A 54,856-nucleotide genomic window follows, 5' to 3' on the forward strand; every position below is an offset into this window, starting at 1 on the left:
GATTCTAACCATTGGTCTGCTTTCCAGTCTAGGCTTCTTTTGCTATGGAAGCAGCAGTAGCAGCAGCAGCCTTCAGGTGGTATCCTGACTCCTCACCCTGCCACCTGGGAGGAGAAATACCAAGTTCCAGAGCTTGGGCTGGGTTAGGGGCTCATTTGCTTTACAATGAAACAAATCAATTAATATATTAATCAGGCTCCAGACTTATTAACTGGCAAGGCCTGACCTATTTCTACTCCTTGCTTTATCCCAAAATAAGTAGCTGAGAGGAGGGTAGGTGCTTTCTCAGCTTGCAGTCATGGATTCTGAGTTGGGAAGAAAGCTGTCTGGTTAGAAATAGGTAGTGTATAGTGTCTCCTCTTGCACAGGTAGAATGAAATGGCTTCAAGATCTCTTTTTCTAAGTTGTGAAGCAAATTTCTGTCAAGGTTTTGTTTTTTCCAGGGCTGTCCTGACATCTCCCGGATAAAAGTGGAATTGCAAGGGATTTGCTGGGGCTACGGCGGCCGGGTTTCTGCGGCTGCGGGTTGGTGCGGGATGGTGGTGCAGCCCCGCCCTGCCTAGGGCACCCAGGCGCATCTCCTGCTGCTCTCGGCCCTCCTGACTCTTCAAGGCAGAGTTCTAACGTCAGCTCCCATCACTATGTCAGTAACAAGCTTCACTGTACACTGCCCGAGTCAGGCTGATGGAACATTCTGGCAACCTCAGTCCAAGCCTGACTCACACTTTCCAGGCACTCTGCTTTGCTTCTGGAGTTTCCTGTGGAAAAGGGCCTAGGGTGGGGCACCTCACACGGCCGCTGGGATGCTGGGGGGGGGGGGGGGTAGGGTTGGTTTTGGTTTTGTCAGTCCTGGGGCTTGAACTCAGGGCCTGGGCTTGAGCCACGGCGCCACTTCCGGTTTTCTGGTGGTTCATTGGAGATCAGTCTCACGGGCCTTCCTGCTCGGGCTGGCTTTGAACCGCGATCCTCCGATCTCGGCCTGAGTGGCCGGGTGCCTTTCTGGGCTCTCTTCCTGACGTCCTCGTAGCCACCACTCCCGCAGAAGCGCGGAAGGGAGCCCCGCTACCGAAGCCTCCCGCGTCCCGGCCAGAACCGCGCTGTCTCAGGCCCACGGTCTCCCCGCCGCGATTTCCCACTCCAAACCTGGAGCGCCGGCGCGTTTCAACCAGGAGGTGACGGGTCATGCGCGCGGCATGCTGGGAGTTGTAGTCCGACCTGCGCCATCCCTTTCTAGAGAGCGGCGAGACCTCGGAGAGCTTGGAACTACAAATCCCAGAAGGCCGACGGTCCTGGACGCACAACTGCCCGCTGGCACGTTGAGGTTTCCCAAGGCTGTGACGGGTCTTGCGAGCGGCATGCTGGGAGCTGTAGTCCAACCAGCTCCATCGCCCTTCTAGAGAACGGCCAGCACGAGTGCCGGGAACTGCAACTCCCAGAGGCCCCGGCGTCCGCACACCTGGCTGGGGGCGGAGGCGACTCCGCAGGTGGCACAGCGGGAGAGGGTACTCTGGGGTTGCCGGCCTCGGCGATCCCGCGGATCCAAGTGCGAACCCGGCTTCGCTTTCAGTCCGGCCCCGGGGGCGACGGGAGGCGCCGAGCTCCGGCCGGCCATGAAGAGCGACGCGTCGACCTCCGCCGCCGCCCTCAAGGGGGCCGGGGCGCCGGGGCGGAGCGGCGAGCCTCGGCGGGAAGCCGCGGCCCCGGCGCCGCCGCGGCTGCTGCTGGAGGAGGCGAGCGACCTGCTGGTGGTGCACCTGGACTTCGGCGCGGCGCTGGAGGCCTGCGAGCGGGCCCTGCGCGGCCTGCCCCCCGCGGGCGGCCCGGCCCCGGCCGCGTACGTGCCGGGACCCCGCCGCCGGGCGCGCTCGTGGGTCGGGGGGAGGGCCGCGGGGCGCGGGGGCGCCGGCCGGGGCCGCGGCTCTGCCCGCTGAAGGCTTTTCTTTCCGTCTGTCTGGAGGCATCTTGGATAGATGGTTCTAGAAGCGTGGTTCCCAGCCCATTCCTTCGCGGGTGCTCACACCCCCTTCCGCCCCATTGCCTGTCAAGCCGTATTCCCCCTGCGCGTTGAGATGCACTTGGGGCCATAGCCGACGTGCATCTAAGAGGCTTCCAGGATTGGTTGATGGGTTGATTTTTATGTTTGGTCAGCCCCAGGGCTTGAACTCGGGGCCTGGGCGCTGTCCCTCGGCTCAAGGCTGGCGCTCGACCACTTGAGCCACATATATGGCACCACTTCCGGTCTTCTGGTGGTTCCTGGGAGATGAGAGTCTCACTGACTTTCCCGCCGGGGCTGGCTTTGAACCACGACCCTCAGCGCTCAGCCTCCTGAGTAGCTGGGACGACAGGCGGGAGCTTCCAGGAATGTGAGGGTGGGAAAGGACAGCCTGTGGGGCACCTTTCAAGGCCACATACAGGGGGGAGGGTCGCGAAGTTAGCTGTCCCGTCATCCAGGTAGCTGGAGCACAGTCCCGGGTGGCGTGGGCATGGAGATCGGGGACCGCTTCTAAACCCGAGTTGGTCTTTCTGCTGGCAGCTCCATGGAGGTAAAATGCTCCCTGTGTGTTGTGGGAATCCAGGCTCTGGCAGAAATGGATCGGTGGCGAGAGGTGCTCTCCTGGGTCCTTCAGTATTACCTGGTTCCCGATCTACCCCCCAAAGTCTTGGAACTGTGGTAGGTCTTTATTGCTCAGTTGGGATCAGTGCAGGAGCGGAGTTGTCCTGTCTTCTCCCGAGTCAGCCTTCCTCTTTTCCTGTCCCATACCAGTTCCCTCCAAAAGCTAGTATCTCCCTGCCCCCTACCCCTCCCTATCCCACCTTTCCATGGTGAAGGGTTAGATAGGAGAAGCAAAGGGGTTATGGGAATGAGCCCACCGCGGAGCACTGACTCTTCCTTTTGGGGGATTGCATTTTATTTGGGGATGCAGCATTCTTTTATACAGCAAAATGCAAGAACCCGGAGTTGTGCTGGATGTGGTCTGTGCCTGGCTCCAGCACTCAGACAACCAAGGCCTTCCGGAATATAGAGCTGTGGCTGAGCTGCATTTGCGCCGCGTGCTGCTGCCCCTGGGCCGCATGTCGGAGGCTGAGGAATTCGTGATGGGCTCCAGAGCCTTCGGAGAGGAGCAGCAGGAAGAAGTACTCCAGGCTGTGCATGCAGCAAAGCTACAGCTCAAAGAGAAGCTCTCCGGCACCCTGGAGGCCCAGAAGCTGAACCAGGAAGGTGGGCATGTATGGCTCTGTGACAGCGTAGAGGGGACTCACCTGCTTTCCCTGCACCTTAGGTCCTTTGTAACTTTGTAAGAGCTTGAGAGTGAGCCCTTATATAGAATATAGATAACTACGTTAAAGAATAGAAACCTGATGAGCTGCTTCACAAAACCAAGCCAGACCCTCTGAAGTCAGGATGGGAGGGGAGTCTCCTGGAGACATGTTGCTGGGTCTCCTGAAAGTCACCTTCCTTTTTTTTTTTAAATCGGTTATGGGGCTTGAACTCTGGGCCTGGGCGCTGTCCCTGAGCTCTTGAGCTCAAGGCTAGCACTCTACCACTTGAGCCACAGCGCCTCAGTTTTCTGGTGATTCATTGGAGATAAGAGTCTCACGGCCTTTCCTGCCCAGGCTGGCTTCGAACCTCGATCTTCAGATCTCAGCCTCCTGAGTAGTTAGGATTACAGGTGTGAGCCACCAGCACCCAGCATATCCCTGCTTTTGTTTTTTTAAACCTTTAAGAAAAATCTGTTAGCTTATGCCAGTTGCTGGTGGCTCATGCCTGTAATCCTAGGTATTTGGTAAACTGAGATATGAGGATTGTGATTTGAAGCCAGCCTGGGCAGGAAACTCTGTGAGACTCTTACCTCCAGTAAACTACCAAAAAGCTAGAGGTGGAGCTGTAGCTTAAATGGTAGAATGCTAGTCTTGAGCACAAAACTCAAGGATAGTGCCCAGACCCTGAGTTAAGTCCTAGGACACACACACACACACACACACACACACACACTGCACACACACACACACACACACACACACACACACACACACACTGAGTTAAGTCCTAGGACACACACACACACACACTCTGTCAGCTTAATTAAAAGACTACCATCTGGTTCTCTGAAGTATCTTTCCCTGGGTGCTTAAGAGCATGAACTGGCTGAGGTAGCAGTGTTTTCTCTGCAAGCAGGTTGTTGGCGTCAAGGGTCACCAGGTCTGCCAGATCCACTGCCTTGGTCTCTTTAGTAGGGAGGATAGCACGAGGGGTTTCATGTCAAGTCCTGGTTGTTCTGTTAGGACTGGGACTCCTTGTTCTTCAGTGTGAGTGTTCACCTTGATAGCCACAAGCTAAGATATTTGAATTCTTCACCATATGTTTTTAGGCACCTGCATTCCCGTGCGTGGCTCGAAGTTACTCTCTGTGGGGGCTACGGGCCAGGATACAGAGACGGTTAAAAATAACGAGGCTTTTAAAAGGGTCACAAATATGCCAGGCCTACCCAGCCAAGTAGGTGTCTGCACGTGAAAACATGGTGATACAACATGCCCTCATAATGTTTCTGGAGGACTAGGATGTAGATCAGTGGTAGATCAATTTCCCAGCACACATAAGGTTCCAAGTTTGATCCCCAGCACTCCCCCCTCCCCAGCTTTAGAGGTTTTGAAATTTCCCTTTGAACTACCTCATGAGCTTTGTGAGAAAATTATCCTCATTACTTTTTACTATGTGTGTTGGTATTGGGGCTTGAACTCAGCCTGGGTGCTGTCTTTTAGCTCTTTCATTCAAGGCTGGCTCTCTACCACTTCACCATCACATTTTTTGGTGGTTAACTAGTGATAGAAGTCTTACGGACTTTTCTGCTCCAGCTGGCTTAAATCCACCATCCTGAGACCTTAACCTCCTGGTGTTCTAGAGAGAGCGTTATAGGTGTGAGCCACTGGCGCCCAGCTCTTTGTGATCAGTTCTTGTAATCTGTCTCAAAGCTGAGACCCAGGAAGTCTGACTCTGCTGACCACCCTGACATTACATTCTGTGCCCTGACCAGGGTCATTCTCCCATAAGTTCCTATCACTACTGACGTTGCTTCGTCAGCTTTGGGACTCTGCAGTGAGCCGCCTCCTTTCTCTGCCCTTGAAGAAGAGCCTCCTGGCTGCCCTGATTCTCTGTCTCTTGGTGGTGAGGTTTGACCCAGGTGAGTAGTGGGGCCTGAGGAGCAGGAGCCGCCCCACACACTCACCTGCATGCTGGGGGGCTATCTCCCGTGACACTGCTTCCTGAGCCCCCCCTGGAAAGAGAGCAGTACCCAGCCAGTGCTGATGCAGTCATTTCAGTACCTGCTCTGTCCAGGCATAAAGTCTACCTAGAACTCAGGGTCAAAACATGTTCATCCAAGGGAAGCGGGGATATTGTCCACAGAGAAATGTCCTCTTCACCTGACTTACTGAACTGTAACTCCTCTGTACACCACTTAAAAAAATTTTTCATCATAATGTCTGAAAAAAAGTCCAAGTGTTAATATTTAACAAAACATGGAATTGTAAATGAAATTCTCACACATTGTAGAACATGTGGGAAACAGGGGAGTGTGAAGAAGAAAGCAGACCCCTGTGAGCAGCATAGCTGTGGCCACCTGTACATCAGTCACCTGTAAGCCGCGTGGCTCCTGGGCCCTGAGTTCAAGTTCCATGACCAAAAAGGAAATTTAAAATTGAAAAAAAAAATATGTGGACCCTTTTCCAGTAAAATTAAGGCCTGCAATTCAAGTGGAGAAAGTATTTCCTAGAGAAAGTGAAATTCCTTATTGAAGAGGACGCAAATACCCAAAGTGTCCACGTGTGTTGTGAAAGCCCAGGGGTGGGCGGGGCACCCACTGCTGTCTCCTTTTCCCCACAGCTTCTCCTTCTTCCCTGCCCTTCCTCTACCAGCTGGCTCAGCTCTACCGCCGGATCAGGAAGCTCACCCTCGCGCATCTCCACCCACTCGCCCTCCGTGACTAAGTGGTCTTCCCCAGCTGGCCTGGCCTCCTCCAGTACAGAACAGCCGGTCAGGCTCCTGGTCTGGCTCCTGTAGCCACGCGGCCCCCTGGGAATGAGCCTGGCTCATGCTGGAGAGAGCAACTGAGCCAGGAGGCCTCTCCTGTGGCTCTGAGCCCTCCTCTCCGCACCTCACAGCTGGCCTTGGGGGCAACGTGGGAATAGAGGAGCTGGAGCCCCCCACAGCACCGCTGATACCAGTGGACATCAGGAAAGGAGGGAGGGGTTTGGGAGCTGGGAGTTTGTCCCAGGAACATTCCATTTCTTTGGCAAGGGCAAGTGTTGACTTTCAAGGTCAGGGTGTTGATGGAACTGGAAGTTCAGAAAAATGACCTTTGGCCTTTCACTTCTCCGAAAAACTTATTTCTGAAATTCCCCCAAGGGCAGCACCCTAATTAGTGTAGAAGTCAGAAGAACCTTGTCTCCTACGCCTCTCTGCATAGAAGTAAGCATTTACTGTCCCATCCCCCCTCAGCGAGCCTGAGCCTCCCGCTGCTGAAGGCAGTCACCACCCACCGCTCAGAACCACCCAGGTGACCATGGGGCAAAGCCAGCCAGGCCTTTTATGATTGCAAAAGTGATCTTGGTCTTTGGCTGTTTTCCAGCCTGCTCGCAGCCTGTTGTGTGGCACTGTCTGCCACTCGGTCCGACGATACGCCTGCCTGCCCTGCAAACTTTGTTTTCCAGGTACCCTTGTCTCCTTGGTCCACACTGGAGCAGGTGTCTCCTTCCTACATCCTGTGCCCTGCTTCTGTTCTATTACTTGTATAATGTACAGGCTTTCTGTTCTTTTTTTTTTTGTCGGTCGTGGGGCTTGAACTCTGGGCCTGGGCGCTGTCCCTCAGCTCTTCAGCTCAAGGCGAGTGCTCTACCACTTGAGCTACAGCGCCACTTCTGGTTTTTCTGGTGGTTTATTGGAGATAGGAGTCTCACAGTCTTTCCTGCCCGGGCTGGCTTTGAACCGCGATCCTCAGATCTCGGCCTCCTGAGTAGCTAGGATTACAGGCGTGAGCCACCAGCGCCCAGCAGGCTTTCTGCTCTTATGGCCATGAAAAGTAGGCCAGCTTCAGAAGCCGATGAGCTGAAAATGGAACTGGGTAATCAGGTGAGCGGGCAGGGCAGTGTGGGGCCTTGAGCTCAGGGGAGAGGAGCTGGAACATGCTAGTGTTTCTCCTAGAGATGGCCACAGGATCTTCTGTGTGTCCTTACAAGTGGATGCAGAGTTCACTGTTACCAAGGTGATGGAAGGCCTCCATTCAACAGGAATCTGTCAAGGCCAAACAAGCCACCCATGCTGGGGCTGGCATGGATGCCAGGAAAGTGGGGTTGATTTCAGGGATTGGAAGTTTACTTCTATTTAGAAAAAGGAAACTACAGCATTAAGACTTACAGCTTGGTCCGACTAAATAGGAAATTTGTGTTTTTGTTTGTTTAGTTTTTAGTGGTTTTTAGTTTTTTTTTTTTTTGGGGGGGGGGTCCAGTTGTGGGGCCTGAACTCTGGGCCTGGGCACTGTCCTTCAGCTCTTAAGCTCAAGGCTAGTGCTCTACCACTTGAGCCATAGCGCCACTTCCGGCTTTTTTCTTTTTGCTTATGTGGTGCTGAGGAATCGAACCCAGGGCCTCAGGCATGCAAGGCAAGCGCTCTACCACTGAGCCACCTTCCCAGCCCGAGACATTCTGTAATTGTAAACTATCACTGGATTCCAAAGACTAAGACCAAAAACAGCGAGGGAGGGGAACTGGGTCGTTTTTATATTGACTTCATGTTGAAATGATACTTTGGACACATGATAAAAATCTACCCCAACTCATTTCATCTACTGTGTGTGAGGCTGCTAGGGTGTTTGAGGTATCCCCTCGTCCCTCGGTGTCCCCCTGTCCCTCGGTGTCCCTCAGTGTCCCCCTCGTCCCTCGGTGTCCCCCTGTCCCTCAGTGTCCCCCTCGTCCCTCGGTGTCCCCCTGTCCCTCAGTGTCCCCCTCGTCCCTCGGTGTCCCTCGGTGTCCCCCTGTCCCTCAGTGTCCCTCGGTGTCCCCCTGTCCCTCGGTGTCCCCCTGTCCCTCAGTGTCCCTCGGTGTCCCCCCGTCCCTCGGTGTCCCTCGGTGTCCCCCCGTCCCTCGATGTCCCCCTGTCCCTCGGTGTCCCCCCGTCCCTCGGTGTCCCCCCGTCCCTCGGTGTCCCCCTGTCCCTCGGTGTCCCTCGGTGTCCCCCCGTCCCTCGGTGTCCCTCGGTGTTCCCCCGTCCCTCGGTGTCCCCCCGTCCCTCGGTGTCCCCCTGTCCCTCAGTGTCCCTCGGTGTCCCCCCGTCCCTCGGTGTCCCTCGGTGTCCCCCCGTCCCTCGATGTCCCCCTGTCCCTCGGTGTCCCCCCGTCCCTCGGTGTCCCTCGGTGTCCCCCTGTCCCTCCGTGTCCCCGGGCCCACCCACCCCGCCCCGCGTCGCTTCCGCCCCTCCTGCCGCGGTCACCTGGCCTGACAGCCCAGGCGCAAGAGAGAGACTGACTGCCTTCGGTTCGTCCGCCAGTCGGTCTGTCCATCTGGCGCGCGGTGCGCAGCGGGGAGCGGGGTGCCGGTGCTCGCGGCCAGGCCGGGCGATCGCGGCGCCTGCCGGAGCTCTGGTGCCTGGAGCGCGGCGGCCCCGGACCCGCGGCGGCGGCGACGACGACGACGACTCCTTCGCCACCTTCTTCAGTGAGACGGCGGCCGGAGGCGCGGGCCCCGGGCCGGCCTGGTGGGCCTGGCGGGACCCCCCCACCCCACGGGGCCCGGCGGGACCCCCCCACCCCACGGGGCCCGGCGGGACCCCCCCACCCCACGGGGCCTGGCGGGACACCCTCACCCCACGGGGCCCGGCGGGACACCCCCCACCCCACGGGGCCTGGCAGGACCCCCCACGGGGCCTGGCGGGGACCCCCCCCACCCCACGGGGCCTGGCGGGACCCCCCCACCCCACGGGGCCTGGACTCTGGGCCTGGGCGCTGACCCCAGCTCTTCAGCTCGAGGCCAGCGCTCTGCCCCTGAGCCACCTTCCCAAGCCAAGATCTCTTGAAAGCCTCTCCACTAAGACCTGGATCCTAGCTTTACTAAAAGGCAGCGTAACCAAAGAGGACACTCCTAGCAGAGAAGCAGGAAGGAGCCGGGCCTCTGCGCCTCTTCACGCTTATCTGCAATCATAGATATGTCAAAACCACCTCCAAGATACAGACACGGGCTCTCTTCCTCTCTATTTTTTTGGTGATTCTGTCTTCTTTCCTTTATATATGGTGTGTTTTTGGGGGGTGGAGGGTGAAAAAGTGCAGCCGTGGAACTCCCGGACATGGCTGAAAGTGAAGTTGTAGGTGGAGACAGTGGGAGGGACTGGGAGAGAATGGGGGAACAGAAGACTCTGACTCATGCCATTGTAATCTCTGTACATTACCTTTATAATAACAGTAAAGTTACTTAACTTTTTTAAAGTAAAGGAACTTAAAAAAATAAAATCTCACCCCAGAATATGCCTAGGAACTCAGCTGTAGGGTGTGTGCTTAGTATGTCTAATTCAGGACATGTTGACATATTGAGATGGAGATGAGGTAGGACACTAGAAGTCTTGGGATTTAGGCAGATCACCCTGAATCTCTCTCCATATATTCCTGGAACATTTGGACACAGATAAAATTGGGTTAAATTACTGGAATCCAATATAAGCTTGCAGCATGAAAGAAAAAAAAATAAAGAAAAGGAGTCACGGTACAGGGAAGGAGAGAAAATCAGCTTTGGCATTTGGTATGCTTTTGTCATCCTGAGGCTACTGGCTTTTCCATCCCCAAACTCTGGTCAGTCAGTGCTAGAGTTACTCCGGAGGTCTCTTAGCCTTTTGAAGATTTAGTCAGTGGCGTTTCAGAGTCACAAACTAGAACTATGGTCATCTCAGCGGGAGGAAAACTTCTACCCCAGAAACCAGGTGGTAAGGCCTACTAATGATGCCCTCTCTTGGTAGATGAAGTCCGAGCAGGAAGCTATCACCAGCTCTTCCATCCAGAGCAGCTGATCACAGGAAAGGAGGATGCAGCTAACAATTACGCCTGTGGCCACTACACAGTGGGCAAGGAGGGTATTGATTTGGTGCTGGACCGTATTCGGAAGCTTGTAAGTCTCAGCAAGGCTGGGGGTTGGTGGGCAAGGCTACAGTGCACAGAACTGGCCTAATCCCCCCCCCCTTTTTTTTTTGCCAGTCCTGGGGCTTGAACTCAGGGCCTGGACACTGTTCCTGAGCTGCTTTGGCACTCTACCTACCACTTCAGCCATCACACCACTTCAGGCTTGTGTGTGTGTGTGTGTGTGTGTGTGTGTGTGTGTGTGTGTGTGTGTGTGTGTGTGTGTGTGTGTGTGTGTGTGTGTGTGTGTGTGTGTGTGTGTGTGTGTGTGTGTGTGTGTGTGTGTGTATATGTGGCACTGAGGAATTGAACCCAGGGCTTCACGCATGCCAGGCAAGCACTCTGCCACTAAGCCACATTCCCAGCCCCAAAACCTCTTTTTTTTTTTTTAATCTTTGATTTTTGAAGTAAAACACAAGATTGGACTTGATGGTTTCTTTTTAATTATTATTATTTTTTTTTCTTTTTAATTATTAAGAAAAAAATTAACCTGAGTGGTTAGGATGAAAAATGTTCTGAATATTCACTTTCTCCATTTGAGGGGATGGGGTCATCAGTCTCAAAGGTGGGATGTGTGGAATTACTGGGTTGAATGATCATGGGGTGAATTCTGTGATTCCATGAGTTCTCTTAATTCTGATAGAATCAACAGTGAGTACTCACTACACATTAGATCCTTGCTCAGGTTGTGCTGTGTCATTTAACGATCACAGTAACCTAGGAAAAGCTTTTCATCGTTCCCAGGTTAACCAAGAGAAAGCTGAAGTTTGGAGGTGTTAATAACTCGCTTTGATGTTTATAACTGGAGAGTTGATGGGTGGCATGGTTGACTGGAATGTGGTCTTTACACCACATATGTGAAAGATACTGTTAGGCCTTGCCAGAAAGCCACGCAGATATCCAGGCACAAAGAAAAGTTTATTGCCAGCCAAGGGACTGGCAAGACTCCTTCTCACAAGAGAGAAGTGCCGGCCATTGTTTGAGGAGACCTATATAACCTACGAGGCCAGGAGGCGGAGACCCTGGTGTGGACGTGAGGACAGGGGGCTTCCTCATGGCGGGCGAGGGTGGATGGCTGCTGCCCAGACTCGAAGGTCCCTCTAAGGGATCTTGTGGCCTTGTATGGCTGTAACTCCCAAAGGAGGGCCAGCTCAAGGTGAAGTGGGGAGGAGGCCTCTACCCAACGGGCCTGGTGTTGCCTGGGAGAGGAGTGTGCTAAGCTATGGGAAAGGAGCTTACCGGACTAACAAACATCGTGATCACTTTGCGCCCCGTAAACATGCACACCTTGTGATTCCCTGACTCTGTTTACATTGTTGTAACTGTACTCTGAGCCGCCTTCCAAAGTTGGCTTGAGACACATAGATCATTCATTCCCGTAGACTCTGTCACAAGGACAGGGATAACGGGTCGGAGCACCAAGTGGGTACAGTCCCTGGCTCCATCACACTGTGCTCTGAATCGTCCCGGTTTAGCAACGTTTCTAAGCTGAAACCTTCCTGCCATCCCTCTTTCAATATAAAAAAAAAATTTCCCCTTGTGTTTTCCTCATTTCGTCGAGGCTTGGAAAGGGTAATAGTGTCCTCTTGGGGGATTCTTAGAAACTCAATTTTGTGATTTTTTTTTCTTTGTTCTTTCCAGACAGATGCTTGCTCTGGCTTGCAGGGCTTTCTGATCTTCCATAGTTTTGGGGGCGGCCCTGGCTCCGGCTTCACTTCTCTGCTGATGGAACGTCTCTCCCTTGACTATGGCAAGAAGTCTAAGCTGGAGTTTGCCATCTACCCGGCTCCTCAGGTCTCCACAGCGGTGGTGGAGCCCTACTCCATCCTGACCACCCACACCACCCTGGAGCACTCGGATGTGCTTTCATGGTGGACAATGAGGCCATCTACGACATCTGCTGCAGGAACCTGGACATCGAACAGCCCACCTACACCAACCTCAACCGGCTCATCAGCCAGATCGTCTCCTCCATCACGGCCTCGCTCCGGTTCGAAGGGGCCCTCAATGTGGACCTCACCGAGTCCCAAACAAATCTGGTGCCCTATCCCCGCATCCACTTCCTGCTGGTCACCTATGCGCCCATCATCTCGGCTGAGAAAGCCTACCACGAACAGCTTTCCGTGGCTGAAATCACCAACTCCTGCTTTGAGCCCAACAGCCAGATGGTGGAGCGCGACCCAGGCACGGAAAGTGCATGGCCTGCTGCGTGCTCACCGGCGACGTGGGCGTCGCCATCACTGTCATCAAGTGCATGGCCTGCTGCATGCTCACCGGGCAACGTGTTGCCCAAGGACGCGAACGTCACCATCGCTGCCATCAAGACCAAGAAGACCATCCAGTTTGTCGCCTGGTGTCCCACAGGCTTCAAGGTGAGCGGTGATGACCCAGGGAAGCAGAGGGTGCCGAGGACAGGGAGAATGAGATCTCAGGAGCCGCGGGCTTACCCCACACGTAATATTCTTTACTTGGCTTCAGTTGAGACACAAATGGTGTTGAAGTTTGGTTTGCTTAAACCGTTTTAGGACATACATGAGTTTGTCTGGCATGGTTGACTCACACCTGTCATCCTAACTGCTCAGGAGGCTGAAATCTGAGGATCTCAGTTCAAAGCCACCCCAGCTGGACAAAAAGCTGCTTATTGATAAGTAGCTAGCAAAAAGCTAGTATTGAATGTGTGACTCAAATAGTAGAGTACCAGCTGTGAGCCGAAAAAGAGAGTGAGGAGGCCAGAGTTCAAGCCCAGTATCTGCACCAAAAACCAGAAAACAAACGAATGAAAGAGGAGACGCATGAGTTTGGTGCTGTTTCAAACTGATCAGACATTTTTGTTTGTTTTTAAACTGAAATAGTGAGGCCACATTCTTTTAGGGTTCATGATTCAGATCAATTTGCTTCGTTAGTTTTAGAGGACTCTGCATTTCCCAGAAGCACCATTTCCCAGTGGCTAACATAAATGCCCTCCTTAGATAACCTTCTGAGAGATTAATTTATTGCTCTGGAATATCCCTGACTTTCCATATTGCAACATAAGTAAGAGAAACTTGGGATGAACATATGGGAAAGAATAAACTTCAAGCGAGGCTCACGCTTGTAACCCTAGCTATTCAGAGGTGGGATCTGGGGATCATGGTTCAAAGCCAGCCTGAGCAGAAAAGTCCATGAGGTTCTTAAGTGACCACCAAAAAGCTGGTAGTGGAGCTGTGGGTGCAGGTAGTAGCATACCAGCCTTGAGCAAAGCAGCTAAAGAACAAGAAAACCAAAACCCAAAAACACAACAACACCAGCAAAACTTCATAACAACTTTAATTCTATAAATTATTCTGTCTTTAAAAGATAAAAGCTTTTTTTTTTCCAGTCCTGAGATTTGAACTTAGGCCCTGAGTGCCGCTCCTGAGTTTTTTGCTCAGGGCTAGCATTCTCCCACTTGAGCCACAGCTCTACTTTTGGTATTTTGCTGGTTAATTGGAGATAAGCATGCCACAGACTTTCCTTCTTGGGTTGGCTTTGAATCAGTATCCTCAGCTCTCAGACTCCTGAGTAGCTAGCAATACAGGTGTGAGCCACCAGGACCCAGCCTCAGTAACCATAATGGATACCTTCCTATTATAGGAACTTTCATTTGTCTACTTGCTGTTTTGCAGTAGCATTTCTTCTTGTCACTAGATCTTATTTTTCTGTTTTAGATTCCCCTGCCCTTCAATTTGCCCATCCCCAGCGCCATTTGCTTTTATTTTCTCCTTAGCACCGCCCTTTCTTCCAGCCACCAGATTCCCATTCTCCCATTCACCTCACAATTCCATTCCATACCCAGCGCCAGGCCTTGCTGGCACAGGTGTTACTGAGTCCTCTGGCTGACGAGCATGTTCTTCCGTTGTGCCGACTCTTTCTCTGATCTATAGATTCCCATTCGACCTAGCCAGAGTCCAGAGGGCCGTGTGCACGCTAAGCACCACCACCGCCATCGCAGGAGCCCGGGCCCGCCCTGACCGTAAGTCTGACCTAAGGTACGCCAAGCGGGCTTTTGTGCATTGGTATGTGGGAGAGGGAATGGACGAAGGAGAGTTTCCTGAGGCTAGAGAAGAAGGACAAGAAGAAGTGGGGACTGATTCAAAAATGAAGGGAGGAATTTTAAATAAACTTGACCCTTGACTGTGTCTCTATATTTACCCCACTCCACCCCACCAGCTCCTGGCAATGATGCCCTTCTTAAAAATGAGAAACAGGCTGGCTGAGCCCGGCCCCCCTCCCTCCCCAGCCCCAGCTGAGCCCGGCCCCCCTCCCTCCCCAGCCCCAGCTGAGCCCGGCCCCCCTCCCCCCCAGCCCCAGCTGAGCCCGGCCCCCCTCCCTCCCCAGCCCCAGCTGAGCCCGGCCCCCCTCCCCCCCAGCCCCAGCTGAGCCCGGCCCCCCTCCCCCCCAGCCCCAGCTGAGCCCGGCCCCCCTCCCCCCCAGCCCCAGCTGAGCCCGGCCCCCCTCCCCCCCAGCCCCAGCTGAGCCCGACCCTACTCCCTCCCACTCCCCCCCAGCTGAGCCCGGCCCCCCTCCCCCCCAGCCCCAGCTGAGCCCGGCCCTACTCCCTCCCACTCCCCCCCAGCTGAGCCGGAGCGCGGGCTCGGTCCTGGATCGCGGGTCCGGGAGCAGCGCCTCCAGTCCCGGCAGCGCGGCCTGCCCGGCCGGCCTCGATGACCCGGGTCCAGGGGCGCTCGCCCCCTTCCACAGGGGAGGGGCTCGGCCAGACTTCCGGGAACAGCGGCGCTGCCCGGAGCGGCCTCAGACGCGGGTCACGGCCCCGCCCTCCGCGCAGCCAGCCCCGCCCTCCGTGCAGCCAGCCCCGCCCTCCGTGCGGCCCGGCCCCGCCCCCGCCCTCCGGCCCCGCCCTCCGCGCAGCCAGCCCCGCCCTCCGGCCCCGCCCCGCCCTCCGTGCGGCCCGGCCCCGCCCTCCGGCCCCGCCCTCCGTGCAGCCAGCCCCGCCCCCGCCCCGCCCCCCGTGCGGCCCGGCCCCGCTCCCCGCCCCGCCCCCCGTGCGGCCCGGCCCCGCCCCCTCTATCTGGCCCCGCCCTTGCCCTCCGTGCAGCCAGCCCCGCCCTCCGGCCCCGCCCTCCGTGCAGCCAGCCCCGCCCCCGCCCTTGCCCTCCGTGCGGCCCGGCCCCGCTCCCCGCCCCGCCCCCCGTGCGGCCCGGCCCCGCCCCCTCAATCTGGCCCCGCCCTTGCCCCGCCCCCGCCCTCCGTGCGGCCCGGCCCCGCCCCCCGCCCAGGCGCCAGCAGGGCCCGGTCTGAGTTTCGCTTTCCTTTCAGAGGAAACCGAAAGCGTGGTGTAGGGGGCGGGGCCGGGGCCGGGGCGGGCGGGGCCGGGGCGGGGCCTGAGCCGCGGTGGGCGTGTCAGAGGCGGGGCGGGGGCGGGGCCTGAGCCGCGGTGGGCGTGTCAGAGGCGGGGCGGGGGCGGGGCCGGGCGGGGCCTGGTCGCCGCGGAGCGCCCCCGGGACGCGCGCCCTCCGCAGACCGGCGCGGGCTCGGCGCGGGCTCAGGCGAGTGTGCGGCGGGCGGCGGGGCCGGGTCCCTACCCGGCGGGGCGGGCTCCAACCCGGGGCCGGGGCGCTGGAGCCGGCCGGCCCGCGTCCGAGCGGCCTTCCCCAGAGCCGAGCTCTCGGGTAGGGGAGCGCAGCGCGGTCCCGGGTGCGGGGCCGGGGTGCGGGGCCGGGATGCGGGGGGCCCGGAGCGGGGCGGGGGAGACCGAGGCGGGAGGAGGGAGACCGAGGCGGGAGGAGACCGAGGCGGGAGGAGGGAGACCGAGGCAGGAGGAGACCGAGGCGGGAGGAGGGAGACCGAGGCAGGAGGAGACCGAGGCGGGAGGAGGGAGACCGAGGCAGGAGGAGACTGAGGCGGGAGGAGGGAGACCGAGGCAGGGGGGAGACCGAGGCAGGGGGGAGACTGAGGCAGGAGGAGGGAGACCGAGGCAGGGGGGAGACTGAGGCAGGGGGGAGACTGAGGCAGGAGGAGGGAGACCGAGGCAGGGGGGAGACTGAGGCAGGAGGAGACTGAGGCAGGAGGAGACTGAGGCAGGAGGAGACTGAGGCAGAAGGAGGGAGACTGAGGCAGGAGGAGACTGAGGCAGAAGGAGGGAGACTGAGGCAGGAGGAGACCGAGGCGGGAGGAGGGAGACTGAGGCGGGAGGAGACTGAGGCAGGAGGAGACTGAGGCGGGAGGAGGGAGACTGAGGCAGGAGGAGACTGAGGCGGGAGGAGGGAGACCGAGGCGGGAGGAGGGAGACCGAGGCAGGAGGAGACTGAGGCGGGAGGAGACTGAGGCGGGAGGGGGGAGACTGGGGCAGGAGGGGAGACTGAGGCAGAAGGGTTTGTGGATGCTGGAGTGGGTCTCAGATAAGGTTCAGCCGAGAGAGAATCCAGACCCAGCGTGGTCCCGCTGCTCTGAGTTTGGAGGACGGAGCCGGCTTGGGTTGCTTGGCCGCCGTTGTGATTTGTCCTCTCGGCATTGAACCTTGACCTCCTCCAGGCTGGGGAGTTGGGGTACCCCCCTTTGGGACAGCCCGTGTTCCCCGAGGACCCCACTGGCTCGCCGGCCGTGGGCATCTGCCCCTTACTTTAAGGGTGCCGATTTCAGGAAGGGTGGGGTGACTTTGTTCAGTACTTTGGGGTTATGTTTGGAGCTGGCGTGAGGGTGGGCCTTCAGCCAACCTCTCCTCTGGTGTGTGTGTGTGTCCGTGTGTGTGTCCGTGTGTCTGTGTATGTGTCTATGTGTGTCCATGTGTCCGTGTGTGTCTATGTGTGTGTCTCTGTGTATGTGTGTGTGTCCGTGTGTGTGCGTCCATGTGTGTGTCTGTGTGTGCGTGTGTGTCTGTGTCTGTGTGTCCATGTCTATGTCTGTGTGTGTGTCTGTGTGTCCATGTCTGTGTCTGTGTGTGTGTCTGTGTGTCCATGTCTGTGTCTGTGTGTGCGTGTGTGTGTGCGTGTCCGTGTGTGTCTGTGTGTGTACATGTGTGTCTGTTTCTGTGTGTCCATGTCTGTGTGTGTGTATGTGCGTGTGTGTGTCTGTGTGTGCGTGTGTGTCTGTGTGTTCATGTCTGTGTCTATGTGTGTGTGTCTGTGTGTCCATGTCTGTGTCTGTGTGTGTGTCTGTGTCTCATCACTCGGCCACGCCCTCTGGCCTGCTCCCCTCCCCTCACAGACAGCTCAGTTTCGCTTCCCCTCTGCCTTTGGTCCCCTGCCTTCCTGGATGTCCTTTGCCACCTGCCTGGCCTTTCCTGTTTCTCCTGAGACCTGGTAGCCACATGTCCACACCGTACCCTTGCTTCTGCTGAGGGAATCTTCAGCTGAATTGTCCACTAGCTAAGTCCCCCAAGCTTGAGCCTTGTAAGAGGATCAGTGGTTGACAGCTGCCTTTAAAATCGATTTTTGAAAGTTTTGATTTGCACACAAAGTTGTTCTGTGGACTCTAAGATCTCAATAATTGTGTACAGTGTGGGTGTCAAGTGAAGGTAACTGGCCTTGTCCCGCCTCACATGGTTTCAGGGCCCTGGAAACATTCAAAATCCTCACTTCGCGGGGCTGGGAAGGTGGCTCAGTGGTAGAGCGCTTGCCTTGCATGCATGAGGCCCTGGGTTCGATTCCTCAGCACCACATAAGCAAAATGAAAAAAGCTGGAAGTGGCGCTGTGGCTCAAGTGGTAGAGCTCTAGCCTTAAGCTGAAGAGCTGAGGGGCAGCGCCCAGGCCCAAAGTTCAGGCCCCACGACCGGACCCAAAAATAAAAAAATAAAATAAAATAAAATAAAATAAAATAAAATCCTCACTTCGCTACTTTGAAATAGACCACTTATGGTGATATGGAACGTTAGAAGCTCTGTACCTACGAGTGCCTTTTGCTAACTAATAATCTCTCCTTACCCCCCCCCCCCCCCCCATCCAATCTCTGGGAACCTCTGTTCTAGTCTCCTGAGATATCGCTGTTTTTTCCCCTGCATCTACATATAAATAATACTTTCAGTATTTGACTTATTTCACATAGTATAATGTCACCTAGAGTCACCTACATTGCCACAAATGGTAATTCAGTATTGTAATCATTTAATGATTTATTTCATTGTATATCTGAGCTACATTGTCTTGATCTGTGTCTTTGCTGAGTGACGGTTTCAGAGCCACATGTAAGGCTTTTATGCTTCAGCTGAAAGTCTTCTTGCTACCTGTAGCATGCATTTGGATGTTGTGTGACTTTCAGCTCTTCAGCTCAAGGCAAGCTCTCTTGAGAGCTTGAGCCACAGCACCACTTCCAGTTTTCTGGTGGTTTATTGGAGATAGGAGTCTCGGGGACTTTCCTTCCTGGGCTGGCTTTGAACTGAGATCCTCAGATCTCAGCCTCCTGAGTAGCTGGGATGACAGGTGTGAGCCACGGGTGCCTGGCCCAAATTTGGAGATTTATGCTCCAACTCCTCACAGAATTAACCCCTCTTAGAGCTGACTCAGAACCGAATGCAAGAACTTGGCTTTGCTCTCTCTTGTCCTTACCTCTCTCTTATATGTTTTCACAGAGGTTCTTCTGCCCTGGCTCATGGAAACGCTTCCTGGCAGTAGAATTGTGGAGTCTTGAGCACCAGCCAGGCACCCTTGGCCTGGGGATTTTAGAGTGATTACTCATGGGCAAGGTGTTTGCGTTCCTGAGGGAAAATTACCAGTCCATCCTGGCTGCGTCTCAGCATTGCCCAGGAGAACTCGATGAGACAAGAGAAGACAGCAAGATGAAGAGGAAGAAGAGGGTGCAGCTAAGAGAGCATCTTAGTGCCTGGGACCACCCTCACGGTCAGGAGAGCCTCGCTTCCCTCGTTCTCAGTGTGCAGCAACACTTAGCAATTACTCACGGTACTCTGCAGCCTCAGAGCTGTGATTGTATTAGTAGGTCCTGGTCTCCTGTGCTTCAGTGTCTGCGTCTAAAATGGAGTTAACAGTTCCTAGCAGAGGGTGTTGGACGGACTGTGACATTGCTTTAAATGTTTGCGGGCAGATAGTAGCTGGCGGTCCTCCTTGGTTTCAGTCTTCCCTGTCACCTCTGTGCAAGTCCCTCTGGAGGCAAGGTGCCCTGCTGATTTGGGAGCAGGCATCTGGGGCATGTACTTCGCCCTGCTTTATTAGCATCCCCCCTTTCCAATGGCTCATCTTGTGAGCTGGGAGATTGGCTGCCAGTGTGTCAGGTTTGTGAATATTCCCTACAGTTGTTCTGGCTTTTGTCTCTGGTGATTAGAGATGTTGGACCCTTCCTCCGGGCTGTCATTTTTTTTCCCTCCCCATCTGTGGTGGGGACCTGGCTCGGGACTCCTCCCCTGGAGGGTGACACAGACTGGCTGACCCTTCTCCTGTCCCAGAGCCCTCTGGACACCCATTTTTGCTCAGTTGTGCAGAGCAGTTTGGATGCAGAGTGAGAAGACCAAGACCCACAGTCCCCCTCAGATAAGCTTTCAGTAATGGCTGCTTTTTAATGTTTTCTTCTAATAAGTGCTTTATACTACTAATTTTGCAGTGAATGATACTCTTGTTTTGTGACATGTCTTTTTTTCCCCTAATAGGCTGTTCAAACTTAACCTTATCATTTAGCATTCTAAAGTTTCATGCTTGATATCTTATCTCCTAATTAGTTAAAAGTTCCCTAGTGAATTCAGAGAGAATATCACATTTCATGGCCTTAGTAGATTCAAGAAAAACATCTGATTTTTATTGAATATTATGTATTTCCCTTAGCATTTTTCCTCTTTTCTTTTTAGGCCCAGTTGGTTTACACAACATTGGACAGACCTGCTGTCTTAACGCCCTGATTCAGGTATTCATTATGAATGTGGAGTTCACGAAGATATTGAAGAGGTAAGACTTACTCAGGTGATGCCACTGTGTCTTATTTTATTTTTTGTAGTGACTTGGACTTTCAGAAGCCTTCTATCATAAATTGCCAGAAGGGGGAAATATTTTCCTGTGTATTCTGTGCTACAAATTAGAATCTCTTAAGAGTGTGTGTGTGTGTGTGTGTGTGTGTGTGCGCGCGCGTGCACGTGCGTGCGTGTGTGTCTGTCTGTCTGTCTGTGTGTCTGTGTGTGTCCGGGGGCTCGAACCCAGAGCCTGGGTGCTGTCCTTGAGTTTTTTGCTCAAGGCTCATGATCTACTATTTGAGCCACAGCTCCACTTGCAGCTTTTTTGGTAGTTAATTGGAGATGAGAGTCTTACTGACTTTCCTGCCTGGGGCTAGCTTTGAATCATGATTCTCCGGCCTCAGCTTCTTGAGTAGCTAGGATGTAAGCCACCTGGCAAGAATCTTTAAGAACTATACCCATGCTTGGTCCCATCTTCAGTTATTTGTGCTTAGTTGGCTTGTGGTTGGGTCAGGGCATTTCTTCCTTCCTTTCTTTTCCTTCCCCTTCCCTCTCTCCTTCCATTCCTTCTGCTTCTGTCTGCTAAGGCAAACACCTCCTATGCCCAGTGACTGGTACTTTAGAAACACTTCGTGGGTGATTTGAACGTTCAGATAGAATTTTCAGCACTGGTTTGAATAAAAGGGAGTTGGAACTAGAGCAATACTGGAGAAAGTCACTGGGACCTGTATGTTTACGCACAGACACACTTCAGCATTCATTATTGTTTTTGCCCTAAGCTACCTCCTTTTCTCCACTTGCTGAAGAAGTTAGAGATGTCCACAATGAAGTGAACCACTGCCCAGGCACAATGGTATTTTTTTCGGTTGGCCTTTCTTTCCAGGACCTAACCCCGACTTTGCTTTGTCAGTCTGAAGTGCTTCGGCTGGACCTTTTGCTGCTTGCTGTACATATGGGTCCAGAATCTTGTGAAAAATATTTTTTAACCTTTTTTGAGAGAAGGCTTTCAAAAGTCCAAGTCACTGTGAATAAATGGATATTCAAAACACAAATTTATGTATACTTTAATGACCTGATTTATTTTCTGCTCATTTTAACCTTTTTATTAGTGTTTGTTAATTGTACAAACAGCTTTCATTATATTTCCGTACATATTATACGTTGATCAAATTTATCCCTTTTATTCTTTCTTTCTTATGCCCTGCCTCATTTTAAACAATTGTGATAGTCTTCCTTATTCTCTTTTCCTACATGCACACGAGCTACTTTTCATGCTCGCCCTCCCTCCACCTGCCCTGGCCCCCTCCTGCTCACTCGGTCTGTCCCTGTTTTACACCTGAGCACACTTTATCTTCACTGTAGTGTGAATTTGGGGGTGGGGGGTTGGAGGGTTCTGTGCCAGCCCTCATGTGGCTGCCCATTGAGCTCTGGTCTAATTCACTGGAAGGGAGTGGCCTGGAGCTGGAGATTTCTCCAAGTGATGCAATGCACATGGAAAATGGTGCAGGTGAAGAGGTTCCTGGGACTGTTCTCTCTTGACAGAATATCAGTGCCAAAGGAAGCAGAAGAGCAAAAGAGAAGTGTCCCGTTCCAGCTGCTTTTACTGCTGGAGAAGATGCAGGACAGCCGGCAGAAGGCGGTGCGGCCCACGGAGCTGGCCTGCTGCCTCCAGAAGCACAACGTGCCACGTAAGATGCCCTGCTCAGCCGTGGCTCCTGCCCTTGTCTACAGTGGGCCTTAGCCAGAGAGAACTGGGGGAGGGAGAGGGGAGGGAAGGGGAGAAGGAGAGGAGGGGGGAGGGGAGAGGGGAGGGGAGAGGGACGGGAGAGGAGGTTCAAGTGGTCAGTGTTCCCTGACTTCACCGAGAATGGTCAGTTCTCATTGCTCATTCTGTCATCCTCGACCTAGTGGTCATTTTCACCCTGTGTGATTGCTGACTTTTTTGAGATGTCATATTTCTTTTTCTTTTCATACCTATGTGCTCCTATGCTAAGATTTGCTCAGCCGGGCGCTGGTGGCTCCCGCCTGTCATCCTAGCTACTCAGGAGGCTGAGATCAGAGGATCACTGATCAAAGCCACCCCAGCCAGAAAAGTCTGTGAGACTCTTATCTCCCATAAACTACTCAGAAAAAGCTGGGAAGTGGCGCTGTAGCTCAAGTGGTAGAGTGCTAGCCTTGAGCACAAAGGCTGAAGGACAGCGCCCAGGCCCTAAGTTCAAGCCCCAGGACAGGCAGGAAAAAAAAAAAAAGATTTGCTCATTTAAACCCAATTTATAGTTTGGTGTTTTAGTTGTCTGAAAAACATACATTGAAATGTTGTCTGTATTCTGACAGAAATGGGTATTAGCTGGGTTGATAATCCATTTTTTCACCACCCGCCTGGGGATATAACTCAGTACTAACGATCTCATTGAATCAGTACCTAACCAAATATTTACAGTAAGTCCAATGGGCTCATAAGAACTAGTGTTCTTATATGGCACAATAGGAGACTAGAAGAGTAAAATTTGTGTATGAGTTAAAAATCAAAGGTTAAAAATTGGGAAGGTTAGGGTTGAAAGTGTACAAAATAATGGTGTGTTTGAATATAGCTCAGTTATTGTGGAGAAAGGTGGTATCAAGAATTGCAAGGTGACAGAAAAACTGGGGATGAAAAAAGAAGGAAAGGAAGAAGGTAGAATAAACCTAGAGTACAATGCTCTGTAAGTCTAAGACGGGGAAAGTGAAAAGAAGAACTACAGAGAAAGAAATGGCAAGTAACAAAAGCGATAACTGGTAGAACGTTAAAAAAAAAAAAAAAAAGGCTAGGGACCTGCGGCTCACGCTAGCTACTGTGGAGGCCGAGATGTGAGGATCACAGTTTGAAACCAGCCTGGGTAAGAAAGCCCACCAGACTGTTATCTCCAATTAACCAAAAACAAGAGAAGCTGAAAGTTCAGCCATAGCTCAAGTGGTAGAGCACCAACCTTGAGGAAAAAAAGCTCAGGGACAGCGCCCAGCCCTGCGCCTCCCTTCAGAGTTCTGGCTTGGCCAGGTGCAAGCTGGGAACAGAGCAGCGAATGGAGTGAGGAGGTGCCGCTCCTGTGCTGTGGAGAGTCCCTGGAGCTGGTCTGTTCTACGGAATCCAGTGGGGCCAGGCGGGGCATGCCCGGCAGACGCCGGCCGACCCGTCAGCATGTGCCTGCCTCTCTGCGCCGCTCAGGGAGTTCAGCTCCTGCTCTGGCTTTTCTGTAGCAAGCCTTTTCCCCTCCACTGAGGCTGCCGGTGTACCATACCCTTCAGAGCGCGTAGAGCAGAGCCTCGTTCCCTTCCCGAGGCTTAAGTTTAAGAAGCGCTGTCAAATCTAGCACCAAGAATACTTCTCACTTCCTGAGCGCCTGACATGTGGTACCTCCTGACCTTTTTTGGGAGTTGGGAGAGAGAGTCAAAGGCAAGGTGGTGAGTGTTCATGTAGCTAGGGGTCGTGAGGACATGGGACTTCTCGGGCGACCGCACTGATGTGCTGTTACTTTTTTTTAACCAGTGTTTGTCCAGCATGATGCTGCTCAGCTCTACCTCACGTTCTGGAACCTTCTTAAGGATCAAATAGAGGATTTGGACTTGGTAAGAGCTGAAGCTGAAATCCCAGGACCTGTAGAGGTCGCTCACCATTGTGCATTTGTAGTAAGGGATCCGTGGAGACCGCTTGCCACGGTTCCTGGTGTCCTTCCCGGTACCTGCCGGAAGCGTCAGGGCTTGTCAGTCCAACAGGTCCAACTCTGGACATAGCCTCACCCGTCCTTGGCTCCTTCTTGCAGGTAGAGAGGCTGCAGGCCCTGTACACGATCCGGGTGAAGGAGTCCCTGGTTTGCCTCCTCTGTACCAGAGAGAGCAGTAGGAACAGCAGTATGCTGACCCTCTCCCTCTCTCTCTATGACGTGGACTCAAAGCCTCTGAAAACACTGGTGAGAGACTGGGTGAGAAAGGGTCGCCCCGCCATGCCAGTTCCCCCGTGTCCTTCCACCCGCGGACACTAACAATAACTCTGTTTTACGTGCATGGCTCTAGGTGGCCAATTTCTTTGAGCAGCAGCAGAAGTTCTATCCTATTTCTAATTTTCTCACACTGTCATATTAACCAGGGCTCCTCGTGTTTTCTCCCCCAGTGGGTGGAAGATCCTGACAGATGTAGCGCTGGTAGTGGGGTGCTTGGGGGACAGTGGGGGACCGGCAGCGGAGCTCAGCCCGCACCTGTGGGGTGGCCGCGTGCCCATGGAAAGGGTCTGCTGACGTGGCCTTTCCCTGTGGCCTCCACTGGCAGGAGGAGGCCCTGCGCTGTTTTTTCCACCCCAGGGAGTTAGCCAGCAAGAGCAAGTGGTTCTGCGAGGCCTGCGGGACGAAGACGCGTGGAAGCCAGGTGCCCACCCTCAGGTTCAGATGTGTCTCCGGGGCGGGCTTTCCAGACACTTCCGGGCCCTTCCTGATGGCGGATGGGGTGGGATGTGGGTGAGGCTAGTTCGGACCCTCGGGCTTCTCATAGACGGGGCTGTGGATGTCACTTCTTGACCACAGTCTTCCACCAGGAGTGCCAGGTGACTGCGTGGGGCTGGGTGGGGGCGGTGGGGTTCCCTCTTCGGTTTTAGAGACGCTCCCTACAGCAGACTCCTAGTTTCTGAGGGCCAGGTGCCTCTGCGGAGCCCTGAGCAGCTCATGGCTTTTGTCTGAGGTCCATAGTGCTGTGCCGGCCAAGCGTCACCTGAGTCTCCGGGGAGAGGAACGGATTCTGCCATGGCAGCCTTCAGCTCCCCAGTGTGTCCCCCACACCCCTCCCCCTGGGGAGGAGAACGAGCCACCAGGCCCGGCGTTTCTCAAGCGCCTCGGGGCCCCGTCTCACAGTGAGGTTTGCTTTTGCAGGTCTTGAGGATGACGCATCTGCCCCAAACCCTGACCCTTCACCTGATGCGATTCTCCATTCGGAACTCACAGACGGAGAAAGTCTGCCACTCGCTGCACTTCCCTCAGCGCTTGGATCTCAGTCAGGTTCTTCTGGCTGAGCATCAAGACTTCACTGAGGACGCAGAGCAGGTGAGGTGTTCTGGATTGATCCTACCGGACGCAGTGTTCGTCAGGTTCAGCGCTCTTACCCCTCGACTGCTAGATGGCACCGACTGGTGAATCCCCTGGTTCAGGCTCCCCAGGCCCGCGTTAGCAATTTGGTCTTCAGCTCACCTCCACAGCGTGAGGGCTCGGAGCAGCCCTGTGCTGGGTGTGCAGCGCCCCCAGGAGATGAGCCAGGCACGGTGAGCTCAGCCTCTGAGGAAGTGTGCCCTCTGCGGGCCAGGCGGGGCCAGGCGGGGCCGCACCCAGGACAGGCTGGCCGCAGGTTGCTGCCAGTCACAGAGGCAAAGGCATAGTCAAGGCAGAGGGCTTAAAAACATTTTAGATTCAATTTATTTATTTATTTTCAGCCAGTATGTTGGCACGTGCCTATCTTCTTTGCGGCTGGGAGACGTAGACCTGAGGGTCATTGGTTCAAGGCCAGTGTGAGCTACGTAGTTACGACCCTGTCTCACAAATAAAAGAAAAGCTGTTTTTGTTTTGTTTTTTTTCTAAGCATTATTGATTTTAATGACCATGTGGTCCCCCGGGGTCCGTGCTGGGGTTATCATTATAACAATGTCACCACAAGCCTTTGCTGTTCCTAGTGTTAGTTTCTTTAAAGATTCAGAACAAACCTGCCTTATTTCCAATGTTGACAAATGGAAAGTATTTGTGTGTAGGGATTTCAGTGTGGTGCTCTGATGTACGCATGCCCGACGAATGGTGTCTTGTGGTCTTGGCACTGACTACTGTGTCTCGCTGGGCCTGTAGCAAGCACGTCGCCATTTACCATCTGAGCCAAGCCGCTGGGCCTTTCTGCTTGAGTTCTGTTATCAGGCAGTGTCTTGTTTTTGCCCAGGCCTGGCCTTAGACTGCTCTTCTACCTCTGCCTCTCCCATGGCCGGGCTTCCAGGTGTGCACTTGTGTCTGGCTTGTCTGTTGAGATTGGAGTCTCACTAGCTTTCTGGCCAGGCTGACTTTGTCCACAGCCTTTCTGATCTCCCCCTCTGGAGAATCTGGATTATAGGTGTGCAACCGCACCCATCCTCAAATTTTGGAAAGATTAGCTCAAGCTAGACAACATACTTATCACTTCACCTGTGTCTTTGTGGTGAGCATATGTAAAAATTCTTTAAAAGCGTTTTCCAGTGCAGAACACATTATAATTACGATATTGTATGACATTGTTCTGAAACCTATTCCTCCCGTCTAACTGGAAGTTTGTGCGCTTTGATCAGCATCTTTCATTACAACCCCTAATAATCACTGTTGGGTTTCTGCTGCTATGGTTTTTTTTTGAAAGAAAGAAATACTCTTGACTAACATAAAAGTCAGCCCAAACTCTCACTACTAATGTTCCCTTTTCTTTTAAACAGTTTTCTAAGATTTTGAGGGAGTGGAACACGTCATGGACACAGGTAGTAGAGACTTTGCGTCTGTAACATTCCTCTTCGTGTCCTACTGTCTTTGTAAGGTTTCTGTCCTACCGTTTCGCTGTCTGTTTTCGGGTTCTTTTCTCACCGTTTTGTGGATATTCTAGTTCCATTTCTTCTCCTCACCTTTTTGAATGTCACCTCATATTTCTCACAGTTTCATTAACTTCAAACTGAAGACTTTCAGACTATGTCTTCTGTTCAGATGGTGGCATGTGTCTATCAGCCCATTAATCATAGGAAGCCTGAAGCGGGGGAAATCATGTTCCAGACGTTTGCCTAGGGAAGGAAAAAACAGCACAAAACAGAGCTTGGGGCGTGATTCAATGGTAAGGCTCCTGCCTAACATGCAGGAGGCCCCGGGTTCAAACCGCAACTTCCAAAACAAACCAACAAAAACAAAGAAGAAACCAAGGTGAAACAAAAACTTCACAATCCCTTCCCCCCCCCAAACCAAACCAAAACAAATTCCCTTCTGATAACTTGTCTGCCAATGTTAAAAACCCTTCTGCACGGTTAACAGCGATCTCCTCAGAGTTCCCACTTGGCAAAAATTGAACATTCCCCACTTACTGGTCCGTGTGTCTGATATAACACAGACATCACAGTCCTGGTTTGTGATGCTTCTCTTCAACTAGCTGTGAGATTCTGCAGGTCAAGGTCTTCGAGCTCCTTTGAAGTGCCAGTGCCGGGCCTAGAGCAGGCAGTAAACAAGTGCCTGGCAAATATGCTTCCTTATTAAAGACCAGGGCTTGGAAAGGAGGGATGGGTCACTTACAGCCTTGTCCTCTTCCAGCGTGAAGCACAGTATGAACTCTTCGCTGTGATAGCCCACGTGGGGATGGCAAACTTCGGTCATTATTGTGCCTACATCCGGAATCCAGCGGATGGAAAATGGCTCTGCTTCAATGACTCCAATGTTTGTTGGGTGAGAACCATCATCTAAGCTTTCCTCCTTCTCTGAATTAGCCATCTTCAATAAATTCTCAGCTCAGAGTTGAAGACGCATTATGTCTTGTAGTTTGTGTGTAGGAGCTGGGGAGTTTTGTGGTTCAAAGCCATTCTCTAGGTTTATTGCTTTGTTTATTTCTTTTTTTGCTTGTCTTGGGGCTTAGACTCAGGGTCTGGGTGCTGTTTCCAGCCTCTTTGTGTTCAAGGTGAGTGCTCTACCCCTTCGGCCACAGCGCCACTTCCGGCTTTTTCTGTGTATGTGGTACTGAGGAATGGAACCCAGGGTTTCATGCATGCTAGGCGAGCACTCTACCACGGAGCCACCTTCCCAGCCATGGTTTATTGCTTTCTAAACATCTGTTTGTGTCAGTGTTAGGTTTCTGGTGCTCTTGGCCCTGTACCTTGAAGGTTTATGCTTTGTAGGAAACTTCTGTGAAGTGAGACGTTAGAAATATGCAAGGTGTAAAACTCTGGGATAGGTGTAAGCATTTCAAGGTGAGTGGGGACATTACAGAGGGCCTCAGGATGCACGGCGCTGTGTCACCAGATGCTCTGATGCTGTGTGGTCGCCAGGGTGGGCTTCTCCATTCTCTGCAGGAGTCTAACAGGGCACATTACAGTGTCCCCTGTTCTGTCAACACGTAATAGCAGCTGCCAACCAGCTGCTGATGTCTGTGGTGTTCTTCCAGGTGTCCTGGGAAGATGTCCAGTGTACCTACGGAAATCATCACTACCGCTGGTAAGAGAAGCACTTGGGGGAATGGAGTCCACTGGGTTCTTGGAGCTTTATGAACTCTGCATGGATGAACTATTGTCTTTATCCGAGAGTCCCCACTGACTACCATTCAGCCTCATCTTTCAGCAGTCATCAATGGCACCACACTTCCCTCAGAATTTAGACTTCAGTAAAGCACTGGCATAAGTCCCAATTCCATGTCCATCATCTTCTATAACTGTGTACCTGTATTTTCTGGTCTCTATTACCCTGCCCTAATTTATCTTCTGAGCAAGTGCCTAGTGTTTTTTTTTTTTTTTTGTCGGTCGTGGGGCTTGAACTCTGGGCCTGGGCGCTGTCCCTCAGCTCTTCAGCTCAAGGCAAGCGCTCTACCACTTGAGCTACAGCGCCACTTCCGGTTTTCTGGTGGTTTATTGGAGATAGGAGTCTCACGGTCTCTCCTGCCCGGGCTGGCTTTGAACCGTGATCCTCAGATCTCAGCCTCCTGAGTAGCTAGGATTACAGGCGTGAGCCACCAGCGCCCGGCGTTTTTATAATCACGGTCTTTCCTACTGTGCAAAGCCTTTACTGATGGGCCCCAGCGGATTGGCGGGGCTATCTTATCAGTACCACGCTACCGATTGCACCGCTGGAGCTCCAAAGGCAGGGCTATCTTATTTGCTTTCGTTGCCTTTTGAGCAGGCCTCCTTTATTACACTTCAAAATGTTTTTTGATTTTGCGACTTTTCCCCTCACACCAGACCGTGTGCTCTTTTTTTTTTTTTTTTTTTTTGGTGCTGGTTCTTGGGTTTGAAGTCTAGGCCTAGGCATTGAGCTTTTTCACTCAAGGCTAGTGCTCTACCACACGACCACAACTCCACTGCCTGCTTTTGTGTGGTTAATTTGAGATAAGAGTATCAAAGACTTTTCTGCTCTGATGGCTTTGAACCTAAATTCTCTGATCTAAGCCTCCTGAATAACAAGGGTTACAAGTGTGAGCCAGTGGTGCCCAGAAGACCAGGGGCCAGGACCACTCTTCTCTTTCTCAGTAAGCATCAGGACATGCTACTGACGTAGTAATTAACCTAGAGAGAAAAGCTGGATAAAGTTAAGGCAGAGATTTTTATATTACTGGAGGTGGAAATGGAACCGACAGTGTAGGTACTGGAGGAGGTATGGGGGTGACAGTGTAGGTACTGGAGGTGGTATGGGGGTGACAGTGTAGGTACTGGAGGTGGTATTGGGGTGACTGTAGGTACTGGAGGTGGTATGGGGGTGACAGTGTAGGTACTGGAGGTGGTATGGGGGTGACTGTAGGTACTGGAGGAGGTATGGGGGTGACAGTGTAGGTACTGGAGGAGGTATGGGGGTGACTGTAGGTACTGGAGGTGGTAGGGGGGTGACTGTAGGTACTGGAGGAGGTATGGGGGTGACAGTGTAGGTACTGGAGGAGGTATGGGGGTGACAGTGTAGGTACTGGAGGAGGTATGGGGTGACAGTGTAGGTACTGGAGGTGGTATGGGGGTAACAGTGTAGGTACTGGAGGTGGTAGGGGGGTGACTGTAGGTACTAGAGGTGGTATAGGGGTGACAGTGTAGGTACTGGAGGTGGTATTGGGGGTGATGGTGTTTGTACCAGGTGATATTCAGCTACACCAGTAGGCTTGATTTCATAATTAATGGATTAGGTGGAGTTTATGTTTGATATCTTCCTTTTACCTACTTTTCATGTTTTCCTTTTATTCTCAACATTTCTCTTAGGTGCCTGTTCTTAGCCAATTTTTGGTTATTCATTCCCCTGTGATTTAGAATAGGGGTTAGCAAACTTTCTCTGTACAAGTTAGAGAGAAAGTAATTAGGGTTTTGGAGCATAGCCTTTGTAGCTGTTACTCAGCTTTGCCCTTGCAACATGCAGGGTGCCACAGACAGCACGTGAATGAATGAATGTAAGTGGCCATGTTCCAATTAAGTTTATTTACAAAAAACAGGGTTGGAGTTGGCTTATAGTCCCATAATATGTCTGTCCCTGGTCCTTTCCTCCTTCCTTCCTTCCTTCCTTCCTTCCTTCCTTCCTTCCTTCCTTCCTTTCTTTCTTTCTTTCTTTCTTTCTTTCTTTCTTTCTTTCTTTCTTTCTTTCTTTCTTTCTTTCTTTCTTTCTTTCTTTCTTTCTTCTAGTCCTGGGTTTGAACTCAGGGCCTGGGTGCTATCCCTGAGCCTCTTTGTATTCAAGATTAATGCTCTACCACTGGAACCACAGTGCTACTTCCAGCTTTTTCTGAGTAGTTTATTGGAGATAAGAGTCTCACAGACTTTTCTGTCCAGGCTGCCTTTGAACCATGACCCTCAGATCTCAGCCTCCTGAGTAGCTAGGATCACAGGCCTGAGCCGTTAGCACCATGCTGTCCATGATTTGTATGTTAGCTAATAAGAACTTAGAGGTTAGTTTCCCAAGTCACTATTTTCTTTCCCTTTGATGAGACGGACAGGTTAGGTAGATGAAGGTTTGCTCCATTATCCTGGAAATTTGGTCCTATTGTGAATCAATAATATATCCCCTCAACTAGGCACTGGTAGCTCACTCCTGTCATCCTAGCTACTCAGGAGGCTGAGATCTGAGGATTGCAGTTCAAAGCCAGCCTGGGCAGGAAAATGTTTGCGACTCTTATCTCCAAGTAACTGGCTACAGAAAACTAGAAGTGGCTTTATGGCTCAAGTGGTAGAGCCCTCGCCTTGAGCTGGAACAGTGCCCAGGCCCATAGTTCAAGTCCCACAACCCACCCAAAAATACATATAGCCTTTCATTGTAAATGTTTAATTTTGCTATGCTGATAAATTTCTCTTTATAGGCAGGAAACCGCATATCTTCTGGTTTACATGAAGATTAGAGGTTAATGGATATACTCTAAACCTTCAGAGACTGACAAATTCATTTCTTTTCCTGTCATTGGATCTGCTGAGTCTTCTAGGAGATTCTACAATGAGGAAAAACATAAAAACTGTAATAATTTAAATCTTAAGTTATAACCATGAATGGTTACTGGTGTGGTTTGGATGTGGTTTGTCTCCAAAGGTCCTGTGACAGAGGCCTGGTCCCTTGTCTAGCAATGTTGTGGGGCAGAATCTTTTGAGAGCTGAGGCTTGTGCAGGGCATCTGTGGCTCATGCTTGAAATTCTAGCTACTCAGGAGGCTTTGAGAGTTCAAATCCAGATAGGGCAGAAAAAGCCTTGAGACTTACCTTCCATTGACAACTGAAACAAAAGCTGGAAGTGGAGCCATTGCTCAAGTGGCTTGAGTGAAAAAGCTCAGGGATGGACTACACCTAAGCCCCGAGTTCAAGGCCCAGTAGTGCCCATGAACTATTTCAGCTAGGCCCCCATCTCCCTAAGTTTCCAGAGCCCTTGAAAATGTACCACGCCTGGAGAGTAAGCATTCAACACAGGAGCCTGTGTAGGAAATTCTTATCCAAACCATAACTCTCGTGAATGAGGCACAATAAGTAAATAAAGTTATTTCTTTCAAAAGGAGTGTAGTGTGCAGCTTAATGGGGTAATTAAACACATGCTGCTAATGACTTGTGCTATAAACATATAGCTGTGAAAGCAAAGGCCACTGGATCTTTTCAAGAAGTTGCGCTCCTCAGGACCTGGGCTGCGGTGAACACTAATGCCCAGCAGAGGGCGCTCTAGGCCTGTGCACTGTCCTCATCAGGGCCCAGGGTGCGGTGAGCACATGCCCAGCAGAGGGCGCTCTAGGCCTGTGCACTGTCCTCATCAGGACCCAGGCTGCGGTGAACACTAATGCCCAGCAGAGGGCGCTCTAGGCCTGTGCACTGTCCTCATCAGGGCCCGGGGTGCGGTGAGCACTGATGCCCACCAGAGGGAGCCCTAGGCATGTGCACTGTCCTCATCAGGACCCAGGCTGCGGTGAACACTAATGCCCAGCAGAGGGCGCTCTAGGCCTGTGCACTGTCCTCATCAGGGCCCGGGGTGCTGTGAGCACTAATGCCCACCAGAGGGAGCCCTAGGCATGTGCACTGTCCTCATCAGGACCCGGGGTGCTGTGAGCACTGATGCCCAGCAGAGGGCGCTCTAGGCCTGTGCACTGTCCTCATCAGGACCCAGGGTGCTGTGAGCACTGATGCCCACCAGAGGGCGCTCTAGGCCTGTGCACTGTCCTCATCAGGACCCGGGGTGCTGTGAGCACTAATGCCCAGCAGAGGGCGCTCTAGGCCTGTGCACTGTCCTCATCAGGACCCAGGCTGCGGTGAACACTAATGCCCACCAGAGGGCGCCCCAGGCATGTACACTGTCCTCATCAGGACCCGGGGTGCTGTGAGCACTAATGCCCACCAGAGGGCGCTCTAGGCCTGTGCACTGTCCTCATCAGGACCCAGGGTGCTGTGAACACTGATGCCCACCAGAGGGTGCTCTAGGCCTGTGCACTGTCCTCATCAGGACCCGGGGTGCTGTGAGCACTGATGCTCAGCAGAGGGCGCTCTAGGCCTGTGCACTGTCCTCATCAGGACCTAGGGTGCTGTGAACACTGATGCCCACCAGAGGGCGCTCTAGGCATGTGCACTGTCCTCATCAGGACCCGGGGTGCTGTGAGCACTGATGCCCACCAGAGGGCGCTCTAGGTCTGTGCACTGTCCTCATCAGGGCCCGGGGTGCTGTGAACACTGATGCCCAGCAGAGGGCGCTCTAGGTCTGTGCACTGTCCTCATCAGGACTCGGGGTGCAGTGGGTCCCGATTCCCACCAGAGGGCGCCCTAGGCTTGCACACTGTCCTCTCATCAGGACTCGGGGTGCAGTGGGTCCCGATTCCCACCAGAGGGCGTACTAGGCGCTGTGCACTGTCCTCCTGGCCTCAGGACCTGTGGCATAGAAGACATGCAGAGGCCATGTCCTATGGACTATGAGTCCCGGCACCCTGAAGCTGAGAAAGCGCACAGGTGAAGTGGTTCTGTCTGACTCCATTCTGGGAAAATGATTAGAGTCGGATTTAGGGTTGCTTCAAATAAAACACAAAATGAAATGAATACCATGGATGTATTACAGTAACAACTAGGACCTGAAATATATATATATATATATATATATATATAGTCTGGTCGTGGGGCCTGAACTCTGGGCCTGGGCGCTGTCCCTCAGCTCAAGGCTAGCGCTCTACCACTTGAGCCACAGCGCCACTTCTGTTTTTTTTCTTGTTTATGTGGTGCTGAGGAATCGAACCCAGGGCCTCAGGCATGCAAGGCAAGCGTTCTACCACTGAGCCACCTATTTTTTAATGTTAAGGGTTGTTTGGATAGGTGAGGTGAACTGAGTGTAATCATTTAGTGTGTTGAAAAGTCAGGCTGATAGGGTTAGAATGGGGTGAAGAGAAGAGAACACGTGAAAAATAAGCACTTTTCATGGTACTGAGTGAGGACGAACAGTCATTCCGTACTAATTAGTAGGTGAAGAATAATTTCATATCATACAACTTTTGGGATATCAAGTTATAGAGATTTGCATGTTTGTTGGAAGAATAATTTCGGCATTGTCAGCGATTAAGGCTTTGCAGGTAACGACTGCTGATGTTGACACTATAACTGTCATCCTAGCTACTCAGGAGGCTGAGATCTGAGGATCACAGTTCAAAGCCAGCCCGGGCAGGAAAGTCCGTGAGACTCTTGTCTCCAATGACCCACCAGAAAACCGGAAGTGGCGCTGTGGCTCAAAGGGGTAGAGCGCCAGCTTGAGCTGAAGAGCTGAGGGACAGCGCCCAGGCCCAGAGTTCAAGGATTCGGTGATCGCGGGGACGGGACTGCTCTGGGTTCGGGCAGTGAAGTCTGGAGCAGGTCCACACAGAGGCCAGTCCGTCTCCGGGCGCTGAGGTGCTGGGACTTCAGGGCTTCAGGTGTCCCTCTGTCCTGGGCAGAAGGAGTAGTGGCAGCTTCAGGTGGGGAGGAGGAGGAGCGGAGCACTGCGGGGAGGGGCGGGGAAAACACTATCCCAGCCATGGGTAAACACCTAGCTAACTGCTTTCCTGAAATCTTTTTATGTTCTAAAAACCAAAGATAATTGTTTTAAACTTGTAAACATTCAGGTCACTAATAATTAGTTTTCTGGTATAAAATGAAAGCAACATAAAGAAGATAACTGCACCAATACAGTTAAAAGGTTTTACATTCTGAATTATCTTGTCTGATAAAAATATATGCCAATACACTAAATATTCAATGAAGACCCAAGATATAGCATATTAAAATATACTTTTTTTCAGACCAACACCAGAAATATCTTTAGTTTCCGTAATACTCATTTCAACAGACAAGTTAAAATTAATTCTAATTAAAAAATCACAAACTCTACAGAAATCATTGAAGATGTTTCCAAACAACTCTTGAGTACATTTGGATATCGAAGTCAGGCAATTCATTTGGAAGAATACCATGAGAACCCATGAATTTTTACAGTAAGACACTGATATCTATTTTAATTGTGAAAATATTTTGTATCTGACACAAAGGATGGACTGGTATTTTTGAAATTTAAGAAAATTAACCGAACCATTAAGACTGGAGAAGAATTTGTACAGCTTTCCACAACTTCAAAGAGGTAGTGATAAATGCTTGTCCTTCTGGCAATATCAAATGCAGTTTTTTCCAAGTTGTTCTTCAGTCCTGGTTTGATATAGCAGTTCATCAGAAGGAGAGCCAGAGTATCTTTGCTATCTCTATTCCCAGCGGCAAGATGCAAGGGGGTCAAGAGGCCTTACGTTTGGGCATTGATATCTGCATCATGCTGAAGTAAGAAGGAAGCCACTCTGGTGTTATTCCACTTACAAGCACTGTGCAGGGCCGAACAGCCATCCACAGTTATTGCATGAATATCTGCTGCTTGAGCCACCAACTCACGGACAATGTCTCAGTGTCCACTGTAGGCTTCCTGATGAAGAGGGGTATACTCATTGTCATCCCTAGTATTCACATGAGCGGCCTTTTCAGAAAGTGGTCTCCGCACTGTAGTAAGCTGAGAAAGAAAGATACACACACACACACACACACACACACACACACACACACACACACACACACACACACACACACACATACATGTATATAATTCAACTCAAAGCGAAAAGAAAATTAAACTAACTTGTGTCTTTTTTTTTCTGGTCATGGGGCCTGAACTTGGTGCCTGCGCGCTGTCCCTCAGCTCTTCAGCTTAAGGCTAGCACTCTACCACTTGAGCCACAGCACCATTTCCAGCTTTTTCTGCTTATGTGGTGCTGAGGAATCGAACCCAGGGCCTCATGCATGCAAGGCAAGCACTCTACCACTGAGCCACTTTCCTAGTCTGACTTGTGGCTTTAGACTCAAGTAAAAACAAACCAACCCCAAAATTTGTTATCAGATGACTTTAAAATAAAAACAATTTATGATTTCTGTATTTGGAGAAGAGGACAAGTAACTTCATAATGAACATGTGTTAGTTATTTTTGAACGTGATTATCTAATATCAAACCATATATTTATTTAAGGCTCAATTAGGGCCTATTTCCCAAAGTTTTGGCCAGAGAGAAATAATACAGACTAGGGCTGGGAAGGTGGCTCAGTGGTAGAGCGCTTGCCTTGCATGCATGAGGCCCTGGGTTTAATTCCTCAGCACCACATAAGCAAAAAAAAAAAAAAAAAAAAAAAAAAAAAAAAAAAAAGAAAAAGAAAAAAGCCCTGTGGCTCAAGTGGTAGAGCACTAGCCTTGAGCTGAAGATCTGAGGGACAGCGCCCAGGCCCAGAGTTCAGGCTCCATGACTGGACTCCCCCCCAAAAAAAAAGAAATAATACAGACTATAACTATATTTAATAATTTTCATGTGCAAAAAAGTGATTCATGTTTTATGAAAGGATTACTATACCAATATACATGGCATAAAAAATGAAACTTCTCTTAACAGAAGAATAAAATAAGAACAAGAAAAATTCAGGGATTAAAGGGTTCAATTCCTTTTAAATACAACTTTATAAACATGTTTTTTGGAAGTGGTTTTCAGTTTGAGGGGTCCGGTCATGGGGCCTGAACTCTGGGCCTGGGCGCTGTCCCTCAGCTCTTCAGCTCAAGGCTAGTGCTCTACCACTTGAGCTACAGCGCCACTTCTGGCTTTCTTTCTTTCTTTCTTTCTTTCTTTCTTTCTTTCTTTCTTTCTTTCTTTCTTTCTTTCTTTCTTTCTTTCTTTCTTTTGCTTATGTGGTGCTGAGGAATCAAACCCAGGGCCTCAGGCATGCAAGGCAAGCGCTCTACCACTGAGCCACCTTCCCAGTCCCTGATCTATTAACCTCTAGTATATTGCAGTGCACATTGAAAAGTTCCACAAAATGTAAAATGCTTTTATAGGGATATGTGAGGACTGGTTTTTAGTGTTAACATCCTCCCTGTCTTAAATGATACTTAACTAGACGATAATGATTAGCTATAACTGATTTATAATATAAAGGATTTAAAAATACACGATAAGGGTCTAGGGTTGCTCTGACACACCACTGCAGACTGGGTGGTTTAGAGATCTGTGTTCATAGCTCTGAAGTTTAGCAGCATGGAATCAGTGTCTTCTGGGCCACATTCCCTCAGGAGGTACAAGGCATGGTGTGTTCTAGGTCTTCTCTCAGCTTCTAAACCTGTGAGAGCAGAGTGACATCTCTGCAGAGGATCATCCCTGGGTGCATTTCTGGGACCCAATTTCCCCCTTGTAGGGGCACAGTAACAACAGGAACTGCAGTTGATCTTCCCAGAGCCCATTTCCATGTAAGGTCACATTCACAGGTACCGGGTGATGAGAGCATCCATATATGACCTTTGGGAACACAGCCCATTACAATGTTCCTGCCTCTGCTGGCACCCTCCACCTCTGTATTTGACCTCCCTATTGATGGGGCTCCCCATCTCCTTCCTGGCACCTGGCAGATCACTGGTGGCCCTGAGTGCTGGGCCTGAGCTGATACTATGAGAATTCACTGAGAGCTGGTGTAGGGCGAAGGGTCTCCTTGACTGTTAAGGTCTCATACTCTGTGAGGAAAACTAAGCCGAGAAATTGATCCTTTACTAAAAACAAAGAGAGGCCAGGAAGGGAGACCTTAAAACGTATTTCACACAGAATTCCGCCCTATCTCATACCCTGCCCAATTAGAACAGTGCCTGCTGTGCAACGTTGTGCATCCCACCCGGTGATCGATTGCCTCCTGCTTCAAGGGAGCCGATGCCTCGGTGTGCACATTGTGTATCCTCCTGTAGCTATCTCTGTAATAAAGCTCCTGTAGCTGTCTTTGTAACAGCCCCCAGCTTCAAGGATGCAGGGGCATAGGACATCATGTTTCCAGAATATACAAACCCCAAGAGTAAGAATATCCACCTGCTTTGTGTGGGGACCCCAAATTTGCCTGCCAATTCAAGCCAGAATGATAGGTTAGTCCAAACAGTTCCTAGGAGTTGGACTGTTACCCACTGGCCACGGACATAAACATGCAACCCTTATGTGGTGTTACAATCCCGTTGGCCACCTGTGCGTGGCCAGGCTGGACCATGTGGATGTTGCCTTTAAAAACCCTAGCTTGTGGGCCATTCAGGGTTGCAGTTTCAGCTCCTGAGTCTGTGCTGTGTTCCTGGCCGGTTAGCTCTCCACTTCCCCAATAAAGTCATCTTTTTACGTGAGGCTGTCTGAGCAGTGGACTCCTTTCCCTGTAACACTGGGACGAGACTGCTCTGGGGTTAGGACACTAAAGTTTGCAGCAGGACCAAACAGAGGCTAGTCTGTCTCTGGCACTGAGGCTTTGAGACACTTCATCAGGGCTTCAAGTTTTACAGTGTCCTGGGCAGAAGTAGCTGCAGCTACAGGTTAGGAGGAGGAGCGGAGCACTGCAGGGGTGGGGCAGGAGCAGGAAGTGAGCGGGACTTGTGGGAGGCCAAGGGTCCTGAGGACAGTGTGCATACCTAGAGCACCATCTGGTGGGAAGCAGTGGTCACTGCACCTCTCTGGTCCGGAGATGAGGAAGATCATGTGCAGGCCTAGAGCACCATCTGGTGGGAAACATTGGTCACTTCATCCCCTGGACCTGAGAAGAGGAGGATCATGTACACAGCTAGAGCACCATCTGGTGGCGATCAGTGGTCACTACACCCCTTGGACCTGAGAAGAGGACAGTGAACACACCTAGAGCACCATCTGGTGGGGATGAGTGGTCACTGCACCCCTCTGGTCCTGAGATGAGAAGAATCATGTACACAGCTAGAGCACCATCTGGTGGGAATTAGCACTCACTGCACCCCTTGGTCTTGAGGAAAGGAGGACTGTGAGCATGCCTAGAGCACCCTCTGGTGGGAAACAGCCCCCATTGCAACCCCTGATCCCGAGAAGAGGAGCAAGGTGCTCACCTGTCTAGCGTGCCCTCCGGTTGGAATCAGCCATCACTGCATCCCAGGTCCTGAGGAGAGGACAGTGTGCAAGCCTAGAGCACCCTCTTGCGGGAATCAGTGCTCACTGCATCCTCTGGTTTTGTGGGCAGAGCAGAACAAGAAGTGAGAGGTGCAGGGGTGGGGCTTGTGGAAGAGCAGAGCACAGGAGGGGTGTGGCAAGGGAGCAGAAGTGAGGGGTTCAGGGGAGGGGCTAGTGGGAGGCCCTGGGGTCCTAGGAGGATGGTGTACACACCTAGAGCACCATGTGGTGAGAATCAGTGGTCACTGCACCCCCTGGACCTGAGAAGAGGAGGACAGTGCACACACCCAGAGCGCCCTCTGGTGGGAATCAGTGTTCACTGCACCCTCTGGTCCTGAGAAGGACGGTGCACACACCCAGAGCGCCCTCTGGTGGGAATCAGTGTTCACTGCACCCTCTGGTCCTGAGAAGGACGGTGCACACACCCAGAGCGCCCTCTGGTGGGAATCAGTGTTCACTGCACCCTCTGGTCCTGAGAAGGACGGTGCACACACCCAGAGTGCCCTCCGGTGGGAATCAGTGTTCACTGCACCCTCTGGTCCTGAGAAGGATGTTGCACACACCCAGAGCGCCCTCCGGTGGGAATCAGTGTTCACTGCACCCTCTGGTCCTGAGAAGGATGTTGCACACACCCAGAGCGCCCTCTGGTGGGAATCAATGTTCACTGCACCCTCTGGTCCTGAGAAGGACGGTGCACACACCCAGAGCGCCCTCAGGTGGGAATCAGTGTTCACTGCACCCTCTGGTCCTGAGAAGGACGGTGCACACACCCAGAGCGCCCTCTGGTGGGTATCAGTGTTCACTGCACCCTCTGGTCCTGAGAAGGACGGTGCACACACTCAGAGCGCCCTCTGGTGGGAAGCAGCCTCACTGCACCCCCACCCCCCTCACCCCCAGTCTTCAGGAGAAGATAACTATGAGCCTGCCTAGACACCTTCTGGGGGTAATCAGTTCTCACTGCACCCTGGGTCCTGAGGAGAGCAGCAGGGAGCTCACCTGCCTAGTGCACCCTCTGGTGGGAATCAGCCCTTAATGTACTCCAGGTCTTGAGAGGAGGAGGACAGTATGCAAGCCTAGAGCGCCCTCTGGTGGGAATCAGTGCTCACTGCACCCTCTAGTCTTGTGGGAGGAGCAGAGCATGGAAGTGAACGGTCCAGAGGTGGGGCTTGTGGAGGGGCAGATGATAGGGGTGGGGTAAGAACGAGTCCAGAGGCGGGGCTTGTGGGGAGGCAGAGCACAGGAGGGGTGTGGCAAAGGAGAAGTGAGTGGACCAGGGGCGGAGCTTGTGGGAGGCCCCGGGGTCCTGAGGAGGACGGTGCACACAGCTAGAGCGCCCTCTGGTGGGAAGCAGTGGTCACTGCACCCCCGGTGGTGGTGAGGACAGTGCGCATACCTAGAGCGCCCTCTGGTGGGAAGCAGTGGTCAGTGCACCCCCTGGTGGTGAGGAGGACAGTGCACATACCTAGAGCGCCCTCTGGTGGGAAACAGTGGTCACTGCACCCCCTGGTGGTGAGGAGGACAGTGCGCATACCTAGAGCGCCCTCTGGTGGGAAGCAGTGGTCAGTGCACCCCCTGGTGGTGAGGAGGACAGTGCGCATACCTAGAGCGCCCTCTGGTGGGAAACAGTGGTCACTGCACCCCCTGGTGGTGAGGAGGACAGTGCGCATACCTAGAGCGCCCTCTGGTGGGAAGCAGTGGTCAGTGCACCCCCTGGTGGTGAGGAGGACAGTGCGCATACCTAGAGCGCCCTCTGGTGGGAAGCAGCCCTCACTGCACCCAGTGTCCTCCATGGACGGTGCACCTGCCTAGAGCACCTTCTGCCTAGAGCAGGGAAGTGTGCATCCCAGGGGCAGGGCTTGTGGAAAAGCAGAGCACTGGAGCATTTTGGGTACATGTTAGGGTGCATGTAAGGCTCACTTAGAGTACACGTTAGGGTACTTGTTAGGGTACATGTTAATGTTTACCATACATTTTAGGGTTGAGGTACATAGGGTGTTAGAGTTAGGGTACATGCTGGCGTATGGATGTCAGTCAGGGTACATGTTAGGGTGTGAGTATGGGCCAGAGTTAGGGTGTGTGATGGGATATATGTTAGGGAATATTTTAGGGTACATGTATGTGTCGGGACTAGGGCCTGTGTCAGGTTACACATTTGGAGTACACATAAGGTTACCTGTATGGTTTAGACAATGTATTAGAATTTAGAGTATTTATTAGGGGATGTGCTACGTTTAGGGTACATGTTAAGTTATAGTTTGTTAGGGTACATTCAGGGTACATGTACAGTTTATAGAGTATGCGAATGGGTACTTGTTACCAAATGGGTTCATGTCCAGAGCACATTTAGTGTTTTACAGTATATTGGGACTCTGTTAGGTTTAACATACATGTTAAAGTAATGGCATATATTAGGGTATGTGTTTGAGTCCATGTTAGGGTATGTGTTATAGTTAGGGTACTTGATAGGGGATTTGTTAGGGTTACGGTACATGTTAGAGTGTGTGTTAGGGCACATATTATGGTATGTATTAGAGTTAGCATACTTCACAGGGGATTCGTTAGGGTGAAGGTTCATGTTAAGACTATAGCACATGTTAGGCTATATGTTAGGGAACATTGAGGGTACATGTTAGGGTGCATGTAAGGATACTTGTGTGGTTTACAGTACTTGTTAGGGGATGTTAAGGTGCATGTTAGGGTACATGTTAGGGTTAAGGTACATGTTAGGATATGTTTGAGTCACGTGTTAGGGTACATTTATTTTTTAGAGTACGTGTCAAGGTATTTTGGGTATATGTAAAGGTCAGAGTTAGAGTATGTTAGGTACATTCAGGGTACGTGTAAGGTTACCTGTATGCTTTATAGAGTATGTGTTAGGGTATTTGTTAGAATATGTGTGTCTAGAGTATGTTTAATGTGTTAGAGTACTGTTGGGAAATCTGTTAGGGTTAAAAGACATGTTAAAGTCAGGGCACATATTAGGGTGTACATTGGGTTACTTTTGGGTACAAGTTTGAGTGTATTTAAGGGTATTTGCTTGGTTTTGAATAAGCGTTAGGGTCCTTGTTAGGGTATGAGTTAGTGTTTAGAGTACATGTTAGCAAACAGGGTATGTTTTGTTACATGTTCGGGTACATGTATGACTTGAAGTACATGTTAGAGTACTTGTTAGAATACATGTAAATGTTTAGAGGGTGTGTTAGAGTACGTGTTTGGGTATGTGTTAAGGTTACAGTTATGGTTTGGGTTAGGCAACATGTTAGGAAGTATGTTGGGATAAGTTTAGGGTACTTGTTAGGGTATATGTAAGCTTTAGAGTACATAATAATGGTTAGGGTCTGTGTTAACCAGTAGGGTACATGTTAGAGTATTTGTTAGGGTTTGGCTTAGGGTTAAGGTATGTATTACAGTATGTTTGGGGTACATGCTAGTTTACCTATAAGAGTACCTGCATGTATTAGAGTGCATGTAAGAGTAGTTGTTACCACACATTTTAGTGTTTAGAGTATATGTTATGGCATGTGTTTGAGTTAGGATGAAGTTTATGGTATATGTCAGGGTTTGTGTTAGAGTTCGGGTATTTTTAGGGTTAAGGTATATGCTATAGTGTATATTAGGGTTATAGTTTGGGTTAAGGGCAAGTGTTAGGGTATGTGTTAAGGTGAATTCGAGGTAGATCATAGGGTGTACGTAAATGTACCTGTATGGTTTACAGTACTTGTTAGGGTACTTGATAGAATGTGACACTGTTTACTATATTTGTTATGGTACTTATTAGGGTATGTGTTACAGTTTAGGGTTTTAGAGTAAAGGTATGTGTTAGGATAACTGATAGGGTACATGTTGGAGCATGTGCTAGGGTATGGGTTAGGGTTGTGGGTTAGGGTCAGAGTCAGGGTCATTGTCAGTGTTAGGATTATAGGATAAAGTTATCGATCTGGTGAGGTTAGGGCTAGCATTTGGATTATGGAATAGATCAGGCTTAAGGTCAGGAAAGGGTGTAGGGAATATGGTAGACAAAGGGTGATGTTGGGGATGCACTTGAGGAAATGTTAGAGTAAGGGTCCAGGAAAGGTTTAGGGTTAGGGAATGTGTGAGGAAGAACTCTGAGGGATGGGTTGGGGTTATGGATATGGTATGGATATGGAGTAGTCTTCAAAGTTGATTATGGAACAGGTGACGATTAGTGAACTTGTTAGGGTAGGATTGCAGAAAGTGTTATTTGTGCAGTTATGTATGGGTTGGGGTTAGTAGATGGCTTAGAATGAGACATAAGATTGGTGAGTGGCTTGGGGTACATATTAGGGTATGAGTTGGGTTAGGGCACATGCTAGAATGTGAGTATGGGTCAGAGTTAGGATGTATGGTGGGGTACATGTTAGGGAACACGTTAAGATAGTGTTTGGGTTTAAGGTGCATGTTAGGGTGTTAGGTTTTGGCATACATGTTAGGGCATGCATTGGGGTAGGTTTGGGGTACATGTTACAGGGCATGTAATGGTATTGCTATGATTTAGAGTACATGTTAGCATAGGAAATGACAGGGTTAAGGTACCTGTTAGGGCTAAGGCATGTTAGAGTATTTGTTAGGGTGCATTTGGGGTACATGTTAGGGTGCATGTAAGGGTGGTTTTGAGTACTGTTAGGGTGCTTGTTAGGATACATGTTAATGTTGAAATAATATTTTGAGGTTAGAGCACATTTTAAGGTACATGATAAGATATGTGTTAGTTATGGTACATGTCAAGGTATGGGTTATGGTTAGGTTACAAATTAGGGGGTTAGTATGGGCCAGAGATAGGATATGTATATATGTTAGAGAACATGTCAGGATACATGTTAGGATCACGACAAGTTCTAGGCTACTGTTATGCCATACATTTTGAGTACATGTTAGGCACATGTATCATTTAGAGTATGTGTTCATAGTTAGGCTACATATCAAGATATGTGCTAATGTTAATGGTTCATGTTAGGATATGTGATGGGGTATGTGTTAGGTTTAGGACATGTTTCAGGGTATAAGGTTTATGGTTTTGTTAAAGTTAACACATGTGTTAGGGAATATGTTAGATTACATTTGGGGTTAGAGTGCTTGTAATGGTACCTGCATGGTTTTGAGTATGTTCTAGGGAACTAATTAGGATATGGGTTTAGATAATGTGTTAGGATTAGGGTACATGGGTAGGGTATGCGTTACGGTTAGGGCATGTATTAGGGTATTACTTAGGGTTGGAGTTTCAGTTAGTGTTAAGGTTCATTTGGGTACATATTAGGGTGCATGTGAGGCTATCTGTATGTGTAAGAGTACTTGTTATTGTATGTATTAGTGGTTAAGGTACACGTTAGTATACATGTTGGAGTTTGCCTTAGGGCATGTGTAAGGGTATTAAGGTTTGGGTTAGTTTTTGTGTTAAGGTATGAGTTAGGGTACATGTAAGGGTAATTATGGTTTACAGTACATTTTGTTAATATATCTGTTATGTATTGGGGTATGTGTTAGGATATGTGTTAGGGTATGTGTTGGGGTACATGCTAGGGTATATGTTAGAGTTAGGATAATTGATAAGGGATTTGTTGGTGTTATGGTCTGAGTTAGGGTTAGAGCACACATTAGGGTATGTTACAGAATGTGTTAGTGTTAGGATACTCAATTAGGGTAGGGTTATGGTTATTGTTAGGGTTAGGGCACATGTTAGGCTATGTGCTATGGTAAATTGGGGGTACCCATTGGGGTACCTGTGTAGATTAGAATATTTGTTAGGGTATATTAGGGTGTATATTAAGGTATATCTTAGGGTTAAGGAACATGTTAGGGTATGTTGGAGGTACATGTTAGAGTACATGTATGGGCACATGTATTTATTAGAGTATGGGTTAGGATGCTTGTTAGAGCATGTGTTAGTGGCTAGGGTACATGTTAGGGTATATGTTAAGGTCAGGATTAAGGTTTTGGTTAGGGTATGTTAGGGTACATTCAGGGTACATGTAAGGGTTACCTGTATGAGTTATAGAGTATATGTTAGGGTTCTTGTTACCATATGTGTTAGTGTCTAAAGCATGTTTAGTGTGTTAGAGTGAAAATACTATTGGGAAATCTGTTATGGTTAAGATACATGTTAAAGCTAGGACACATATTAGGGTGTATATTAGTTTACTCTGGGGTACATGTTATGGTGCATGTAAGGGTTCCTGTATGGTTTTGAGTATGTGCTAGAGTACTTGTTAGGATATGAATAAGTGTTTTGAGTACATACTAGGATACATGGTATGTTTGGCACATGTTAGGGTAAATATACTGGTACATGTATGACTTATAGTACATGATAGAGTACTTGTTAGGAGACACATTAATGTGTTAGATTTAGGGAACATGTTTGGGCATGTCTCAGGGTTATGGTTATGATTTCGGTTAGGCAACATGTTAGGATGTGTGTTGGCATAAGTTTAGGGTACTTGTTAGGGTATATGTAAGGTCTACAGTATATGATAGGGTTAGGGTACATGTTATGTCTAGGGTAAATGTTAGCGTATCTTTTAATTTTTATCTTCGGTTAGTGTTTGGGGTACATGCTAGGGTATATGTAAGAGTAACTGTATGGTTCAAAGTTCACATAACAGTTACTGCTATGATACATGTTACTGTTTAGAGTGTATGTTATGGTATGTATTAGGGTAAGGTAAAATTTATAGTATGTGGCAGGGTTTGTGTTACAGTTAGGGCATGTGTTATGGTTTAGGTATGTGTTTTGGTATATATTAAGGGTACATGTTAGGGTATGCATTACGAAAGACGTTGGTGTTTGGGTGTAGTAAGGGTGCCTCAGCACTCAGGCCTGCCATGGGGACAGTCAGCCACCACAGGGACACTCAGCATGCAGGCTCACTGTGGGGACGCTCAGCACTCAGCCACCACAGGGACACTCAGCACTCAGGCCCACTGTGGGGACACTCAGCCACCACAGGGACACTCAGCATTCAGCCACCACAGGGACACTCAGCACTCAGGCCTGCTGTGGGGACACTCAGCACTCAGCCACCACAGGGACACTCAGCACTCAGGCTCACTGTGGGGATACTCAGCACTCAGGCCCACTGTGGGGACACTCAGCACTCAGCCACCACAGGGACACTCAGCACTCAGGCCCACTGTGGGGACACTCAGCACTCAGGCCCACTGTGGGGACACTCAGCACTCAGGCCCACTGTGGGGACACTAAGCCACCACAGGGACACTCAGCATGCAGGCTCACTGTGGGGACACTCAGCACTCAGCCACCACAGGGACACTCAGCACTCAGGCTCACTGTGGGGACACTCAGCATGCAGGCTCACTGGGGACACTCAGCACTCAGGCTCACTGTGGGGACACTCAGCAGTCAGACCCTCCATGGGGACACTTAGCACCTCCCCCCCACATACCCAGCAGCTGTCACCTGGGAGGAATCCTGGGCAGCCTGAGGCACAGGGTTGGGTCCCCAGCACATGCCACATGCCAGCCACCTGCTGTACCCACTCTCAGCCTCTGCTGCTCTTTGGGCAGACACTGACTCCAGACCTCAGGCCGCTGAAGATGACCCAGGAACATTAATGAAACCCCAGAAAGACCTTGACCTCCAGGAGACCCTGACCCCAGGCCTAGGAGACTCTGTCCCCCAGGAGACCCTGTCCTCTAGGAGACCCTGACCCCAGGAGACCTTGACCCTCAGGTCTAGGAGACCTGAACCCCAGGACACCCTGTCCCCTAAGTCTAGGAGACATCTCTGCTGCCGCCTTTGATCTCAGCCCCTGCCCGGTCCCTTGTCTTCAAGTTCTGACCACCCCACGGCCACTCATCCCTGTCCCTAAATGCCCCTGGGCTCAGAGGAGGGGATCCTGCCCTCTTCTACCATCCCCTGTCCACCTGACCCCTATCTCCTGACCCCTCCTCCTGACCCCCTCCACCTGAGCCCTCCTCCACCTGATCCCTCCTCCACCTAACCTCCCTCCATCTGACCCCCTCCACCTGAACCCTCCTCCATCTGACTCCTCCACCTGAGCCCTCCTCCATCTGATCCCTCCTCTACCTGATTCCTCCTCCACCTTAGCCCTCCTCCACCTGACCTCCCTCCACCTGATCCCTCTACCTGATCCCTCCTCCACCTGACCTCCCTCCACCTGATCCCTCCTCCACCTGACCTCCTTCCACCTGATCCCTCCTTCACCTGACCTCCCTCCACCTGACCTCCCTCCACCTGATCCCTCCTCCACCTGACCCTCCTCCACCTAACCTCCCTCCACCTGATCCCTCCTCCACCTGATCCCTCCTCCACCTGACCTCCCTCCACCTGACTTCCCTTCACCTGATCCCTCCTCCACCTGATCCCTCCTCCACCTGACCTCCCTCCACCTGACTTCCCTTCACCTGATTCCTCCTCTACCTGATCCTTCCTCCACCTGACCTCCCTCCACCTGACCTCCCTCCACCTGATCCCTCCTCCACCTGACCCTCCTCCACCTAACCTCCCTCCACCTGACTTCCCTTCACCTGATTCCTCCTCCACCTGATCCCTCCTCCACCTGACTTCCCTCCACCTGACCTCCCTTCACCTGACCCTCCTCCACCTGACCCTCCTCCACCTGACCTCCCTCCACCTGATCCCTCCTCCACCTGACCCCCCTCCACCTGACCCTCCTCCACCTGACCTCCCTCCACCTGATCCCTCTTCCACCTGACCCTCCTCCACCTGACCTCCCTCCACCTGATCCCTCCTCCACCTGACCCTCCTCCACCTGATTCCTCCTCCACCTGATTCCTCCTCCACCTGAGCCCTCCTCCACCTGAGCCCTCCTCCTGACCCCAGTACCCCTCCCTTCACCCCTGCACAGACGCGGACTCCTTCCCCCCCCCCCCCACACGGGTGTGCTGAGTTCCAGTACGGGGTCGGATCACGCGGGTTCGGGACTTATTTGTGCTTTTCTTTTTTCCTGTAGGGTCTCGAAAGCAGGCGGTGCCGGCCTGTCCAGCGCTCCGCCCGTGGGCCCTGGCGCCTCTGCCTTCCCGCCACTGCCGCTGCACTGCCCGGGCCACCGCGCCCCGGAACTCCTAGCCCCGCCCCTCTCCGCAAGCCCCTCCCCCGCGGCCCCGCCCCTCAGCCCCTCCCCTCCCCGGCCCCGCCACACAGGAAATCCAGGCCCTGCCCGCGTGCCACACCCTGCGCCTCCAAGCCTCACAAGCACCACCACCTTGGCGGGAAATCCCGGCCCCGCCCACCACACCCTGCGCCTCCAAGCCTCACAAGCACAGCGGCCACCGAGAGGGGCTTGGCGGGAAATCCCGGCCCAGCCCACCACACCCTGCGCCTCCAAGCCTCACAAGCACAGCGGCCACCGAGAGGGGCTTGGCGGGAAATCCCGGCCCAGCCCACCACACCCTGCGCCTCCAAGCCTCACAAGCACCCCCACCTTGGCGGGAAATCCCGGCCCCGCCCCGCAGCCCACCCTGCTGGCCCCGCCCACGGGCGCTGGCTTTAACCCCGCCGCCTCCCCCTCTGCCACTCCTCCTCCGAGATTGGCCATGGACCCCGCGGCTGCGGACTCCCACGACCACCACCAGAGCACCCAGCAGCGCTGGCCCGCCACCACTGGTTGGCTGCCTGCTGCTGGGTCGCCTCTCAGCGCAGGGTGGGCGGGGCCTCTGCGGGGACCAGGGCGGGGCCTGTGGAGCGGGGCGGGGTCTTCCGGCTGTGCAGGACCAGGGCGGGGCCGGAAGCAGGGCGGGGCCTGCTGGGCTTTGCCGGACCAGGCGGGGCCTGTGGGGAGTGGAGTGGAGCCAGCGGTGCTTTGCAGGGGCAGGGGGGGCCGGGAGCAGGGCGGGGCCTGTGGGGAGTGGAGTGGAGCCAGCAGCGCTTTGCAGGGGCAGGGGGGGCGGGAGCAGGGCGGGGCCTGTGGGGAGGGGGCGGGGCCAGCGGCGCTTTGCAGGAGCAGGGGGGGCGGGAGCAGGGCGGGGCCTGCGGGGCTCTGCCGGACCAGATGAGATCTGTGGGGAGCTGGACGGAGCCAGCGGCGCTTTGCAGGAGCAGGGCGGGGCCTGCGGGGCTCTGCCTGACAAGGCGGGGGCTGTGGGGGGCTGGACGGAGTCAGCGGCGCTTTGCAGGAGCAGGGCGGGGCCTGCGGGGAGCGGGGCGGAGCCAGCGGCGCTTTGCAAGGAGCAGGGCGGGGCCTGTGGGGAGCAGGGCGGAGCTTGTGTGGGAGGGGGGGAGGGGCGGGACTAGAGAGAGGAAGTGAGTGGTCCAGGGGCGGGACTTCGGGGGACAGAGCATGGGAAGGGCGGAACTAGATTGGGAGTGAGCAGGATATGGGCGGGGTTTGTGGGGCAGAGCGCGTGAGGGGCGGGGCAGGAGAGAGGAAGTGAGCGGGGCGGGGGCGAGGGCTGGACTAGTCTGGTTCGGTTCTTTCTGAGGCCGCGGGCAGCTCCTTCCTCCGAGCGCGCGCGGTGGCGTGCGGGCATGCGGCGCTGTGGTCTTGTGGCGGGCTGGGCTTCCGACCCGGTCCTGTCAGGCGCCGGCGGCTTTTCTACGGGGGAAGCGCCTGGAGGACGCGGGCTCTGCGCGGTCAGCTTGTCTGTGGAGAAGGCGGGACGCGGGGCCTGAGCGGACCGTGAGGCGGCTGCGGAGGACGAGCGGAGCTGAGCGGACCGTGAGGCGGCTGCGGAGGACGAGCGGAGCTGAGCGGACCGGACCGTGAGGCGGCTGCGGAGGACGAGCCGAGCTGAGCGGACCGTGAGGCGGCTGCGGAGGACGAGCGGAGCTGAGCGGACCCTGAGGCGGCTGCGGAGGACGAGCGGCCTCCGGCCAGGTGCGGACGGGGCCTGGGGTGGTGCTGGTGGGGCACAGGGTGGAGCAGTGCGGCCTGCCTCTCCTGGTGTGTCATTTGTGCACTTCCTGAGGTGACTGAGCCAGGCGTCCGGAGCTGTCTAGGCCCAGGCCTGGGTGAGGGTGTCTGTGGAAGGGTGTGGAGCAGTGCGGCCTGCCTCTCCCGGTGTGTCATTTGAGCACTTCCTGAGGTGACTTCGGTGTTTAGGCACTGAGCCAGGTGTCCGGAGCTGTTTTCCATGATTTTCAGACTTTGATGCATGTTGTCTTTCTCTGACTATAGGCATTTTGAGAAGAAAACACGCAGTGTCAGGATAAAATGGGGAGATCCTGGAAGCTTGGAATCACGAATATAGGTTCATGGTATATAGACTAATGTGGGATGGTCTGGACGGATCGGATCCCATCAGAACTTGCTCTTGCCGCTGGCATTTCTCGGAGTCTGCATCAAGTTTTCATCTATACTTTCATGTCTACACTTGGGCCTGGAGAACGAGGTGAAGCCTCTCCCTTCCTGCTTGGTAAGTTGATACCTGTCAGAACAAATTTGACCACATTAGGCTCATCCCAGGCCTGTATCCATGTCACCAAGTCTTTACTGAGCTTTCAGCTATGTCCTGCATAAGGTATGGTGGTTAGGGGGTGAGAGGATGTGTGACACGTTTGTTTTCATTACATACACCTTACAGACATTTTGTCAGGCATTCCAAGGTATTTCAGTTTGCTTTGTTGAATTCTGGTGATACTATGTTCAGGGCTCTTCACAGGCTAGGGCAACATCTCAACACTAAGCTCTCCATTTTATGCATTAGAAGCCAGTCAGTTTCTGTAGACTGGAGTCATGTCCACATTCTGATAAGGATTTTTTGAGGGAAGCAGAAGGCATAACCTAGCCTTTTTCTTTTCCTTGTCAGACATACCAGGTCCCCCTTGTCTGTGACAGGGCTCCTCGATGCCTATCCTTTGTTGCTGGTTGCCTGCCTCTGCCTGTAGGCACTTTGAGGAGAAAATGTACTGAGTGTCAGGAGAAGCTGGGGAGAGTTCACACACTTTGAATTATGCATGTAGAATCTTGCTCTGCAACTCAATGTATGCTTTGGCAGACTGAGACCCAACTTAGGTCTGCATCCTCATCTCTACCGTGCTTTCATCTGTGCTTATGTTACCTGGAGAAGGGGTGAAGGCATTTGTGAGGAAGGGAGGCCTACTCCTTCCTGCTTGTAAGTTGTTACTTGTCAGAACAACTTTGATGACTCTAAGTCCCAACCCTGCCCTCTGTCCTATGCTGTGAGCTAATTCAAATCCATTCACAAAGTGTGTACCTAACACATTCAGGAGCTTTGACCAACTTCCCAAAGCTATGAGAGGCATAAGGTTATGAAAGAATTGTTGAGGAATTGGTTATAGGTGTAGGGTTGTTGATGCTAAGGGCAGGGTTAAGTTTGGGTGTTTTAGGGCTACTAAGGGTGGAAGTTAGAATTTTTTGTTATGGATCAGAACTAGGTTAGATCAGGTGCTGGGTTTTCAATTAGCCAAACAGAGCAGGTTTGTATGAAGAGCTAAGTTAGTGTTAGGGTCAATGTTACCATATGATAATGGATTAGTTAGAGAATGGGTTAGGGATCTGGTGAAGTTAGGAGTTATGGAAGGGATTAACATTTGGATTATGGAATGGGTCAGGCTAAGGTTAGGTTTATAGAGTACATGTTTGGGTACTTAAACATTGGGGTATATGTAAGGTTACCTGTGTTGTACACACTTCAGGGTACATGTAATACTTGAAGTACATGTTAGAGTACTTGTAGGATACATGTAAGTGTTTAGAGCTTGTATTAGAGTATATGTTTGGATGTGTGTTAGGGTTACAGTTTTTTAGAGTGCTTGTTAGAGTACATGTTAGGGTATATGTTAAGGTCGGGGTTAGAGAATTCTAGGGTACATTCAGGGTACATGTAAGGTTACATGTATGGTTTACAGAGTATGTGTTAGGCTATTTTTAACCATATGTGTTAGGGTCTAGAGTATGTGTAATGTATTAGAGTGCTATTGTGAAATCTGTTAGGGTTAAAATACATGTTAAAGTTAGGTTCAGAGTTAGTTTGGGAACGTGCAAGGAAGAACTTTGTGGGATGGGTTAGGATATTGGATATGTTATGGAGCAGTCTTCAGAGTGGGTATCGAACAAGTGAGGATTAGGTAATTTGTTAGTAAAGGATTAATGTAGGTTTGGGGAGTTGTAGAAAGTGTTAGTCAAACAGTTATGGATTTGGGTTAGCAGCTGGTTTAGTGTGAGGCCATAAGATTGCTGAGTGGCTTAGGGTATGTCTTAGGGTATGAGTATGAGTGTGGGATAAGGCACATGTTAAGATGTGAGTATGGGTTCAGAGTTAGGGTGTATGGTGGGGTACATGTTAGGGAACAAGTTAAGATAGTGTTTGGGTTTAAGGTACATTAGGGCACATGTTAGGGCATGCATTTAGGGTAGGTTTGGAGTACATGTTAGGGTGTACACAAACCTTTATGGTTTAAAGTACATGTTAGGGTACTTGATTCTGTACATATTAGTGGTTAGGGTATACATTAGGGTACATGGTACAGTTATGGTAAGTGTTTGGGATTGTTAGGGTTAAGCTATGTGTTAGGGTTAGGTATGTGTAAGGGTACATGTTAGGGTACATGTAAGGATACATGTTAGGGTGCATGTAAGGATCACTTGGAGTACGTGTTAGGGTACTTGTTAGGATACATGTTAATGTTTACCATACATTTTATGATTGAGGCACATTTTAAGGTACATAAGGTGTTAGGGTACATGTTTGTGTGTGGATTTAGGTTAGGGCATATGTTAGGGTGTGAGTATGGGCCAGAGTTAGGGTGTATGATGGGGTATATGCTAGGGAACATTTTCGGTACATGTTAGGGTTAAGGTACATGTTAGGACTAGAGCCAGCACTAGGTCATGTGTCAGGTTATACATTTGTGGTACATGAAGGTCACCTGTATGGTTTAGACCATGTATTAGTGGTTAGGGTATTTATTAGGATATGTGTTTGAGTATGTGTTTGGGTTAGGACATGGATTAGGACATATGTTAGGGTATTTGTTAAGGTTATGGTTTTGGTTATTTTTCGGGCACGTGTTAGGGTATGTGTTGGGTTACATTTCGAGTACATGTTAGGGTGCTTGTAAGGGTACCTAGGTAAAAGAACACATGTTAGGGAACTATGATGTTTCAGGGCACAAGTCAATATTGTGTTAGGTTTACGACGTGTGTTAGGGTATTGCTTAGGGTTAGTGTTAGGGTACATTTGGGGTACATGTTAAGGTGCTTATAAGAGTACCTGTATGTGTTAGGGTACTTGTTACTGTGTGTTAGTGGTTGGGGCACATGTTAATATACATGTTAGGATTAGAGTATGTGTAAGGATAGTAAGGTTTGGGTTAGTTTTTGTGTGAAGGTATGAGTTAGGGTATATGTAAGGGTAACTATGGGTTAGAGTACATGTTAGGGTCCTTGTTACCATATTTATTAGTAGAGTATGGATTATATTTTGTTATGGTATATTCAGGGTACACTTGCGGTTTATAGAGTACATGTTTCAGTACTTGTTACCATATGGGTTAGGGTCCAGAGCATGTTTAGTGCATTACAGTGCTATTGGGAAATCTGTTAGGTTTAATATACATGGTAAAGTAATGGCACACATTAGGCTATGTGTTTGGCTCCATGTTAGGGTATGTTTTAGAATTAGGGTACTTGATAGGGGATTTGTTAGGGTTACGGTACATGTTAGGGCACTTGTTAGAGTGTGTCTTAGGGCAGATACTATGGTATGTGTTAGGGGATCTTTTAGGGTTAGGGCACATGTTAGGCTGTGTTATGGAATATTGGGGATACATGTTAGGATGCAAAAAACCATACTTGTGTGGTTTACAGTATTTATTAGGGTATGTTAGAGCAGATGTTAGGGTACATGCTAGCTTATGTTTGAGTCATGTTAGGGTACATGTATGGATACTTGTATATTTTACAGTACATGTCAAGGTACTTGATAGAATACATGTTAGGGTCAGGGTTAGAGTATATTAGGTGATTTCAGGGTACATGTAAGCTTACCTGTATGCTTTATAGAGTACATGTTAGGGTACTTGTTACCATTTATGTTAGTATCTAGAGTATGTTTAATGTGTTAGAATACTATTGGGAAATCTGTTAGGGTTAAAATACTTGGTAAAGTTAGGGCACATATTAGGGTGTATATTAGGTTACTTTGGGGTACACGTTTGAGTGAGTTTAAGATTACTTGCATGGTTTTGAATAAGTGTTAGGGTGCTTGTTAGGATATGAGTTATTATTTGGAGTATATGTTAGGAAACAGTATATGTTGTGCATGTGTTAGCATACACTCATGACTTGAAGTACACGAGATTACGTTGTAAGATATGTGCACATGTTTAGAGTGTGTGTTTGAGTACATGTTTGAGTATGTTGGGGTTACAGTTATGGTTTGGGTTAGGCAACATGTTAGGATGTGTGTTGGCATAAGTTTAGGGTACTTCTTAGGGTATATGTAAGGTTTACAGTACGTGACAGTGGTTAAGGTACATGTTATGTTTAGGTTACATGTCAGAGTATCTTTTAATTTCTATCTTAGGGTATACATTAGAGTGTTTGGGGTACATGCTAGGATACATGTAAGAGTAACTGTTTTGTTCAAAGTTCATGTAAGAATAATTGTTACCATACATGTTAGTATCTTGATTATATGTTACAATACGTGTTATGGTAAGGGTAAAATTTTAGTATGTAGCAGGTTTGTGTTAGAGGTCGGGTATGTGTTAGGGTTTAGGTATGTCATGGTTTAGGTTTTAGGTATGTTTGGTAGGATTATGGTATATATTAGGAGTACATGTTAGGGTATTGTTAAGACACATTGTTGTTCGGGTGTATGTAAGGGTGCGTGTATGGTTTAGACTGCGTTAGGGTAATTGTTACTGTACGTTAGTAATTAGGGTACATGTTAGGGTTAGAGTATGTGTTAGGATACATGTTAGGGTTAAGTTATGTGTTAGGGAACATGTTAGAGTATATTGGGGGTACATCTTAGGGTACATGTGTGGTTTACTGCACGTGTTCAGGTATGTGTTAGGGTTTGGGTACATGTTAGGGTTCAGGTACGTGTAAGGGTTAGTGCACATGTTAGGGTATTTCTTATGGCTATGATTGGAGTTAGGGCATGTTTGAGGCACATGTTAGTGTTCAGGATTCCAAACCTGTATGGTTTAGAGTGTATGTTAGGCCACTCCCATGGCCTCAGCCGTTGTGAGGTTGGTTTGCTCTGA

At 51.1% G+C, this 54,856-nt stretch overlaps 3 protein-coding genes across 9 annotated transcripts; all 3 read left to right on the plus strand.

Annotated features, from left to right (window-relative positions):
• Nucleotides 1-1,457: 1,457 nt before the first annotated feature.
• LOC138816398 (peroxisome assembly protein 26-like) lies at nucleotides 1,458-7,954 on the plus strand. 2 transcript variants are annotated; one of them, XM_070006119.1, is made up of 5 exons: nucleotides 1,458-1,834; nucleotides 2,534-2,671; nucleotides 2,925-3,220; nucleotides 5,034-5,180; nucleotides 5,882-7,953. In XM_070006119.1, exons 1-5 carry the CDS (start codon nucleotides 1,611-1,613, stop codon nucleotides 5,983-5,985), a joined length of 909 nt encoding a protein of 302 aa, XP_069862220.1. In that variant the 5' UTR covers nucleotides 1,458-1,610; the 3' UTR covers nucleotides 5,986-7,953. The 2 variants fall into 2 exon arrangements, with proteins under 2 accessions (XP_069862220.1, XP_069862221.1); XM_070006120.1 differs by lacking the exon at nucleotides 5,034-5,180 and having other exon boundaries at nucleotides 5,882-7,954.
• On the plus strand, nucleotides 7,070-14,215 carry LOC138816402 (tubulin alpha-8 chain-like). The gene is given in 6 exon segments (XM_070006128.1): nucleotides 7,070-7,126; nucleotides 8,571-8,746; nucleotides 9,990-10,143; nucleotides 11,793-12,006; nucleotides 12,009-12,523; nucleotides 14,054-14,215. Coding segments are annotated over 6 exon segments (1,203 nt in total). The 3' UTR covers nucleotides 14,141-14,215.
• A 1,394-nt stretch (nucleotides 14,216-15,609) lies between these two features.
• LOC138816399 (ubl carboxyl-terminal hydrolase 18-like) lies at nucleotides 15,610-31,718 on the plus strand. 6 transcript variants are annotated; one of them, XM_070006121.1, is made up of 12 exons: nucleotides 15,610-15,676; nucleotides 18,695-19,022; nucleotides 19,919-20,015; nucleotides 21,560-21,705; nucleotides 23,541-23,620; nucleotides 23,815-23,973; nucleotides 24,317-24,412; nucleotides 24,910-25,080; nucleotides 26,472-26,513; nucleotides 27,325-27,456; nucleotides 28,169-28,218; nucleotides 31,040-31,718. In XM_070006121.1, exons 2-12 carry the CDS (start codon nucleotides 18,800-18,802, stop codon nucleotides 31,083-31,085), a joined length of 1,242 nt encoding a protein of 413 aa, XP_069862222.1. In that variant the 5' UTR covers nucleotides 15,610-15,676; nucleotides 18,695-18,799; the 3' UTR covers nucleotides 31,086-31,718. The 6 variants fall into 6 exon arrangements, with proteins under 6 accessions (XP_069862222.1, XP_069862224.1, XP_069862226.1 ...); XM_070006123.1 differs by having other exon boundaries at nucleotides 23,815-23,961; XM_070006125.1 differs by having other exon boundaries at nucleotides 18,695-18,962.
• The last annotated feature ends 23,138 nt before the right edge of the window (nucleotides 31,719-54,856 follow it).

Source organism: Dipodomys merriami, unplaced genomic scaffold (assembly GCF_024711535.1).
Source record: "Dipodomys merriami isolate MVZ:Mamm:240054 unplaced genomic scaffold, mDipMer1.0.p SCAF_696, whole genome shotgun sequence".
Classification (NCBI taxonomy): domain Eukaryota; kingdom Metazoa; phylum Chordata; class Mammalia; order Rodentia; family Heteromyidae; genus Dipodomys; species Dipodomys merriami.

What these genes read in the sequence shown, in the direction of transcription:
- LOC138816398 (XM_070006119.1), top strand. Translation starts at nt 1,611, where the DNA reads ATGAAGAGCGACGCGTCGACCTCCGCCGCCGCCCTCAAGGGGGCCGGG. An exon ending in GGCGGCCCGGCCCCGGCCGC is followed by an intron (nt 1,835 to 2,533) that starts GTACGTGCCGGG and finishes TTCTGCTGGCAG; the next exon opens with CTCCATGGAGGTAAAATGCT. An exon ending in CCAGAAGCTGAACCAGGAAG is followed by an intron (nt 3,221 to 5,033) that starts GTGGGCATGTAT and finishes TGCCCTGACCAG; the next exon opens with GGTCATTCTCCCATAAGTTC.
- LOC138816399 (XM_070006121.1), top strand. Translation starts at nt 18,800, where the DNA reads ATGGGCAAGGTGTTTGCGTTCCTGAGGGAAAATTACCAGTCCATCCTG. An exon ending in CCAGAAGCACAACGTGCCAC is followed by an intron (nt 21,706 to 23,540) that starts GTAAGATGCCCT and finishes TTTTTTAACCAG; the next exon opens with TGTTTGTCCAGCATGATGCT. An exon ending in GGAACACGTCATGGACACAG is followed by an intron (nt 26,514 to 27,324) that starts GTAGTAGAGACT and finishes GTCCTCTTCCAG; the next exon opens with CGTGAAGCACAGTATGAACT.